The sequence below is a fragment of the Chelon labrosus genome (assembly GCF_963514085.1).
Source record: "Chelon labrosus genome assembly, chromosome: 2".
Lineage (NCBI taxonomy): Eukaryota > Metazoa > Chordata > Actinopteri > Mugiliformes > Mugilidae > Chelon > Chelon labrosus.
In genome coordinates, this window is record NC_140338.1 from 33,200,719 (window position 1) to 33,272,807 (window position 72,089).

The 72,089-nt window shown below is 40.0% G+C and overlaps 2 protein-coding genes across 2 annotated transcripts; both read right to left on the bottom strand.

Annotated features, from left to right (window-relative positions):
• Positions 1 to 15,083: 15,083 nt before the first annotated feature.
• On the bottom strand, positions 15,084 to 18,879 carry LOC311496480 (uncharacterized protein). The gene is made up of 4 exons (XM_084556356.1): positions 18,427 to 18,879; positions 17,403 to 17,889; positions 16,546 to 16,682; positions 15,084 to 15,635 (listed from the first exon to the last, which is right to left on the bottom strand). The coding sequence occupies exons 2-4, from the start codon at positions 17,879 to 17,881 to the stop codon at positions 15,460 to 15,462; spliced, it is 792 nt and encodes a 263-aa protein (XP_084412482.1). The 5' UTR covers positions 17,882 to 17,889; positions 18,427 to 18,879; the 3' UTR covers positions 15,084 to 15,459.
• Positions 18,880 to 32,318: 13,439 nt separating this feature from the next.
• rab11fip4b (RAB11 family interacting protein 4 (class II) b) lies at positions 32,319 to 53,457 on the bottom strand. Its single transcript, XM_084573591.1, has 13 exons — positions 53,058 to 53,457; positions 44,690 to 44,934; positions 44,354 to 44,539; positions 43,049 to 43,183; positions 41,375 to 41,410; positions 40,288 to 40,387; positions 38,879 to 38,982; positions 38,586 to 38,726; positions 38,120 to 38,201; positions 37,454 to 37,591; positions 37,164 to 37,322; positions 34,918 to 35,061; positions 32,319 to 34,533 (listed from the first exon to the last, which is right to left on the bottom strand). The coding sequence occupies exons 1-13, from the start codon at positions 53,133 to 53,135 to the stop codon at positions 34,417 to 34,419; spliced, it is 1,665 nt and encodes a 554-aa protein (XP_084429717.1). The 5' UTR covers positions 53,136 to 53,457; the 3' UTR covers positions 32,319 to 34,416.
• Between the last annotated feature and the right edge of the window lie 18,632 nt (positions 53,458 to 72,089).

The window sequence follows — 72,089 nt, forward strand, 5'->3', positions numbered from 1 at the left end:
GAGGGCCGTAGGCTCAAGCTATTAAGATCAGTTAGTGGTGAGATATGTGATCTGAAGGACGACACTTCAGAGCAGAAAACAAAGCAGATGCTGTTTCAGAGAAGAAACTGCACAGGGCCAACATAGAAACCCTGGGGGGCCCCGCTACAATGCTAGTTTTAGAGCTGCTGTTGTATTTGGCCAAATATATTAAAGCCAACAGTTTAATGTGATCCACTGTAAAGCACTGCCAAGAAAATCAGATGTGCTATCAACAAACGTAACTGTATATGTGTTCAAATATACGTGTGTTCTAATATTATATTTTGGGGGTTTTGTCCAAATAAATTTACAGATTTGAACATACCAAGACCTAAAGGTGACAGGGAGTTGATATTTCTGACAGAAACTGCCGGAGGCTCTCTCATACACAATGAATAAAGAAAAAAAAAAAAAAAAAAGAATACTAAAGAAGAATTAAATTAAAAGTTAAACAGAGACAAAGGCTAAAACATAGAAGTTACTCTTTTTAGAGACAAATACTAAATGTGAGCTGAATTTTTTCAGAGGAGCATGAGAAAGAAGACATGGAGATAGATCCTTTGGACAAATATGGATTAGGAGACTGAAATAGTGGAGGTCTGTGGTATATTCTAGCAAAGGTGGGTTAAGATCTTGACTAATAAAACACATACGTTAAGGAAATCAGAATAAAAATGATGCACACTCCTGGGTGTACTATATTTACTCGTTCACACCACCGACAGCATGCCATTTCAGAGCAGTATCGCCAGGGAAAGACAAATGTGGAAGGCCGGCCGGACAGAAATACCAAAGCTACCATTTTAATGTTGTGGAGCTGAAGATAAGCCACAGTGACACATAAAATCTGAATGAAGGAGCTCAGTGGTCCGACAAGAAAAAACAAGACTGATAAGTCATCCGGGAAACGGTTAGTGAGTCATCTGGCAAAATCATTGTAAACTTCAGGAAAATGTAATCTGCTGAAAAAGTTAGAAACATTCCATGTAAATTTATGCGTTAAGTACATACTATAACTCTTTTTTAATCCACTTTACTTATACCAGCATTTGTTAAATTAGCCTTGCAACAATTTAAATAACTGTTATTATTTTTATTTAGTGTTCTAATATTGTTATTTGTTGTACAGAAATGGAATAAAAATGTAAGCCCCTAAATGTAAATTTTTGAAACCTATTCAAAATGATTTTGCATAGGGACTATTTTTTTCATGAGTTGAGTTGAAACGATGATAACAATGATCACGTTAACTTTCTTTCCCTTTGTCACAGCACAAGAAATTTTATTTTGTGATATAAATTACAGAATTATAGAATTATATAAAAGTGCAAAACTGTCTCAATAACAGGGAATCACATGAAAGGAAATCAGTAATACCATGTGAACTGTATTGGCTATTACTTATTAAAAGAATACCTGAATATTTAAATGTTTTAATCTCTTTTAATTGTGAAGATGTTTTAAATAATAAATTAATCTATGAGGAGAATAAATAAGCAACAGAGCTGACCTCACTCACCTTTTTTATTTATATATTAACTATGACTCTGTTTCAAACTGATTTCCTTTTTACTATTTTATAGAAACTTAAATAAATATACAGAAAATGTGTTTTCCAGAAATAAAAATATTATTTTAAAATTATGCAGGTTGGATTTTAAATAATTTAATTTTGTTTGTCATTTAGCAATTAGTTTACTTAAGCTAGGTGAAATGTATAAGTCCCAGTATTTATTAGAAATAAAATAAGGTTATATGAAGTTAACTATTTAAATGACTTTCTCCTGTCTTTCCATTTAATAACTTTAGACAGAAAATAAAATTGGATGCCAACAGTAATGAACTATAAGATAAACTATAAATTATAAAATTAGGCGTAAAAATAATTTAAGTATTTTTGTTGAAGGAACACAATACTAGAGATAACAGTTGTTTTAATGAATCACATCAATTTTACCACTATGAGAAAAATATTTTAGTTACTCATAATTCATATAAAATTAGTTTTTTTTATGTGTTTTTTAAGCCAAATTTATTTTTACAGAAGAGGAAGAGATAAAAACAGGCATCACTGTGTCAAAAAGGCAATATATTGAAATGTGACAGCATAAATCTGCATTATCGTAATTTAAATCATATTTCAAAGTGTTGCGATTTCTCTAACTGCGCTTGGCAGACAGTGACTGCCTTCAGTCGGTTCCAGCACAACAGCCCAGCACATAAACATGTAGGAATAAGTTAAGAAACATGAATCCATGTGGTCCATTTCCAACAGATCTTTCTCTTTTATTCACTTATTGAGCCCGGTACATCTGAAAAAGCTTAAATCCTTAATCCAGTCAGATTCTTATAAAGGAATCTTCTGTCAATTCCGCTCCATTTTCATCAAACCTCGCTTTGCGTTTTGGCAACAGGAGTAGAGCCAAGCACATTTCTCTGAGTCATCATAGAGTGGGGAGAGAGGGAGGAGAAGAAGAAACAGAAGAAGAAGGGGGAGGAGGAGGAGGAGGAGGAGGAGGAAGAGAAGCAGGAGGTGGCAAGTCCGGAGTTTCCCTCTTGCTCTTGCAGGCGAAGGCCTACACCGAGCAGCAACAAGCTGAGAAAACCATGCTCTATTGTTTCAGGCCCGCTGGCAAAGTGAGCCTTCCTGAAACTCAGCAAACAACTATCACACACACACACACGGGAGCAGTGCCAAAACACTGCACGCTGAGAGACCTGCCAGAATGGTAGAAAGCTGTTATGTGGGAAGTTTAGAAGGATTTTAGCAGAAATTGTTGTTTTCCTTGCCTGGCAGTCTGACAGCTATATTCTCAACACAACCTTAAAATGACAAGGGAGAGTGTAATGTAATCTTTTAAAATGAAATGATGCTTTTTTTCTAATGTGAGATTATAAATGTGAAGCTTTGGTGTAGTGGTAATAGACCAGAGACAGGATCTGTGACAACCTACAATTATAAATCCTCCATAATATATAGTTTTATGTTAACAAATGGCACTTAAGAACTCTGTGGTTATGACACGTTTTAAACTACTTGTTGAAATATTAGTATTTAAGTGCTGTTTCTTAATGCTGGCTACTTTTCAGCTACTATAGTTTGGGCTTGACATGGACAAAGGCAGGACCTCGCAGAAGAATGTTGGAACAGGAACTAGACAATGCTATCACATGGTTGATGTCATTTCTAAGAAGCACTTAAACATCTCTCTCTTTCTAGGAATCATTACAGCTAAACTTAGAATAGTTTTCAATGTGAGAGTTTATATCGATTGTAGCAGCATATTATTTAGAGGACCATCTTGAAAAGCAACAAAACCACTGGATAGCTTGGCATCTCTACACCAGCTGAGTTGTAAGATGGAGATTCCATTATGGTGATGTTTGTCTGAAGCTAAAAGGTGGAAGAAATTACAAATAAATTAGCAGGACAAAAAGGATTCATGTGAAATGCAGCGGCTCAGGTTTGAAGTCCGGCCCTTCATTTCTCGTCTTGGGCCCTGTTCAAACAATCTGCAGGTTCTCATGTCCCCCTGGACCTTTCAGGCAGCTCCACTGTTTGCTTTCCACTCCAACGTGGGGACAGATTTGGACAAGGGCGACAGCGGAGTCTATTTTCTCCACCTGGAAGCTTGGAACGGAGGGGAGGGAAACTCAAGACTGGTTTTACCCGCTTCCTGGAAACGGTAAAGCAAGCGGGAGGCCCCACTGTCAGGGAAAGGGGTAAAGAGAGGCTGTGTGACAGTGGGAGCGTGCGGCAAGACAGGCCAAAGCATTTGACAAACACATAAGGAATATGTGTGAATGCATGAGTGGGCGTGCTTATTTGCCCGCCTGCCTGCGTTGTGTTTGTGTGTGTGAGAATGAGAAAATGACAGAATGGTAAAGAGCACGTGCTCTGGTCAGGGGGATTTGCTGATGCCCACGAAGATCTGTTTACAGTGAGTGCCCTTGATGACCCCCTCCCCCCGGAGGATACAGGACCCAATGCCAGCCAGCATGCGCGCACACACACACACACACGGACACACACAATCCCAGTCATATATCTCTGCAGTAATAGATACAAAGTGTCGAAGGGCACCTGTTAGAAACAGCAGGAAGGTTTGATTCCAGACAAAGCATCTAAACCTATCGTGGTACTAAAAACCCTGCCTGGAGGTAAGTGGATCTGTGAAGGAGGGCAAAAAGCATGAAATGTTCTTCAAATCCAGCAGACGACGGAGGCCTGCGCACACCACTGTGTAGCTGAACTGCAAGGGGAAGTTGGGTATGAGGAGATAAAACAGGCAACACACTGGTGCAGAAGTGGAGGCCAATGAAGTGAGTGAATGTGGGAGTTTAAAGTCTCATTCTACGGCCTGAAGGAAGAGAGACGGGGAAAGTGTGAGATTTGAGAGAAGAGACATAAACAAGCAAAAGCTTCAAGCACAGGGAGAAGAAATAAGAAACAAATGAGGCAAGAGCCAGAGCTTACAAACTGAATTTAAAAACCAAAAAGTACCTGTAGCAATGGCTGCTTTGTCTAAAGGAAACATTCAGAGATAGATTTACTTTCTTTATTGCTACAAGAAGTTTGATACCGAAGTCAATATATAGTAGTTCACTTATAACTAGTCTTTATTGTCACTGCAAGGTTTCCAGGCAACTGGTGCTATTTCACTGCATTAAACCAGAACATAGGAACTACTGTATCTATTTGAGCTAACTGGTTCTAGTCTGGATCTTTATACTGAGCAGGTAATGCTATTTAGAAGGTAATGTTGACCTCATAACTTGCTGCATATTTTCCTTTAAATCCTCAACTTACTCCTCTGCTTCCTCTCTGACCTCCACATGTCGGCCCTGCTGTGCTTTTCACATTTGCGCGAGACGGCCAGCTGGGTTTTAAGCCTGTCTGTTGCATTTCACTGGTAGACCCCCGCGACACACATGGACGTGCATGCCCGCTGACTCACTAACCTGCTCGTCTGTCACAGCGATTAAGTGAGATCAATGCTGCGCGGCAAGCATGGCTGTGCTAATGTACAATAATACGGCCTGAACAAAAGCTGGAGCTGGCTGAGATGAATGGGGTAGCCGAGACAAAGAGAAAGTCACAGATTAACTTAACGTAAGCTCCAAATTGTAGGGCGTTGCTACGATGCTCTATAATGAACACGGTCAAGGTCCAGGGTGTTTATACGTGATGTGTGAACACACCAAAGCACACTAAATATCTACACTATATGTGTGTATGTACTTAATAAAGGAAGAGAGGATTTAACAGTGCCTTGATAAGTGCATATGGAGGTATACTGTACTGACAGAGATGAAGGAAGAAAGGACAAGAGGGGAGCATGAAAGTGGGACAGACAGCAGTAATATAAGATCTTTACTCCCTCCTCTTGTCTCTTCTCTTGCTCCATCCTCCTCTCGCTCTCCTCTGTCCTTTGCCACCGAGGGGAAGCGAAGGAGGTCACCTACGCCTACAAGCACTCAATCAGCCCGCCGGTGACCTTGCTTGTCCTGGATACAGTGTCCACTCCCTCTGTTTGTCTGTCTGCTACACTGCCATCCTGCTGCCATCTCTCTGCAGCTGGTGCCAGGTTACAGCGCCACAAGCACAGAGGTGCTGTTCCACAAGATGCCCACTTTTCAGCTCACTGCTGTGCCAGAATTCAGTGGCAGATGGCTCTGTTTTACATCACTGCATCGTTTTAAGAGGGATCTTTGACAGGGGTCGCGGCTAAACATGTACCCGCCATAATGAGTATGTGGAGAATCTTATTATTTTCTTTATTTGTTGGAGACATACTGCCAGACAGTGATGTATTCCTTATGAAGGGATAGTTTCAATTTAGACCTAGGTAAAATAATTAAGATGGACATCAATTTTAGTGTCATACAGTCACATTTACATTTCACAGATACATTTACTCAGTTGATCACATTGGTCCATAAAATAAGACTGAGGAAACAAGAATCTAAATTGTTATTAATCTTTACTAATGCTAATTAAAAGTATCTGGTGGCTCTAATCCTCTATATGTCATTCTGAAACAGGGACTTAATAAATGTGTTGTGTTCCTATACCAAGTGACAACCTCTTGGAGCCAAAACAGGAGGCAAGCAACAAACTGGAGAAAACTGCAGTTCTGCAAATGGCCACTTGAGGCAAAAAGGAGTTAATCCTGTCAAACTCCATTTTAAAATACAGCGGTCTGGTAGAAAAACACGATTTCAATCTCTATATATAGGGCGCTAATTTAATAGCTAACTGGACGGGGGTATGTTTATAAGTCTGTTTAAATTATATCAAGGGTTAAAGTTGTGCATAATTAAGGGTAAGGTGGCTTTGAATGAGAGGTGGGTGCAGTCACAGGTCGTAAGTCGTGCGCCTGGGCACTCACCCTCATCTCCAGTCTCGCTTCTACCTATTTGCCCATTTTGTAATAAGTCGGGAGGTGAATCAGGCACAGACAAAATGGCGACGTCTGAAGCCACCACACTGAGCTTCAGATCTACTCTTCAGCAGTGCGTCAAGTTAGGTTTGTCCTTCTATATATAGAGTGCAGTCCGTGTTGCCAACAGTCATGGTTAATCACAGGCGAATGACAGCTGTAAACGCCACTGATAAATGTTGCAGCTTCTCATTTCCGAATCAAAGCATCATTGTCACACGGCCATCTAAGATTTGATTTCACACCAAGAGAAAAGCAGTGCATTGCACTACATCAAGAATAGGGATGTCTCACTGTCAGAACCAACATTAAAAAAGACAGACTTGTATTATCAGACAATGATACCATAATTAAGCTGCAAACAGCTGACCACCACCTACTGCTAAGGTGCAAATTAACACACAGGGGCGCAGATATCTCCCTCAGCTGTGACAGACAGGTCACATTCCTTTGTTATGTGCTGTTGGACAGACCTTCCCCTTTGGAAAGTTAGTCATGGCCATGGATACAGCTGCAAAGATGGCTCCAATGACCACAGCTACAAAAAGGCATGGAAAGACAACACATGGGAACAGAAGAGGGAGGAAGAAGAAAAAAATCTCTGAATGGATGGCGGTAGAGTTGAAGAATCTTGGACATGATCATGTATTAGCCTGTTCGTTTTTTTTTCGTTGTTGTTATATACGTGTGTGTGTGTGAGAGAGAGAGAGAGAGAGAGAGAGAGACAGCGAGAGAAAGAAGGGGACAAACAGACAGAGACAGTAAAGTGAATTCATCTTTAAAAGGGCAGATTCCTGTGTGATGTATGGTGTGCAGAATCTGCGTGTGTGTATGTTCGTGAATTGTAGAAATGGGCGTGGGAGGTGTAAGCTTGCTAGCTACAACTGATCTCGCTGCTCCACAGAGCAATGTGGAGAATGACGATTCTGGATTCTGCCCTGCTGATCAAAGAAGCCGATACAAAATCCCCTTTGCAGCTCTTCTCACAGTCTCACACACGCGCAAACGGAATTACAAGCTCAGCAAATAGCATGTAGTCTAACTGAATAAAAGGCAGAGGGAGTTCAGTTTGAATACGTGCGTTGGACATTTTAAAGAAGAGTATCACCTGTTTTTGTACAGGCTTCTGCCGAATCAACTCCAACTTCAGATTATTAATCAGCTAAACCCCAGTGGCATAAATGTGCTTAGCAAAATAAAATCTGTCATTATTATAATATTCATTTAATGATCACTTCAAATGTAGCCACAAAAATGACAAAACCAAATATTTTAGATTGAGCAATTAGCCTATGTACAGAAAAGTGTCGAAAACATTTTCTGTGAGCCAAATCTTTAAGAAGCAATTTCTTGTCTCTTTAACAGGCAAAAACACGGATGTGATGATATAACAGTAGGTGAAAAGAAGCAGAACAGCATTTTTATTTATTTATTTTTTGATTAAATACTTAGAGAATGACCAACAATTTCAATGCTACACAGGATTCATAATTAATTTTGCAACTTTAAGACACAACTTTATTTCATTTTTGAGGTTCTAAATTTTCTTTTTAAATGGTGTGCGTAAAGAATGTATGGCCACAGCATTGTGGAGAACAATAGGTTGCTTGATAGAGTCAGAGTGATGTATTGTACAAATGAGTTGTATTTCTGTCTACAGCTCTTGATGCTAGACGCTCTCATCTGTAATTCAGATGCAGGTCTCATCACAATGACAGTGTGCAGAGACCCAGGAGCCTGACACTAGATGACTGCCTGTGTAGGTGTGCATGGGAAGCAGTGAGAAAAGATGCGAGACAGACCGAGTGAGTGCCTACGTGTTTTTGTGCACGTGAAGTCCCTACAGAGTCACCGCTCTGCCCCTCAGACTAACAGTACATCTGTGTGTTAATTCAGTAAAAGAACAGGCGCTGAGTGTAAGCCTCTTATTAAGCGGTATGCCTCGTCTCCCTGTCGCACTTCTTCTTTCCTGCTATGCTTTCCCACCTATCCATCTGCTTCACCCTGCCTCCGTCGTCTCCCTCTGTTCCTCTTTAACGCATGCCTATCTCAATGTGTTCATTCCTTCCCTGCCTCTCTCCACTCCCTCTCTAACTGTACATGCTCCCTCCCTATTCATCTCCTCCTCCTTTTTCTCCATTTATCTCTCCTTTCATCTGCCACAGCCGCCTCCCCCCCACCCCACCCTCCTTCTCACCCTCTACTGTCTCTGTTCTTGTATGCGAGTGGTGGGTCTGTGGGGTTCTTGTTATCCAGCACCTATCTAGACATCCCTGGGTTGCTAAGCCAGACAACCAGACAGACATCAGGGCAGATGGACAGAAAAAAAGGAAGATCAGAAATGAGGCAAGAGTGACAGCTGGGGTGCTACTGCAACAAGACTGACAGACAGGGGAAAAGGCAAAAAAAAGAAAAAAATGCAACTGGACACCAAACGTCCAGGGAGACAGCACTGATACAGAGACTGGTCTGACAAAAAGACAGAGAGGCAGTCAGAAAGAGACAGACAGGTCGGGGACGGACAAGCAGGTCGCCACAGGCCGGTGCATAGCGGCCGGCCCAGCGACGAGCCTAGCATCCCAACAGGCCAAGGGGGTCAGTGGCTGCATGGCTGATAAACACTGCCACTGTCTGGGCCTGCCACAGTACTGCAGGAATTAATTGATGCCTACGGGCTCTCCAAAAACCCTTTAATGTCAGTTCCTTATAGAAAATAAGTAAACATTAAGATCAAATGTACAATTTAAATAATCTCTCATAAATAATAAGCTCTGACGCTGCCTTATATGCAGCCTTATAGAGCTTATTGTAAAGGTCATAAACAATGTAATTTGTGTCAATTGTTTTTAACCAAAAATGGGTTTTAGATGACTAATCAATCTAAAACAATTGACTGAAATGATCAATAGATTGAATATATTTATATACTACGACAAGTGTTCCAATAACAGGCACTGCAGTAAATTCAAAATAAAAAAAACACCTAGAAGGTCATAACAAGAAAATTAACATTTACACCCAGTAAAACTAATCTCACAATAATTAAATCTGAACTTCTGTGTTTGTAAAAGGGGATTAATCAGATTCATCTATACAAATACTTCAAAATTACACTCTTGTGCAAAAAACATAATCATGTCATAAATAGGAAAAGGATATAAATAAGAAGTTTTCATCAAAATGAAAACCTCAAAGATGTCTGGTTTTGTTCACTTCGGCTGCTCCTGTGGTGAAGAATGGTAACTGAAGGTAGCCTTTTTTGTGTGTTCGGCCGCAGCAACATTTACTTGCAAAACTTACAATGGAAAAAAACTAACTGTACAGCCTTTCATGTACAGGTCAGTTGAAAAATAGTGTATTTACTTTGTCTTCGCCTAGTCGCTCACACTGATGAAATACTTAATTAACTGTGCGCTGCTTGGGGTTTTGTGCAGACATGTCGCTACAGACACCCAGTTCGTAATAGTGTAAATGCAAAAATGTTCCCTCAATTTAATTAGTGGATCGTTGGCTTGTTTGCCAACCCTGTTACAAATATAGTGACTTGACATGTATTTAAACAAAAACTTTTGAAACTGTCACATTAAAAATTCAACAACGGTACAGTTTTGTGTCTCATATCATGGTGTTTGAGACTGTTCGAAACCTTGGACTCAAGCAGGGAAGTCATATGTTGCTATGCAGGAGGAATTTCTGTTAAAACATTTGTATTTCCTCGGTTGCACCACAATAAATGTCACCATGAAACAACAGGAATGTCCTACCGCAGCATTGCAGTGAGACACAGGGAGTGAAATGACCAGACTCAGACTTGTAACACGTGTGCTGTGCTCCAGTTTCACCATATGGTGAATATTTCACTCCAGGCAAAGCCTCCTGATTCCAATCACTCTGACTCAGCAATACCCATTTGTCCTTTCTCTGTTCACCAGATGTGGCTTTCAGAACAGTCCACCTTAAAACACTAATTACAGCAAATACATTCTAAAATATAAATGTCCATGAAGAGGCTCAGTGTTCAGTCCAAGAGATGATTTAGCATGTAACAGGCTAACCTAGTTGGAAGGATGACCTGGAGCATTGCAGCACCTTTTTATTTCATCACAAAGTTAAGAAACAGTGGGCAAGATATTTCCACAGTCTATGTGGATTTTTTTTCCAATGATCTGTCACCCAGATCTCTACACTTTGGCTGTTTTCCTACTGGGTCAAGTCACAATGACAGGAAACCATGAACCTTCTTCCCTGGAAGTGATACAAGTGTTGCAGAAATGCTACAAAAAACCAAGTGTTCACATGCTCACTCCCTAAAAAATAAAAAATAAAAAAACGCCCATCCTATCCACCATTTCCAGAAAGTTGGGGGAATTTAAAATTGCCAACAAGTCATTAAATCTGATGCTGCCAGAATTCAGTGAAAAAAAAATACCAAATTAAATAACACTGGCACAAATCAAGAGTATGTGAGGCAGGTTTTCCAAGGGGCCTTGTAGTTTCCATGTTTTACCACTTTTAACTAGTGGACTGGAGATAATTGTTCAAATTTACTGGAAACACTACATCCCAAAAGATCCAAATTATTTATGTTTTTGTACTGGTTAGCTCTGGCTGTAGTTAGCTCACCACAGGCATCTTCCAGAACTTGCCAACATGCCGTTACAAGATCAGTGAATAGAAGGCAAAGACCGGACACGCTGAGGAGAGATGAAAAAGCCATGACTCTAGGTGAGTCACAGGGGAGAAATAACCGGTTGTACAATTCATCATGCACCGTGGGAGGTCATTTAAAAGAGGGAAAAGGGTGACAGCGTCCTATTGATACAGCATTCTGCATCAATAAGGCTATCTGGATTAGGAGGACTGACGCATTACCTGAGAAACAATTCTCATATTCTTACGAAAATCTACAGTATCTGCTTACAGTTTGGTTCATTTTTTGGAAGGGGCTATCTCTGGAGTAAAACATTTATATAAGATTAGGTCGAGAGAGTTCAGGGAGATACAAACCACAGAAAGAATACTGAATAACAATTGACTGGAAAAGTTTGTAATGCTGGCATTGCCCAAAAAGCCACTACAGCCAAACAAACATGACGCCAATTGTTACTGACACAAGCGCACAGTTGAGATTCTCAGTTTTAACTGTGCAATGGCAGGAGTCGCTACTGATAGACTTCATACAGTCTGTGTGGGATACTGATGGTTTTTCTTGGCTTAGTGTATCCACAACGTGAATCTAAAATTGCATTTGTTAAAGTATTCTAAGGGAAAGAGCTACAGACGTTGGCCGTGTCATGGTGAGAGAGTCACATCAAGGACTTTGATTGGGGATCCCACTCATTATTATGTATTCTAATAAAAGAACTACCATAGCCTGCAGTTTCTTCTCGTCTGAAAGATATTACATAAAGGTCATGTGACATGCTCTGCTCACTATGGAAAGTGAGTAAGATGGAAATAAGTTTGAGCCAACCCTCAAAGTGACTATAAACTTCAAGGATTTTTAAATAAACTCACAATTTGACCTTCGTCTAGTTTCTGAAACCAGTCTGTTATTTTGTGACTCTTACAACATCTTCGGACAAGCAAACCTGTCCCCACTGACTAAAGATCAACAATGTATTACTGTGTCTCTTGATGCCATGGCATTGGCACTTATCCTCAATGGACATTTTTTCCAGCTAAAATTGTACATCCTTGAAAAGAGGCCACAAAACATGAATCAAATTTTTGTTGGAAAGTTGGTCTGGAGTTGCTCTGTTGTGGACTAATTATGCCTTGGCAAACATGGCTCTGATTGGCGACCATTATGTGGTGATGGACAGAAGACTGATACATAGTCATACACGTCATCGGAGCACAGCAGCACTGAATTTGTTTACAACAACAGAATGGCTTTGATTTCGTGTAGCAGCGGTATTTTTTTCTCTGTATAGGTTGAAACCTGCCCCAAAATGAAATCCAAATGATACGTCAGGCTGGGTATGTACAGCAGTAGGACAGTGTTGGCAGGATTCACTAAAATAAAAACTATACTGGCTACATTTAATAGAAAAGTGTTTGTGAAGGCTCTCAGTCATTTAGGTCACAGTATATCCAAACACCAAAGGTAAACGTCCAGTTGCCTTTGCTTCAGTGTTGTTGCTATTGTAATGTTAATTTAATTATTTTTTTTAAGAATTTCTAGTAATGCGTTTTTTAAGCTCATTATTGGTTTTACTTTAAACATTTAAATGGTAGAAGTCTATGATGAGACTTATGAATCCATGGGGGTTATTAATTTAGAACTCCTGATACAGAACCCCAGTGATTTTTGTTTGTCCACCACCACAGTGTGTTTGCTTTGTTTAGCTGCAGGACTTTGAGCTGACCACAGCCCTCCTTCCTGTCTCCCCCAGGGTCTCTTCATGTGCCAGGCTAACAAACCATTATGGTGCCAGATCAATAAAGTTGATGAATGCTAAATGACTGGTCACACTGGAACCAGATGAAATAACTGGTGGTGATTCACATCCGAAAAACGTGTCTCTAAAGGCCTGGGGGTTGATTTCCTACACTAACCTCAGCATGGGAAAATTCTACAACAATCAGAGTCTATCTATTAATACAACAATATAACAAGGGCGAATTACAGCATCACTAACACAAACGTGCAAATGTCAATCTGAATTGCTTCAATTAAACTACAGGCAACAAGCTGAACGTGGGCATGCTGCAGTGAGGGCGTAGGAGGGCAAGCAGGGCCCGTTAGTACAGACCTCCAGTGTATGTGATGCGTAGATGTCCAAATACAGGATGTGGTGAAATGATCCTCTGGGACATATAGGGGCAATAATCACTCAGCATGGTTACAACATATATGCGAGGTTTCCTAACATTAAGCTCTGAAACCTCCCCCACACAATGGTAATGCAAAACTTCTCCAGCTCCTTCAGCATTCAAAGCAATCCTTTGAATGCTGAAGCAGACGCACGATAATCAAGATTTGCATTATGAATGTGAAGAAGCCTCTCAGAGCTAAAAGCAAGCGCCTATGAAAATTAATAACAGATGGGGTGGGAGCACAGAGTGATAGTATTTCTTACTTTTAACAAAATAATTGTCAGTAAAGTATCTACATGTATAACAATTCTGCTTTGGAGTGTTTGGTTTTACTGCAGGGCGCGCACACAATGCACAGAATAATCATCAGAAGAGTAATGTAACAATGACAGTCAGTATGGGTTTTATTCTTCACACGGACAGAGACAAACACAGATTAAAATTAACATTCAGAGAATGGCCCGTCTCTGAACCACCATTGCAATGACAAATGGCAGAGACTATTCCAGCATGAAAGGCAGGGTGCGCTAGCAACAGGTATCACATGCGTGCATGTATTGAAATGTATCTACTTTCTATTCACTCAGTATTTTAAGTGAATCTAACCTGTGTGTCTACAAACTGCAAGAGGAAACCAAAGCCCTTTGAGAAAACCCACAGACATACAGGGGACATGCAAACTCCACCTTCCTGCTGAGACATGAACATATTGTACTAACCAGTGAGACGTTGTTCCAACCTGACAGAATCATCCCTAGGGTACTTCAGAAAAGTTCTTGTAATCTTATTTTGATACAGACAGCCTGAGCTCATATGAAGTGCTTAGAGACTGTTCAACCTCCATCTGCAAATGCCAAAATCATCATCACCATCATCTTCTAACATCACCTCTCCACCATCCATATTTGCCCATAACATCCACAATCTTTCAAAAAATGAAAAAAAGAGCACTTAAAATTCAACTCTGATCAGAATGCACAGCTATAGATTTGAACAGATCACGACCTCAATATATTCCTGACAAGAAGCCTACAATTATTATTTTGTATCATTAGGTGACATTAATCATCCCAAATCCGTACTTTAGTTGCATTCTGAATAAACAGCAGGGAGAAATGTGTGTTGAGCAGTGTGCAAGTAAGAGCTTGAGTCTCCCAAGTCCTTGGGAACGAACCCACTGAACTCCCCAAGGTGTGTGGAAATCACCCAGAAAACTAAACCTTACACCAACTCTACCATCTAGTGGGCAAAGTCAGTCATTGCTTCTAAAAATGGTTTTAAAATACAGCAAGGGATAGGAAATCCAGTAGTTTATCTGGTTAAATAGTAGAAATACATCAAAACCAGATGTGGACCCACTTGCTCTCCTGCAGGGACTAACTGTAGCAGAGTGAGTAAAGTCCTTCTGCCTGGAGGAGAGGAGATGGAAACACACAACCTTTGAGCAGCAGTTAGAAGAAACTGTAATTTATTATTGCTGAAAATGAAAATGATGGTATCAACACGCAGTTATCAACGTTGTTGTAACACAATCGAACCATAATTTCTTGGTTAAGTTGAAACTCTCAAATTAAAATAGATACCTCATGTACTAATTGTGAGGAACTAATAAATAAAATTGATCAGATCAAGAGAGCGACTTCTGACAGCAGTGTTCCATTTTCAGACATTTTTAAAACACAAAAACATTTGTTAAAAGTTTTTAACTCTTTCAAAATGAAAAAAATTATAAAAATATGAAATGGAAAAGAAGCGTGACTATTTTTTATTAACAGTACTCACCGCAGCTGTGTTAACAATAGTTAACCTAAACATTCCTTAAGAAAAAATCTGCTTTATAAAAGATATATAAAATATTAATATAAAATATGAAATAAAATCTACAATAAAAAAATAACTTTCAACCTAGACTGAAGACCCCTGTAGACCCCTTCTACAAAATAATTTGATTTTGAAACTTTGCACAGATGAATCTAAGTTAATTTATCTGACTAATGCTTAAGATGAAGGGAAAAAGAAGAAGCCAGACGTTTACTAAACTAATATTCTAAGCACAGACACTTAGAAGAATCCTCATATAGACCGGAAAATCACTAATGAGTAAGGACTAATAATTAATCTGGTGTTCACAAACTGATACGAACTTTCTCTAACGAATGAGCGTATCCTTAGATTACTCGTCAGCATCTGCAAACTGGTCTGGCTCAGTGGGAATGTTGTAACAGAACCAACGGATGGGTCTTGGGTGGTGGAGAGATGGGCTGTAACTGGTTGTCACTGGCAGGTCCACTTCATCTCTCTGCCCAAGTGTCAAATCCCGCAAATCAGACAGAAGCACATCTTCTGGACCTGTAGGATTATCAGTGAAACAGTTTTCACAGCCCAACCTGAAACCTAAAAATAGCACTGACAGCATCTAAGAGTGGCACCAGTGTAATATGTGGGGGGATAACACATGGCGAGGCGTCCATTATCCACAGTGAATGGATGGACAGTAAGCCATAACCTGGTTATGGGCACCTTGAAGGCAATTATCCCACTTATATGATGGTCATTTGCCAAAGGGTTTATATATAAAAAAAAAAAAAGAGCTATTCATTTCCATTTTCATGTATTTTGCAACCAAAAACGTGATCTCCCTGGTAACTCATGAGGGTTTGACTAATACCTGGACCAATTATGACCATCCTACAAGCTCTAATGTATTTGAAATGTTCGCTACTCCAGCAAAAAGTACAAACCTTAGATAGAGTAGTTCTGAACACACATATCAAAAGCTGGTCACTTGGATCGGATTGCCCAGATCGGATCTTAATGCAAGGTCTGAACAGGCCCTGTGTGTGCCTACTTTAGATAAAGGCTAAGCCAGCACATTCATTTAGAACGGTGAACACTTTCACTGGAACTACTAGGTAGGTGTCCTGTAATATAAATTAAGGGACAACCTGCAGCCAAACAGAATCACGTTTATTTTCAAGGAGAATACTATAAAATGAATTATTGCACACAGTGCAGCCAATCAGAATAAATTATTCACCAAGAAAATAAAAGATCACATACAAACAACAATATCTATTAATAAACTGATTCTCACATTTGACTGCAGTGGTTACAATATTCCAGTAATTGGATCCTTATTGTGACTTACAGCATTCAGACATTACTATAAGTGCTGTGTCGAGTTCAGTAGTTTGTCAGTACAGTAGCAAAACAGTGTTGTGGAGAGAGCAGGGGTAGTTTGGGAATGATTTTTAATTACCGTAATGTCTGAGCCCAGAACACATCTTTTCCCAGTCAGTAGCTGTGACCTCTTGGATCTCATTTTCCCAGTCTTCCTTCTCATGTGGTGGCATCAGTGGGAGTGCAGAGCTTTCCAGGTAGGCGACTTCAGTTTCTCTGTAAAAGCCGATATTAGTAGGTCTCAAGATGGCTAAGGCAAAAACTGTTTATCAATTCTTTAGTCAGGGAGCAGTGGAAGCTATGGAAGCTAACAGGAGAAGTTAAATATTTTGACATTGTAATGGTGGGAATTAGATTAAAAGATTAATTAAGCAATCTCAATTTTAATGAAATATAATCCTATAGCCAGCAGCTGTTTTGTTTCGTATAAAACTGGAAAACGGCCTAGGGCAACACAGGAAAGACTAATAAAACCTTATTTTTTGTTTCTTTAATCCATAAAATGTATTTTACCTCTTTCCAGTCTGTATGCTACATCTTATCTAGAAAGGTAGGAAGGTAATGAAAGTCTCAAAATGCTGAAACTGTTTCTCCACCACTGCACTGATTTGAAGGACGCAACCATACTATTATCTATGCTAAACAGTTACCATTAAACAAAAGGGATTCAGTATTCTACCTGCTCAGTTGAAACTCCACTCAAGATGGCAGCCTATCAAAAACACACAATCTGGAAAGGTTCTTCTTCTACAGTTTCTGCACCAGAAATATGTCTGTGGCATTGTTCAGTCTCCAGTCTGATGGAACAGATACATTTGTTTTTTAACCAATGAAACTGCCTACACTAGCCTTATAAAAGCTCACCCTGGAGTGACTGAATGTAATGTGTGAGTATGAATGAATGTGTATTTTGGAGGTTTAGGATAGTTGCCGTACCTCTTCCTGTGTATGAATCCCTTCCTTCTTCTTTGTTTTTTCCTTGCTGTTGATAAACTGGGCTCCGGTTCCATTTGGCCAAACTTTTGGGGCACAGCAACAGCGTCCAAATTGGTGACTGAGGTACCACGTGGATCACCTGCACCACTGACCCTATTAGCTGCTGCAGCAACAGCGACAGTTGAAATGGTGCTTCCTTGTTTCCTGAGTATCCTTGTGGGTGCTGCTTTTATACTCTTGCCTTTGAACCCATGGTTAGTGTATCCATTAACCATGCACAGTCGTTTGGTATGACACAGTGTGCTGGCTGATGTGCTCTCACTGGTTCCACTGGCAGCAACTGAGAATCCATTGTGAACAAATGCTCCATTAACCAAACCCGTGTCTGGACCCTGACCAACAGCCAGATGAGTGGCTTTATAGGTGTTGTGCCGTGTTCCCCTTCTTCCACCCTCGAAGTTCATATCATTCTGAGGCATCGCGTTACCTGTAAGTTGGAGAGCTTCAGATGAGTGGACAGAGGAAGAAAAGATCAGATTTCTCTGATCACAAACATAATAATGACAGACAGAAAACAGAAAAATTTAGATCATTGCCCATATTTACTATTGCCATACAATCTGGTACATCCATGGTTTTCACGGGATAAATCCTGACGACTCCTGTGAACCTCTGACCTAGGCCCCTCTATACCTTATACAACATTGTTAGATTTAAGTACATGTACATAGGTCAATATAAACTTACAGACAAAACAAAAGGAAATAAGAGGCAGACAGCAGTCTGTCACTTAACGTTGAGGAAAGTTGATTCTGAATTTGAAATTGAATGTCATCCTGAACAATTCTTGCAAGTTTTAAAACTCACTTCCAACTATTTTAAAGTGGTACATTAAAATTAAATGTCAAGTAGCAGCTTTGTGCAGATAAATCGACCTAAAATGGCATGTAATTAAAAGATAACCTTTAAGCCTGGCATTGCTTCTGTATTTATCGTCATTTAAACAATTTCCACAGGTATTTACCTCTACTCAACCTTCTTCTGTTGGCTCTTCTTTTATTTTGGTTTCAATGATCGTTGGTTGTGTTAAATCCTTGTTTATCCTTCATTTAAAAGTAGCTTGCTGAGCACGTCTTCCATACTCGAAGTCCCAACTTCTGTCTGTTAGCTAACAAGCTAACCTCGTCCTTTGGCTAACGTTAGCGTTGTGATTGACAACTCGTCATGTCGGCTGGTGACAGTTAATGTGCTACCCAACAATTAAATGGACAAAACGCAGCGCAGTACACATGAAAAATGCTACGTAAATCAAGTCAATATTAGCCCGACAACTTAATTCATGTTCATTTTAATTGATCCCTTACCTGTACTGATGCCACACCAGCCCCATACAGCCTCAACCATCAGAAAAGGAACGTCAAAAAAACGTCAACCTCTCTGCTGTACGACAGCACGTAACTTATATTTTGGTACATTATAATAACTAGTTATATTTCGCTATACGTATATCCTCCTGACTAACAGAAAAAAAATATTGTCCAATCACATTTTTTTAAATTCCACATCCTTTGTAAGGTACGGTAATTAGAATACTGAAAACTTTTTTTTTTTTTTTTTAAAGAAAAAAGTTTTTATTTTTTAAGATATAACTGATGGACGACATTTTCCTCAATGAGAAAGAGAAAGGTACCGCACCCCTTCACGTCCCCTTATCATTGAAAAGCCCTAAATGTCCTCTAGATAGCAAAAGGAGTCAATTCAGTTGTATAGTGAGTGGGAGATATCCAAGTTTACAAATGTCGTCCAGGACAAATTTGAACTACTGGCAGTCAGGAAGATATACAGCTTCTCTTCGTATGTTGCGTCTTCGTCTGTTTAAGTCAGTGAGTCCAAATAAAACTGAACGTTCATTTCATGTTGAGTCGTCCTGTGAGAAGTAGCAAGTTTCTATTTGTATTATAAACGTGATTAACATGCAATGGCTGTTTTCAGGTGTAAAAGGTTTAAAAACGTAGTTTGGCTATATTAAAGTAAAATTTAGATGATCAAATACTCCTCTAAACATATTCTACTTCATAGAACATTGGTGGGCACCATCTTTGTTTTGACTTGGAAACCACATGGTGGAAACACTCATGAGATATTCATATCTTTTAAAAGTTTGTAGGGTCTACAATTTTTGGAACAATGACTGTCGGCACACAGTGTTGGGTTTAGCAAGATCTATTGGCGCCTGCATACAGGGTTACGTTTGAGAAGAGTGCAACTATTTATACTGTATAATACCTTCTGAATTCTGAATCAGTACCTCGTAAGTGGAAATTTTCTGAAATCTCTGAGTTTGATGGTTGACGTTTTCAGAGACAGTGTTGCATATTTGGCCATTTAGTGGTACCGATTTGTGATCTTTTGTTCTGTATACACTACCGGTCAAAAGTTTTAGAACACCCTCATTTTTCCAGTTATTTATTGCAATTCAAGTCGTGCAAGTCCAATGAATAGCTTGAAATGGTACAAAGGTAAATACTGAACAGCCAGAGGTTAAAAGAAAACGGTTTGGTTACCCAAAACTGAAAAATAATGTACATTTCATAATCACACAAAAAGGCCTCTTTCAGGGAACACAAAGTGGGTGAACAATTTAAAGCTGTTCTGCAGCAATGAAGGTTGAATCAGCCTTGAAAGCTGGTGCTACTAATTCCTACAGGTGTTCCAACTTTTCTTGGTTACAACCCCCTCTGTCTGCATAAAAGCAGTGTTGGAACACACTGTGGTACCAGACCCTCATGAGCATCAGGTGAACAGTATTGTACTGCAGAAAGTAGTGTGTTGCTACAAAAATGGCAAGAAAAAGGCAATTAACAATGGAAGAGAGACAGACCGTCATAACACTTAAAAATATAGGTCTTTCCTACAGGAAAATTGCAAAGAAAGTCAAGGTGTCAGTGAGTACAGTTTTCCTCACCATCAAAAGGCATTCAGAAACTGGGGGAAACTCTGACAGAAAGAGGTCTGGCAGACCCAGAGCCACAACTGAATCAGAGGACAAGTTTCTGAGAGTTAACAGCTTGCGTGATAGGAGGCTCACAGGACAACAGCTTCAAGCACAGCTTAATAGTGGTCGTAGTAAGCAAGTCTCAGTTTCAACTGTGAAGAGAAGACTTCGAGCTGCAGGTTTGACAGGACAAGTTGCAGCAAGAAAGCCATTGCTAAGATGTCAGAATAAGACAAAGAGGCTCGTCTGGGCCATGAAACGCCGCCATTGGATTATTGAAGACTGGAAGAAGGTATTATGGACTGATGAATCAAAATTTCAAATCTTCAGTTCATCACGCAGGATCTTTGTACGCCGTCAAGTAGGCGAGAGGATGGTTCCACAGTGTGTGACATCAACTGTCAAACATGGAGGAGGAAGTGTGATGGTCTGGGGCTGTCTGTGACTTGTACAGAGTGAGAGGCACCCTGAACCAAAATGGCTACCACAGCATTCTGCAGCGCCATGCAATACCCTCTGGTATGTGCCTAGTTGGTCAGAGGTTCATCCTACAGCAAGATAATGACCCAAAACACAAGTCCAAGCTATGGCAGAACTACCTCAGGAAAAAAGAACAAGATGGTAAGCTTGAAAACATTGAGTGGCCAGCACAGTCTCCAGACTTAAACCCCATCGAGCTGGTTTGGGATGAACTGGACAGAAGAGTGAAAGCCAAGCAACCTACAAGTGCCACACATTTATGGGAACTTCTGCAACAGACTTGGGAAGAACTTTCTGAAGAATATTTGATTTCTATTGTAGAAAGAATGCCACGAGTGTGTTCAGCTGTTATATCTACCAAAGGTGGCTACTTTGATGAGTCAGAAGTTTAGAATACATTTTGGTCTATATAAATTGTTTCCATGATCTCTTTTTCAACTCAGATTGCTTATTTGTTCTATGCTTTCATTTCAGAGTGCAATACTAAACTGACTAATTTTCAGTAAAAAAAAATGGAAAAAGTGTGGTGTTCTAAAACTTTTGACCGGTAGTGTATATGTGAGGAAAACTGCTGCCTACAATTAGCACGTGAATTTGTAGTTACGACATGAGAAATTAAAGGCTACTGGTAAACTAGCACCTTTGAAAAAAAATTCACTTGGTCGTTAATACTACAGTCCTGTAGTATATGGCACATAAATTAAGTGGCTGAGTTAAGGCTGACATCAGGAACCACTTCTGAAAATGGTTTGGCCCACATAGGGCCAGATTAGGGCTAGCTCTGGTTGCAGTTTGGCTGAGATGTGGGCCTTATGTGGCACACATGTTGGATGCCGGATGTGGGCCACATAAGGGCCGCAATTCTTTCAGGCATGTGGGCCAAGTGCAAGTGGGAGGTGTGGGCCACCCCTTGCCACACCAGTTTTGCTATGGGTATACTTGAGTATGTCGTTTACATGAGTTCACTCGTGAACACGGTAAACACAACACCATTTAAGGGAAACAAATATTCGTTCATTCATATCTATTTATTCCATTCATAGATTAAATAGCTACATTCCATATGGATACGCATTTCCTACATTAAGTTACCCGCTCATTTTCTCATGACGTAATAATAAAATATTGCGGACTTCAAATCGTGTAGTTCACACAGATAATAATTTATCCACCATATGCCTGGGGGCCAGGGCCGGTTCTAGGTAGGCATATGTGAGGGGGCAGTCAGAAATGTGAAGGGGGCATCATGAGTACACATCACGCACCAGCACTTTTTTTCCCTGTGCTTATAGTAACAGTGTTTTCTTTATTGAATTGGGTTTTTAGCTATGTGTCCAACCATAACCTGGAGAAGTGGATTGCACTTTGTCAGGCCTCTACCTTCAGACCTGTCCAACTTGGATGTCCCACCTGAAGACTAAGCTCCTGTTGGTATAGCTCTTAGGGTCACTGAGGCACGCAAACCCCCTGACCACAATAAGGTGGCAATCCCTCAGGGGGGAACTGAAAAATAAAAATAAAATAAATAAAATAAAATAAATAAATAAAATATCCTTCATCCAGATTTTATCAACCAACAACATAACATTTATCTTAACTGGATGGCCTAATTCTCAAATAAATTTAACCTAAAGTAGGACTTCACACATTATAGTCAATATTTACAAAACTGAAAGGCAGTCTTATGAATAATAATAAAAAAATCTTCTCAAACTAATTTATAAAACACAACAGATATACAACAGAACATTTTATGTTTTCTTCTTTTTTGGCTTTTTTCATTTTTTTTTTTTTGTTGGCAACTTAACAGCTCAAAAAAATCTCTTTTTTCTCCACTCCTCTCTCATTTCTCTCCACTCCACTCTACAACAACAGTCTCCTGTTTCCCTTTGCAAAAACTCTCACAAATTCATCCATGTCCAAGTTATTTGTTATGGACTTCTCATGGGCCAAGATCACCAGATTCCTCTTTCTCTTGTGTAACATGGTGCGACGATAGGGGGTTAGAACACGTGACAATGTGGAGAAGGAACTCTCACATGCTGCTGAAGACACACCAATTACCAGGGCTGTTACATACAATTTATGCAACTCAGGAAAGGCTTCCTTGTACTCCTGCAGGTGTTTACACACAGTGGACAGGTCTGTTTCATTTGGACATTTCTTGAGCAGTAACTGTTTTGCCACAAGGATTTCATTTTTCAGACTTGCATTGTCTGCCACTGTGCCAGCCAGCACAGCCAGAGGGTGCAACTGGGTTGAATCTAGAAATACACTAGATTTAGGTGCAAGACTAAATATGGCTTTCATCAGGTCAACATTTCTTTGTGAAAATCTAGTTTCCATTTCTGAAATGGCCCTGTCAAGGATGTTAAGCAGAGATCTTTTCAGAGACTGATGGGGATTAAGGATAGGATCATCAGAGTCTCTATGGCCCACAGTTGACAGCACAACACTTTGACCAAGGTGTTTGCTCATTGTTCTCCTTCTCTTTGGAGGATGTGAATCATCTCCAGCAGCTGCCTGAGATAACTCTGCCCAATACTCATCTTCACGTATGTTTTTTAGGGACTCCAGTGCTGCACCAACAACCTCAGAAGCACTGCACACATCCACAGACTGAGACTGTAGAATTGAATTTGCTGGTTTCAAGACACCAAGCACCCGCACTAGAAACTTTCCCGTCTCAAAGAAGTGATGCCTCTTAATTTGACATTGCAGGCCTGATGCCTCAGTGCACAAGTCAACTGCAGCATCATCATCCTCTGTCATTTCAGATAATATACTGAGAATATGGTCTTGATTTTCAACAATGCACCTTGTCACCTCATAATGGCTTGTCCATCAGATTTCAAGCAGCCTTTTAAGATAAGGTGCATCATATTTCTCGGACACATGGTGGTGCTGAAAAAACTTGTAGAGTGAACTAGAGAGGTCAAAAAATCTTTTTGCACATGGTTCACTCTGCATGGCATGCACAACTACTAGGTGCAATTGGTGGTTGTAGCAGTGGATATATGGGACATATCTAGCAAGCTTCTTTTGGAGCAGAGCTTGTACACCACCTCTTACCCCACTCATCACAGAAGCCCCATCATAACACTGGCTCAGTATGTTGTCAGCACTGTAGCCAGCATCAGAGAGGTGTGTCAATATTTCAGAGGTGATGCACTCTGCATCAAGTTGATGCAAGTCAAGCAACCCAATAAGATGCTCCTCTGGCATGGAATTGCTGACGAAGCGAATCATCACAGACAAATTTTCCACATTGCACCTGTCTCTGGTCCCATCACTCTTGAGGCAGAACCCTGCAGAATCTGCATTTTCATACTTTTTCCTGATCTCTCCAAGCACCATGTCTGCCAGTGTTTCAATAATTTCATTTTGGATATCCTTAGATGTGTATTTTGCATTCTTCGGGATACCCTTAGCAATGCTTGCTAGCTTCTCATCCTTCTCTAAGGTAGGTGCAGGAGAAGCAGTGCTTGCTGATGCTAAAGGTGCAGTTATGCTAGCTGCTGTCTCTGATGTACTAGCAGCAGCATCATTGCTACTACTATCAGTACATGCAGGAGCAGTACTGCACTTATTAAAAGCTCTGAAAAATGGATGCATTACACAGCATAAACTTTCCCTTTGTGAGCTGCTGGAAGCTGGAGCTGAAAATAAGTAAGCTGGCTTTTTTAAAAAAAGAAAACTCTGATTATTTGAAACAAAAAATAATGCAGAACTACAGCCTGGGGCGGGGCTTTACGTAGGGGTCTGTCAGACACAGGTCATTTGTCTTCAGTTTGTCACATGCAGTGGACGTGGGTACTAATCTGCATAGACATACAGTATATACATGAGCGGGTTGGCCCGTTGTTGCGATACATCAACGTCGCCGGAGGAGGCGGCTCTGTCCCATGAACCAATACGAGTCAATGGAGTGAACTTTATTAAGTTTATCAAAGTACTGTAAGTTAATGCCTCTCATTTACACATTTACACACGAATGCATATATTCAGGAAACCGATAGGAACCAAAAACAACGTCTAACATTAACTACTCGGAATGTTACAGACGTTCGTCTATGTATATCTATGCTCATAGTCGGGGAGCCAAAGTCTCAAAAGCTCAATAAAATGGGTTGAACCTGACATGCTCTGCCGGAAACATTACGAAAAAAAATTGTGGCCATTTTAGTGTATGGACCCTTCATTTTTTATCAGAAAAATGTGAAAAATTATTTTTTTCCTCAGATCCTCAGTGGGTTGGGTAAGCTGTCAATAAATGCATTCCAGGTGCACAGAACACATGTGGTGACAACATCCAATGAATAAATAACTCTTAAAACACATTTCTACATGATTTTGGCTCAATTTAATGCAAACAAACTTCATTGGCAATCAACTATTCCCCCAAGTTATGACATCAGTCAATATGGCATTCTTTTCACCAAACAGTATACTCATTCCACAGAAAAAATTATAAAAATCCAACCAAAATCAATGGATCTGTGATGATTTCACTATTAGTTGGCAATCAACAGGCTCAGAACCTCAATAGAATTTTAGGCTACTCTCAAAATTCCAAAAGACATACTGGATATTTAACATGGTTGTTAATGTCCACATTATTAAATATCATGGCTTAGGCATCTTTTCAATTTCAGCATCACCCTGTTCTCCCAATGGAAATGTGTCACAAAATAAATGTAATACAGCAAAATTACTTTTATTATTTTATTACCTCAGATAACAACTATTACAACTTTAACGGGACAAAATAATTTAACATAACTTAATTAACTAGGTGCAGGTCCCTGTGAGGTGGGATGATCAGGAGGATGGCACACTGCAGATACTGCTCTGGGGATAGACCTTCACTCTCACCACCTGAGGAGACAGCAAACAAGACCGGCAGGGTGGGTTATACAGCAGTGCGATAAAAGATGCCCCCCCTCCCTAAAACACATACACACACAGCTTGCCTACCTACGTGTCCCTGTCTTCAAGTGCAAGTTCAATCCTTGAACATCTGTTGGGGTCCCCGGTGCAGAGACATGCAATGCCACACTTCACATTGGCTCTTGCACAGGAGCATCCTCGGGCACACATGCTTTTGTTGCAGCGGCAGTATGGGGGAAGTATGGGCAGCTCAGAACAAGTCACTTCCTGCAGGATGTACACTTATTCTTGGTGGAATCTTTCGTGATCCTGGTCGCACTGTCCTCTTGTCAGCGGATTGCCAGATTGAGCTTCCAGAACTTTCCTGTGAGAAACATGAGGAGGCAGATACCAGGATGTTTGCTCACATTCTATACTCTGTACAAATTCTGCACCACAAACGGGCTGTAGTGGTTGCGACTGACACAGATGTGATCATGATGTGCATGTACTACATCACACACATGGATGGGCTGCAGGAGCTGTGGGTGAAGACGATGGATATCTTCCTACCAGTTCATGCCATCACAGAAGCTCTGGCGGGGAAGTATGATGTTGCAGCTTCAGATCTTACATCCCTTCTCCTCAGCACCTACATACTTACCGGATGTGACACAGTGAGCTATCTGTACAGAAGAGGAAAAAGGCGGGCCTACACAACTGCTATTAAACACTTGACAGACCTTCTGCCGCTGTGCAGGTACGGTGACCCTGAGGAAAGCCTGGATGTTCAGGAAGAGGTTATAGCAGCAGCACGGCGATACATGGTGTCACTTTATGACAGGAGTGACTTTGGTGGTACTCTAGATGCACTGCGAGCCCATCTCTTTGTGAGCATCAAAGGAGACATGCGTTGCCTTCCACCAACTGAAGATGCCTTCTTATTACACCTTCGCCGAGCCCTGCATCAGTTGGCTGTGTGTAAGCGGGCACGGTTCAGCCAACCTACCCAACTGCCACTGATTTTGGGAGACAACTTATCAATGGCAAATTGGTGGCAACCATGATGCTGAAAGAGGCAAAACCATCTGAACTCAAACACAGCAAATACTGCCGCTGCAACAAAAGCATGTGTGCCCGAGGATGCTCCTGTGCAAGAGCCAATGTGAAGTGTGGCATTGCATGTCTCTGCACCGGGGACCCCAACAGATGTTCAAGGATTGAACTTGCACTTGAAGACAGGGACACGTAGGTAGGCAAGCTGTGTGTGTATGTGTTTTAGGGAGGGGGGGCATCTTTTATCGCACTGCTGTATAACCCACCCTGCCAGTCTTGTTTGCTGTCTCCTCAGGTGGTGAGAGTGAAGATCTATCCCCAGAGCAGTATCTGCAGTGTGCCATCCTCCTGATCATCCCACCTCACAGGGACCTGCACCTAGTTAATTAAGTTATGTTAAATTATTTTGTTCCGTTAAAGTTGTAATAGTTGTTATCTGAGGTAATAAAATAATAAAAGTAATTTTGCTGTATTATATTTATTTTGTGACACATTTCCATTGGGAGAACAGGGTGATGCTGAAATTGAAAAGATGCCTAAGCCATGATATTTAATAATGTGGACATTAACAACCATGTTAAATATCCAGTATGTCTTTTGGAATTTTGAGAGTAGCCTAAAATTCTATTGAGGTTCTGAGCCTGTTGATTGCCAACTAATAGTGAAATCATCACAGATCCATTGATTTTGGTTGGATTTTTATAATTTTTTCTGTGGAATGAGTATACTGTTTGGTGAAAAGAATGCCATATTGACTGATGTCATAACTTGGGGGAACAGTTGATTGCCAATGAAGTAAAGATGAAAATATTGGAAAAAAGTGAGAAAACGCCTATTTTTTTTTTGCATTAAATTGAGCCAAAATCATGTAGAAATGTGTTTTTTTAGAGTTATTTATTCATTGGATGTTGTCACCACATGTGTTCTGTGCACCTGGAATGCATTTATTGACAGCTTACCCAACCCACTGAGGATTTGAGGAAAAAAATAATTTTTCACATTTTTCTGATGAAAAATGAAGGGTCCATACACTAAAATGGCCACAATTTTTTTTTTCGCAATGTTTCCGGCAGAGCAGACCCTCCAATTATTGGTCCTTAGGGTCAAAGTTAACAGAAAAAACACAAATAAAAAGTATAACAGACCATGTCAGGTTCAACCCATTTTTGAGACTTTGGCTCCCCGACTCATGATCTCTGTGCTTGTAAAGGTTGAATTATGCTTCCGCGTAGTGATCACGCAATGGTCACGCAATGGCCACGCAGTTGCTTGGACGCAGTGTGAGACCGTGATGGTTCTGCGTGGGGTTTACGTGTCGAAATGCATGCCACACCGGTAGAGGACGCTATGGTTTTTTGTGACCGACCGACCGACACTCTTGTGACTATCTCGCCTCGTTATTTACCTTCCGGCTTTTGCCGTAGTCACAGTGAACGATGGACACCGAGACAGAGAGACTGGCGTTGGAGCTCCAAATTATTCAAGCAGAGGAAGAAATACTTCTATTGCAAATTAGGGCATGACAAAGGAGACAATTATGTTTATGAGTGGAAACCGGAAAAGCGGTCTCCAGCGGATGTAGTTAGCGGACCAATCACAGCCAATGCCGCTGCGTTGCTGCTGCGTTGCTGTTGCGTCGCCTCGACGCGCGTCGAGGATTTTTGGGAGGTGCGCGTCTGGCCCTTGCGTAGGACGCACGGGGGTCCGCAAGGACGCAATAGGTCCGTAATAGGTCCGTACGCACGGACGCGCTGTGTCAACGCGGAAGCATAATTTCGGCTTAACGCTGCAGCTTCTTGTTTTACCCAGTGCCATCGAGAGAGAGAGTTGCGACACTCTTTGATGTCGCCGCTATGGCTGTCACGTGGTTCATGTAAACCCAATTAGTTCCAAAACATACGCTGGCTGTCATGTTCTTCTATGGGACAGACAGCAGCGATTGCATTATTGAACGGTAAATATAAAATAAAACACGCACCCAAGTACTTTTTCAGGTGTTATTACATTATTGCATTTTTGTTAATGTCAGTTTTGCATTTGGAGAGGCAGGGTGACAACGAAAAACTTATACTTAGATAAGTTTTAGGCCACATGGAGGGAAAAGCTTAGTGTTCATGTTCGCATGGGTAGTAGCACTGGCTTTAGAGGCTCTAACTTAATTTTTCCATATCATTCATCTGATGGTAGACGTCTCATGATATTCATTTGAGCACAACTGGGCTGTATTAGGCTATTGATTCCCGTGATTTTGCTTATAAATTCCGATTCAGCTATTAGCCTACCTTCGTGATAACGCAAAGAGGTCTGCCATGGCGGTCCGTTCAGAATTCGCCTAGGAGCTAGCTCACTTCTTCTGATGAGTGGCCACCCCCAGGACCACAACGCCAAACTCGCCAGTCCTAAAATTCCCGTCATTCCTAATTAAATAACCCTCGCTCAAATCACGAGTCACGACGACAATGCCTTGACATACGGGATAGCAATCTATCAGCATCTCATCAAGCATCAGCAAGTAGCGCTGGGCAAATTGTACACTAGCCAAGTGAACATGGAACAGTACAACAAATTAAGTACAGCCAACACGTCACATAATTAAAAGTTAGTATATCCCAAAATTCAATTAAATAAAAGTTGCTATAAAGGTGGTAGCGATTTATTACCGAACTACCTTCACAGCAGGGGAAGTCGCGCTGGCTAATTAGCTAGCAGGCAATGCTAGAAAATTGGTTGAAACAACCAAGATAAAATATAAATAATTACGCTGTGCATATACAAATGAAGACCAGTATAAGCATCGCAAAGGGCCTCTGATACAATATAGACAGTTGACAATTCAAAAGAGGTCGATATTTCAGCAGCTTAGCTCTGGAACAACTCAACTCGCAGCAATGTAAATGAATGAGGTCCAACGCCCAAATGACAGTGTTTGGAACTAATCCGACTTTCAAATCCGGAAGTAGGCGGTTAAAAGCGCCGCCATTTTTTACAACGGAGGTCTATGGGAGTGTCGCAACTCTCTCTCTCGATGGCACTGTTTTACCGCTCCGTGGCCGTGCTGAAACCACTGAAACCTGGCACTACACGTCAGGCTACGTCTCGGCTTATTTTCATACTGCAACAGTGATTGGATGTTTAGTGAGGGCTGGGGGCGGGGTGCTGCGCAGCCTGTGGCGGAGGGACGAAGAGATAAGAGGAAAGATACTGTGTGTCCCTTTTTCGGCGGATTTTTCCGCTAATGCAGATAATTTTGTCAACTTGTTATATATTAATTTTGTGAGTATATTAAAATGTGCTTTCTCAAAATTTTGATTTGAGAGAACAAGACATTCATTTGAGGGGGCACTGCCCCCTCTTGCCCCTGCGTAGAGCCGGCGCCGCTGGGGGCGCTGATGTAGAAACGATTATGTGTCCAACTTTCGGTGACACGCCGGAAGTAGTGAGCCATTGGTTGCTAGCGGTTTTCGTTTCCTGTAGCGGTTTATTTGTAAGTTTACTGGTCTTTACTGTTCTTTGCTAAACGATTATCAACTCCCGCAGCATTTAAAAATGTTCTTGCGCAGCTCGGGAACATGTTCCGCTGTTCGCGGTTGTACTAATAACCAGGCGAAGTTGAATCTGTGGCTACAAGAGCACTGTTTTGAACATGCACCCCGGACGAAGAGGGGATGTTGTTGTGAGAGTCCACCGCCTACCGAGGGATGAGGAACTCAGAAGGATGTGGCTGAAACAACTCAACTTGAAAAAAAACACCGAAAACATTGTACGTGTGCTCGTTTCATTTTGTTGACAAAAAGCCCACGGAGGAACACGCACCCTACTTTGTGGTTGGGATATGAGAGACCACCGGAGAAGAGACGCCGGGTGCTAAAGAGGACTGACAGTATAGTGTCACGAGAATAACAGTATATAATATATAATATTTTGTTCAATAATATAATATAATAATTCCACTTTCTCTGTGCATCATGATCTCCCTATCTTTCACAGCATTCTCAGCCTGAATGGAAAATAAAGATTTATTCGTTCATTCATATCTATTTATTCCATTCATAGATTAAATACTTTACATGCTTGCACACATTACATTATTGTATACGTAACACCATAAATGAAAAGGAGCAGGAAGAAGAAAACTTTTGATACCTGCCCCTTTTTATAGTTTTAATTACATTTAATTGACTAATCGACATTTAATTGACTATAAAAGCAATCGTTTGTTGCAGCCCTACATTAAAAGCAATGAAAATTATCATTAAAACTACTAATCAACATATACCTTCCAAAGGAAGATCTGCCTTGAACTGCAACACATGAACATCCTACTGTTTGTATTTCACCCGATGATGACACTAATACCCAGGCTCGGTGATGAGGGACTTTAAGACTTTGGCTGGGCTCCATGTCTGCTTTAAGGTAAATAAGACTGTGTCCCACGGTCTCTTTTAACAATACGTGTTCAACCTTATCACTGTGCAGGTACTGATACGCCTCAGAGCTGATTAGATTATTCATTGCCTCCCCGTCCGAAGGGGCATAGTTAAGAAAGAAGCTAAATATGCCACTGCTCATGGGAGCTAGGAATAAGGTGGCTACGGTCTATGCTTCATGTCTATATAATAATAAATTCAGACAGAATTGCCTTAGAGGTATCAACACCGACACTGAGATGCTTAGATAATGTATTTAAAGAAGAAACACCAGGACTGACAAGACCTGCACTCTGGTTGCACCTATGTGAAGGACAATCTTGGTAAAAAGAGTAAACACTGATTGGTCTTTGCACAGATCCCAGATCTGGACTGAAGGAGAAAATACTAATAATTTACTGATTCCTGGACACCAGACAATTCTAATTATACAATTAAACTCTGACTTGGCCTTATCAAACCCTTTTTATTTAAACACTGACAGGCTGAACCTGAAACATTAGAGGTTATTATTTCTGTGTAAAAGCATGCCACCAAAGTTAATTAGGTAGGATTTCAAAGACGCAGGGCCGCTCACTGACAGGATTTTATCCAAAGTGTTGTGGAACTGATTTAAAAAAACTCTTGTGTTTGAGGTTCAGCTGTGTAGAGAAAACTTCAGTTCTTGTCCTGTCTGCATAGAAAAATTTAATAAACAACTAGTGCATGATTTAGATGCTGCTGTTAAACTTCTTTATGCCTGTGTAAGCTAACTGAGGTTGGTAGTTTCCCACTGCACAAGTGTTTTTAAATGAACTGTTACACACAAAATATATAAACTTTAGAGCTTTATTGTAGTGCAGTGCTCGTTGTCACCCACTCTCTCTTCCTTCCACGTGTCCTCATCTTTTTCCTTGGTTCAAAGGTGTGATATTCCCAACTTTGTGACAACATTTTGGGAAAAGGCCAAGGTCTGAAATCCAAAGTAATCTTTTTCTTTTCTTTTTAAATAATGTAAAATTTCACAGTATTTGTTTAAGAAATGGCAGATATTTAAAAATGAGAAGAATTACATGTAAATCAAAATGACAGAAATTTCTCTACGCAGTGTCACTTCCAAAGCCATTTTTATTGTCATTTAAGAAAACTACATCCCAATGGATAGCCCTAATAACTAAAAAATCAAGAGCTACAAGACACATGTCTGACAGTCTGCACTGTCACTGTCAATGTACCGTTTATTCTTTTAAAGTCTAGGATTGGACAAGCAGCTATAGAGTGAAAAGATTTGTGATACAAATCAGCAGGTATTTGTAATAAGTTAATATTGCTTATAATGCTCACCGTTTAAGTTAGGAAGACAATTTACAACCATATAAAATGCCAGTTTAAAGCAAATTGAAAATCAGTGGACAAAAAAATGAAAAAAGAAACAAAACACTGCCCTCTGCATTTAAAACAAAACAAAACAAAAAAACCTGGCTTGCGTACCATATAAAGCGTTGTGCTATACAGTTAACAGGACACCTAAACAACCCCAAACCTTGATAAAACTGTATAAAATATTTGTCTTATTATCAATCTGAAAAAGAGTGTTGACTGGCACATGAATACAAATAATCACTATATAATTACAACATTTACAGGTCATGAAAGTATGTCAGACATAGACATAAAACGTACCTTCAAAAAAACTGTAAGTCTTTAGCAACATCGTCTTGAAAAATGTTCTCAAAAGGCACAGACAGAAGAAAATGTGAACCATGCAAATGGAAACAGAATGTATTTTTTGTGCAAGGAAGCAAAACTCAAGTTTAGAACAATTACAATTATACAGCAGATTGTATTTTTCCTCCTCTTGACACAATGCCCTTCTCATTACAGTACTGAAGACTGTACACGTGGATTACAATGTGTCTAACCCAGTTACAGAAGTTTAAATTCAAAATGCTCTTTTGGCCACAATATCGAGTCATACATTCATGATATTTACAGTATTGAAGAGATTCAGAAAGCCATTGAGGCTCTAACTACAATTTGCAGCTTGTAGGCGTCAATGAGGTTGCTAATCCAGTTTTTTGTACAAAAGGTGAGTCTCCTGTGCATGCTCACATCCAGTATCTGAGACCATTTCACTGAGCATAGAAAGACAATTCAGTAGGCCGCGTTACAATGGCTACCAGTCACTCCAACATATACCCGCCTCGCATCCTGTACATTCATCTCATTAGATTTCTGTGCAATATCATTTTCGTCTGTTGCTAGCAACAGAACATCCTTTCAAGCTCTGCTAGCAAATAGCAGCCATTGAACTTACAGTTTAAAGACACTCTTCGTTATAGCTTCTGTGCCGTAAATTAAATCTGAATCAACTAAGGGTCACTTCTTATATTCACCACTGGGCTGATTAACACTGCAACTACTGTTGCAAGGTTTACTGGAAGACATCTTCTCAAATATGAACAAAAAAATATTTCACCTTCATTGTACCTTCATCGACTTTAACAAATAGCCTCATTTCTATGGACGTGGTCCATCATGTAACACTCTTGCTAGGCATTCCTCTTTCCTTTCTCAGACCCTTTCTGTCTTTTTTCCCCCAATTTTCTTTCAACACGTGCCTGTCCAAATACATCATCTCATGCATTCGGAGAACATCTACATGATAAAGGGGAAAAGACTGGCAGGTTACAGGTCAGGCAGTGGACTGATCTGCCTCCATGTCTGTCTCACACTGATTTACAGTCTAGATACTGTGAATAACACAGCTAATATTACATCAGAACACAGTAGTATAGCTTAGTTAAATTGTTCCAGTTTTTATGCCCTAGTACATTTACGTCCAGTGTACTGTGTCGAGTGACTGTGTCAATGTACAAAGCACGTTGGGAAGAAATTCCTGGTTGGTTACATGAGATGAAAGTTGTGACTACAGTTCACAGAATAGAGAATGAAAACAGGATAGTTTGCGTTGACCAGTCACACTAAAATAGCCAGTGAGAAAAACTCCCAGAATCCCCTTGTGCTCTGTCTGTTGTTCTCACCACAAACAGCAGGGGGCGATGCATGTCTGTTATATAAGATGAGCTCTGGTTCCATGTTTTCCTGTACAGGTTCCCAACTCGTTGCAGGTTCTGATCAAACAACTGGAATGATCCTCATTACCCCAGCGAGATAAGGAAAGATTCTCATTCCAGTTGAGTCGCTGCTAGTTCTTGATCTCCAGAATAGAGGGATTGTGGTCCAAGATTGACAGAATGATTTTGTCCATATACTGTCGCAGGCGTAAGTTGATTTCCTCCTGCTCCTTCAGTGCTTCCATTAGCTGGGGAGACATATGTCAAACACATCTTCATTTCAGTTTATCATTGAGATACACTACAATGTTTTGTAAAGTGTTATGAAATATTTTCTTAGTTTTATCCTTTGTTAGTTGTAGAATATGTAATACTACTAGTGGCTGCATACAGATTCCTTTGAATGGGTACACCTGCAAGAATCACATACATACTTGGAACTACCTAATGACTATATATCATTCTGGCCATCCATTGATCTATTTTAAGCTGGCATGGTTTATTTAATGGTGCTTGTCAAAATGACACATCAAGATCACTGTCATGCTATGATATGTCCTAGAAATACATTAATGCTCTATAGTTCATGCTCTTTGTAATGAGAGAATAACAAATGTAACTAAAACTTTTACCTGGTCTCTGGAAGCATTATCTATCTCAGCAGCTAGAGACTGGGCCTTGGTCTGGGTAGCAAACAGGGTCTTGGCTTCGTACAGGCTGAGGCTGAGGATCTGACCATTCAGCTCATCATTCTGCTCCCTCAGCTTCTGGTTCTCCTAAAATACACAATCAGGGGAGGAGGTAGAGGACAGACGGGCAAAAGAGGTGAGTATGTGGACTACACAAGTCGATCAAGACTGGCAAATCTTTTCTTTATTTTTTTAATGTGTCCACTACTTAAGCCTCACTCAACCCGTACAGCAAAACACTGCGTTTGGTACATCATCCAGCAGCGAACACAGCAAGACAGATCTATTTCAGTAGCATCTACTAGACATAACATGGGTTATGCGTGTTACAGGATGAACTGCTCGCCTGTGTTGTCTGGTGTGTTATGAAAGCTCCATGATTAGGTCGACTTTAAATGCTGACAAGAGGTCAGTTAGTTTTTCCCTTGTTCAATCCTTATCCATTAGTGAGGGAATAGCAGCGCTGACCTCAATTCAGCTTGCGCTACTCCATTGTGATTAGTGGTTAATCAGAAGGTCAAAGGTCACGGAAGCAATTTTACCATCAGACCGGGACAGAGGCGAGCCCCAGACAACCCCAGGTGCTGGAATTCAGGGGGAAGAATGTCCTGGGACAAAAATCGCTGGACACACACATACAAACATTTACAGAGGTGCACAGGCAAGCGTGATAGAGTGAGCTTATCCATCTCTCCAAATAGAGCTGTTACCTACACAAGGTTTTGTTATCTGTCCAACCAACCCACAATTAAACTGAAAACTTCAAAATCTAAACCTGCTGTGAGGCAATGATATAAAAAATAGATAAAAAGATATAAAAAGTAGGCTCAGCGTATTAAAGTTGGTATAAAACTGCTGTTGTCATTCCTGCTCGTACTTGCCTGCATTTAGTGTGACAAGTCCGGCCCAAAGCTAGTGTAAGACATGACTTTATCATCTTAAGTTCTTGATAAGATGTGTACTCCATATGAATCAAAAGTTGTACCATTACAAAGTGTCCATCAGGGCCTGGTGGTTTGGGCGTTTTTTGCTTTATATACTGCTGTTCTTTTGGCTTACTGCTGTTCTTTTGGCTTAGGAACCAGGAAACATAATTTGTGATACATGCCACTAACTAAGTCATGACAATGAGTCAATGCGTTCTTTTACCCGTCTCATCAGAGAGGACATCTGAGAATTACTTTCTTTTACTTCCTTATCTCTCATGTTTACTTTGTATCAGGTCTGTCCACTTAACAAGAGCAGAGTAGCGATAACATCTGAATCTGTAAGTCTAGCAGTATTGACACTTAAGTACTGAGAAAGTATAAAAAACAAAAAACAAAACATCTCCTCTGAGGTAAGCTGCACAGGACCATTTCATTGTTAAAATATCAGTGCATTATACAGGCGTATTAAAGGCTATGAGGTATTGTGACTGTCTGTCATCCTTAACAACACAATATTTAAGGACCTACAGTAAATCCACTCTGTGGAAATGCCAAAGGTCTACTTTGATTTCTGAAATTAGAACACCTTATATTCCTCTGGCAACACTGAAACTAGTTCATTGTATTGATGTATGAACTGATTAAATTATAAAAAGTCTACATGTAATGTGTTGCTTTTTTAATTTTAATTTTTTATTTTTTGGGGGGAAAACATGGCTAAAACTTTTTTCATTTAATGTAAACATTTCAGAGAGTCAGAGACATGCACTAAAGTAGCATGATCAGTAGTAAAAAATACACATAAAACTCAATAATCTGCAACGACAATCTAAATTAAATCAAGCACAGGAAAACAAGGAAAGTAGTTTGTTCCATGTTTTAATAACTACTGGTCAGCCAAGAAACCTTTACCACTGCTTCAGTCAAATGAAACTTAACGACTACTCTGTTAAGAAATTAAATATGCATACATTTAATGCTGCATTGAATAGAATATAGTTATCTGTCTCACTTCTGTGTATCCACACTTACACTTAAATATGCATTACCTTTTATTAAAAGAACAGAAGTCTCATATCGAGTTAGCTTGTGATAAGAGCTGATGAAGTAACAACTATATTTAGATAGCTCTGAAAAAATCCTTCTATTCCTTATAAAAAAATTATGTGAAAACTGCAGTATGTTAAAGTGTACAGTAGCTACAGTTCTGACTGAGCTGACCGCACACAACAAAGAGATGTGAGTGTTTCAGACCAGTACCTGTTTGAGCCTTTTGACCTCATGCTCTAGCTCCAACTCTCTGCTCCTGCTGCTGAAGTCTGCGAACCCAGAGGAAGAGCTGCGGCTCCGGCCAGGCCTCTCTGCTTCCAGTTTGAAGACCTGCAAGTTCTCCAGCTCTCTACGAAGGTCCTCTATAAGCTACATGCCAGAGAATGGACAAAAGAAGAATGTTATATAATGCCAAGACAGTATTTTGTAGCTGTATGATCTATGAGTCACTACACTGACGTGAGAGAGACAAGTTGCAGAGAAAAAATAATCCCTCCCACCTCCTGCATGGCGTCCTTCTCTTTCTGGAACTGGTGCCTGTTCTGTCGCAGTTTGTCCATCATTTTCCTGTAGAGGTCCATCTCATCCTTCAGACGAAGGCTGGTGTCCTCCAGCTTGTCTGTCATCCTTTGCTTTTCCTAAAGATGGATATTTATATATACACACACACACAGTTACGGTACAGTATGAAGTTTGATTTATTCATTTCAGTTTTTGTCCATTTAATCAAGAAAATTCCAAATACGAGTATTTACATATACAGATACGACTCAATAAATTAGAATATAAAGTTAATTTACTTCAGTAATTCAATTCAAAAAGTCAAACTCATATAGATTCATTACACACAGTGATATATTTTAAGTGTTTATTTCTTTTAATTGTGATGATTATGGCTTAAGCTAATGAAAAAACAAAACTCAGTATCTCGGAAAATTTGAATATTGTTGACTCATGCATTGAGAGGATTGTGAAGCAAAGCCTATTCGACTATTTGGGAGAGATTCACAAGGAGTGGACTGCGGCTGGGGTCAGTGCATGTTGAAAAGTGTAGACAGATAATTATGGAACTCTGCATTCAGTAAATGGGTAGTTGAGTTCCTCAAACTAGTAAAGAGTAACAAGGCAAAGGAAAGCAAACATAGAGAAAAGTAAATATGGCTTACCTCATCTAGCTTCTCTGTCTGTGACTTGAGGCGGCACATGTTAAGAGACATCTCATTGTTCTCCTCCTCCAGCTGCTTAGTTCTAAAGACAAAAACTCCAGCATGTCAGCGTAAGTTTTTAAGTGAATCTTATGAATAGCTAAAGCACTGTTTCGGGCAACAACCAGAGTATATGCTGCAGCTCCAGAAGCACCTGACCAACCCCAGGAGAAATCTCTTGAGCTCTGATTAGCATAGAGTTTCACATTCTGCATTTTCTCTAAAGAAGCAGGAATCAATGTCAATTCTCATGGGATATGGACGCTGATATATAGTTGTCTAATTAAGAAACTATAAACTCAACAGTGTCTCATTATCAGACTACAGCATTATAAACAGATGCATTTGGATACAAAAAGACAACATAAGAAGCATGAAAACAGAGGAAATGAAGGTGATATCACTATCCTTGTTAAGTGTTTCTCACCGGCTGGTCAGCAGCTCTATCTGTGTACTCGTGTCTCTCTCCAGCTTGCTGTAGGCCTCCCTGTGTCGTCTTAACCTCTCCTGCAGATTTTGTTCTGCACGGGTCTCTTGATCTTTCAACTGCTCCTCCAACTCATGAACCCTGAGATTATGAACACATCACGTTACTTTTTAAGACTAAACCACTGCCACACTTTATCGGTAAGTTATCTGCAAAATATGGTACTTTTGAGGTTATTTATTTGTATTACAATAAATCTTCTACATCCCTTAAAACCAGCTTTCAAACTCTACCTGTGAACCAGATGCGTGTTCTCCTGCTTCAGCCTGGACTTAAGATCAGCGCTGACCAGAATCTCACTCTCAAGTTCTGCAACCTTCTTCTCAAGAGAACTCACCTGATAGAAAACATAATTACATGTTACAATTGGACTTACGCTTATAAGGACATAGTTGTAAGCAGATTCACAAGGATTTATACAATGGCACTAAATAACAGCTGGTTCCCTATTTCCTGAAAGTAATTAAGCAGTTTGGATATTCCTTGAATTTGCATCTCTCACGAGGAATGACAAGGCTAATCATATATATTTGCATTCTCAACTTAAGCTGTGCATCCCCATCTCTTCAATTCAATTCAATGTTATTTATATAGCTAGAGATAGGAGTCTCCGAGTAGAGACAGAGAGATGAGAGAGGAAAGGAGAAGAGAGCAGCAGGAAGAACAAGATGATACATACTGTACATCTCACTCACTCTCCGGGACTTAAGAGATACAGTACATGCATACACTCAGAACATGTGGATATCCAAACTGAGATATCCCAGAACGGACAGAGGGGGAGAAAACAACAAGAGGAGAACTATTGTAATATTGTATGCGGCAGCTCCTCAACGAACTAGTCACTGGATTTTTCACTTGTTTTACACAAACAAGATTGGTGTCAAATTATTCTCAAAAAGCTGCTTATTAATAATTACACTGCCTGAGCCTCCTATTTGATATGGAGCACGAGACATCATTTTCACACATGGATTGGCCACCACAAAGTCGAGAGCTTAACCCCATCGAGAATCTTTGGGATGTGCTGGAGAAGGCTTTGCTCAGTGGTCAGACTCTCCCATCATCAATACAAGATCTTCGTGAAAAATGAATGCAACACTGGATAGAAATAAATCTGGTGACATTGCAGAAGCTTATAGAAACAATGCCACAGTGAAAGTGTGCTGTAATCAAAGCTAAAGACGGTCCAACGAAATATTGTTGCAAGTGTTTGACCTTTTTTTGGCCAGGCAGCAACAAATATGCACATAAACATTACAACTTTTACTAAAACCAAACATTTGTGTGTCTTGGAAGGTATTGGACTTGGAAGGCAGTGGAAGTGGTGGGTGGGAGGGTAGGAGGAATGGGAACCGGAGAGGTCAAAGGTCATGCGCTGAAAGGAAGACTGACAATGATGCAGAGATAAGGCAAAAAAAAATGAGTCTGTGCAGCAGCATGTGTGACAGGAGTGGGGACTTGGATTTGGGTCTGACTTGTGTATGGGGTGCTTGGACCAGCTTATAATTGCTTACAATTCTAGTTTCAGCTTGTTCTTTGGAGATTCTTCTTACGCCCTACTTGATTCAAATAATTAAATGAAGGTCAAAATATGGACAAACAAATTCACATGCACAGAATGAAACAAATATATTTGTACCTTCTCATTGATGTCGACGTCACAGGAGTCAATGCTGTCTCGGAAAAGGTCCTCTGTACTGCCATTACTGCTACTCAAGTTGCTGTTGTGGAGCAGCTGCCTGGTCAAACACACAGAGACACAAACTTTAGGAATCCCTGTGAGGACTTGTTCAGTGTGGGCTAGTATACATGTTTTTGTGTGAGAGAGAAAGTGTCCTGCAGTGATGCTGCACTGAGGTACAATAGATGATATACTGTAGGACTGGAAAGACAGTGCCAAGCATAGAAGCTAGTGCACACAGAATTAAAATTAGCCCACACATATTTTGCTATAGCAACCTCACATATACGCCCACACAGGTCTGCACAGAGAGATTCATGCCACACTGTGACTTTAGTTGGCTGCTTGTCTACTGATGGAATAACTTGAGAAAAACAAGCTTCTGCTCTGTTATGAAGATTAACTAAATGAAGAGTAAAGGAGAGGAGAGGAGAGGAAAGGAGAGGAAAGGAAAGGAAAGTTGTATACTGAAAGAAGACAAGAGCAGATAAAGAACAATAAACTGGAAAAAGAAATCAAACCAGACAGAGACAGCAGTAGAAAGAACATAAAGAGAGAGAGAGACAAACATTACAATATATTGAATAGATAGATCAGGTCTGACAGGCCATTTTCACTCTGTCACTATAACTCACTTCCTTTGGCTGGAAATAGGACAAAAGCTTAGACAGACAACATCGCACCCAGTGCAGACCAACAGTCCATGTAGTTGGATACATGGTTGCTGATGAAAAAGCTGATGTCTACACTCAAATAGGAACAAAAAGAGCTTTTATGTTGTGCTCGGTTGCAAGTAAGGTCATCCAAATACCCTGTATTTTCTCGAAATAACTAGTTATTAATTAACTGCACGTTAGAACACAGTGGTTGTATAGCAGAGTGATAAGGAAACAGCTAATCTTGCTGTGCGAGGGCCTACGTCAACAAATAGAACAAACACGTGGAGCGAGAGCTTTATAATGCATAAACACAAAGAGTACAGATGACTGACCTTTTTTGCAGACACACACACACGCACGCACACACATGCAGGTGAATGGCCTACCTTCCAAAAGCAGTGCTGGAGATTTTTCTGTTGGGGCTACAGAAGAAAAAAAAGAAATGTTTTAAACAGATCATTTTTCAGTGAATTGTCACTGATATATCTAGACTAACTGCTCAACAATACAAAGGGAAATAACTGCGAACCTAATTCACTGTGGAAGTCTAAATGACATGTCACTGTTAATACAGTTTCAGTTTTGTTCAGTCATTGTGGAGTTCTGTTAGCTCAGCAACTGTCTCAGGGGGAACAAAAAGACTAAAGACTCTTTCAGTATGACATGCCTGTGGTGGATATCACTACGGATTAACAAAAATTAGCGAAGTATAGGTTACAGCGCATTTGGATTTCTTTTATTAAAAATCTTTTCTGGGTTCTCACTGTTTTAAAGTGTAAATACCACCAAGACTCCTTCTGCTTGAACAATTATTACAGGTTAAAGCTCAAAAACATAAAAAGTTAAAAATACGGTGCTTTTCAGTGACATAACAGCATCAAATAACTATCAAGGGTGTCTAATAGGCCTCAAGCATATAGATGAAGCAATATTTTACATGAGCATTTAATCCTGAGTGACAAAACAGGTAAAGTTTCAGATAACCCCCAAAGAGGTCTAAGAGCCCAAAGCGTATGGTGGACAAACTGAAGATAGTTTCAAACTTATGTCTCTCCTTTGGCCAGGACTCTTTAAAGTTTCTATAAAAGTTAGATATTTTAACTTCTATAGCTCTGTAACTTTGCATTTTCTGTGCTGTGCTAAAAACCTGGATGAACTGAATTAACTGGGTGTAAAGAAGCATAATATGCACAGGTAATTAATTAAATACTTTGTGCTGCTTAGTAGCACAAGTCCCTTCTAATAGTCTTCGCTTTGGATCTCTAAGAAGCTTTTTCACACAGTCCACATCTTATAAGTTCATTTATCCACACTAAGTACTCTAAATTCATTCATTTACACTTCTTGCTCCTTCATCTCTCTAACCCCTCCCTTCATTATTCATAGAGGGAAGCAGGTCTAATGAGAAAGGCCATGGTGAATTTTAGAGCCACTTCTTAACAGGGAGAAATCCTGCAGTCAGCAGAGAGTTCCAGTAACAAAGACAGGAACTTACACTATATTCGAAAACATTATTATGCTAAATTCAATGTTGACAAATGAAATTGTATTATGCAAGTGTGTGTGAGTCTTTTAGTATTTTCAGGTAGACTGTATAGCACAGTCACCACGGATCATGTTTCCAGTAATAGTACAATGGTTGATGAGGTAACCACAATAGAGACAGCCTTATATAACAATCAATTAGTGTTTGAGTGTGCGCATGTGAGGGATGATACGTTCGTTCATGCGTGAAACAGGAGGAGGAACACTTTAAACACCTCTGTAATCATATTACAATAATATTACAGCGGAGCCCTCAAAGCATTCCTGAGTCAGCATAACGTGCACAATGTGAGAAGACCAGTTCACTTCAAATCCTGTACCTGTATATGTCAGTGTTTCTTTTGACCTAAAAACACAGAGGTGCATGCCTCCTGTCATCTTTGGTTTAGTTATTGTTTTAACTAAAATAATGGGTGGTGTCCAAAAATGACCTACAAGTATAATTAACTCAAGTTCGGTTCAAAGCTTCTGTTTATGGAACTGGGCAGCATGTGGCTGATATGTACACGTCCTACCTGTTAGGCTTAAGATTCTTGAGGCGAGCCTCCAGGTCATTGAGCAAGTTGACCTTTTTGCTGCACTGAGAACAGTAGACATCCATCAGTTCACCAGTGTAATGGTGACGCACCTTACGAGGAGTCTGACCCGCACTGTAAACACACACAGAAACACAATCAGACACTTGAGAGCAGTTAAGAGCACACTTAAACCAATCTCTCAAATCTTTCCACTCAGCTAAAGGATCAGAATTGTGTTTCAAAACGAACAAGAGTCCCTTTAACCCACTTTGTACTGTAGTTATTTAAAGTTCTCCCCCAATGCCGAGCTGTGTCAGACTTCTTGTAAATCTGGGCCTCATTTTGAATTTAAATCTCCCTGCCAACTCCTTTTGGTCAGGTCTGTCTGCTTGGTATGCGTGAAAGGAGCATGGAGCTGTATTGCCAGTCTATCAGCTGGAAGACTTAATCCTATTAAAAACAGGCCTTTGATGAATATTAATGCGACCTTAAGGGCAAGAACTCCTAAGCTAAACTTCTACAGTCAAGCCTCGAGAATAATATGAGTCAGGTAGTGATTCTGAGTGGAGACTAAAAGCTGAAGCTACAGAAATCTGGTCAGCGTTGCGTATTTTGCTCTGAGGAACAGCAGAGACCTACACATGTGCTTTTTGTAGCACAATCGGATTCGCAATCCATGGTCCACAGTTTAATACTAGGCCTAAAAACATTTGCTATTGGGCAGGAAGGTAGGAAATCACAGTATACACCTCTTCCACAACAACACTGTCAACATAGAAACGTCAAAAAATAATGAAAATTGGGAATGCAAATCATCTTATAGGAAGTAAACTACCCAGATCTGAATGCATCTTGTGATTCATTTAGATAGCCAGCTATCAAAGAAAACCCTACTAAGCAGGTGGAAACCAGGATTGTTTTAATGTGTAAGTGATCTTATGCATGGTAAATTATCATAGGGCCAGTGTTTTCATCCCATTAGTCATAGTATCCCACTCATGCAAACAGAATACAAACATAAAGAAGAATTCCAAAAAAAGTTGTACTACCTCTGGCAAGTTCAAAGTTGTCTTTTTCCTATTCACATTAATATCAGTAAGGGCTTGAAATGGCCATACATCCACATTATCCTCCAATGTGCCAGGAGGATAATGGTTTGTTCAGCACTAAAATGTTATTGACCTTCAGCACTCTGCATAGATATAATTGGTTTTTGGATATACCATGACCTGGATGACTGAGAACCTTCACAGACATAAAGAAGAATTGTTCCCGATGTTTTATTCCTTAGCTTTCTCTTACCTAGAGGGCACAGATGAGCCAAGGTCAGAGTAGCCGTTGGTACGAGTCTCCTCGTCCGGACAGGGGCTGCTGGGAGTGTAGTCTGGCTCCTCCCCTTCTCCGTAGTCCTCAAACTGCTCCTCGTTCAGAGAAGCTGAGGAACGTGTTGATAGGTCCGAAGTCACGGAAATACTAGTCTGACCACACCTGAGGAAAAGAGGAAGTAGGTGGTTTTAAAGTCTGTAGCTGTAAATCTTTTGGAGAACAGAGGCAGTTCATCCCTATATAAGGCATAGGAACAAAGGCGATCCTAATGAGATTTAGAGACAGTTAGACAACAGTCAAGTTCAAGCTTACTTCTCCCCAGAGAAAAAGAGATCTCCCAGCACGTGCTCCTTGTCCCCTGGTCTGGTGGACCCGTCTGATGTGTCTGACCCCTGGGTGCTTTCCACAGCACTGTCTCTGTCTGATTCCCTCTCCCTACCCTCGTCTGCCTCCTCAGGCTCCTCCACTTCTCCGGGGAAAAGTTGGCACTCAGGGACAGGGTCAGGATATGCCCGCGTGCACATGATGACTGGACAAACCTGCTCCTCCTCACCACCCTGGAGAAAGATCAGACGAAAGGTAAGTACAGACAAAGAGGTGGAGAGACACAGATCTGTGTAAACAGAAACACTTAAGAGCTCAGGCTGTTATACCGATGACACGTTGAAGACCTTGTGACAATTCACAAATGTCCATATATGCAAATTTAAAAAGATAGTATATATAGATAGTTCAGAGATCATTTTGTTTTCTTAGGATCTCTTATAATTCAGTGTTTGTTATCTGTGCATCCACAGTTAGAGACACTGCTAAAGGATAACACTTTAACCCTTCTTCATATTTGAAGGTTTATTGTTTCCATAATGTGGACAACTATCCAGAAAGTTTCTATTTTTCAGACAATGGAGGTATTCTGGAATACATCAAAATCATTTTGAGTATTGCAGCCTTTTCACAGATGAAAAAAAGGGTTCAAATCTGGGGGTAACAGCTCAGGGAGATTAGTAAATTCTAGGGCAAATTTTTCATTTAGTAAATTTCGTAACTGTGGGTATGGTCCTAAGTTCACATAGGGGGGTCCGGAGGGCTAGAGGGGTCAAAGGGCGACGGGTCAGAGGTTAGAGGTCAGAGGTCCCTATCCAACTTGTTTTACTCTTCAAAAAGAACCTAACGCAACAGAGAACAGTGTCTTATCTCAGTGTGGCTCAACACAGTATGAACACAACATGATGAAGAAGAGAGGAAAACCGAAAAGGTACAAGTAGGTAAAGTGTGGCCGAAAAGAACACAGATAATAGTGGGGAAGAATTTATATATGAGAAATAAATCCAAAGCCTGGAATGATAAGGTTAGCATGAGGGTGAGATTAGACAAGAATGTGAGCACAAAAGCAAGGACAAAGGTTTTAGGCAACATCACAGACTTGTGACAGTTCACAAGTCTACAAAATGAGTTTGCATGTTCTCCCTGTGTCTGTGTGGGTTCTCTCTGGGTACTCCAACTTCCTCCCACTGTCCAAGACATGCTCATTAGGTTCACTGGCGATTCTAAATTGACCGTAGATGACAAGTGACAGCTGGGATAGGCTACAGCCTCCCTACGACCCTTCACAGGACAAGCGGTTACAGAAGATGAATGAATGAATAAATAATTACTACAAATTACATCAAATTCTGTTCATGGAATTTTTATTTTATGTTTTAATAATGCAACAACACTAGACTCAGTTACATTAACTGGGCATTAATACTAATACATTTTTCTCAACTATAATAGTTTGTTTTTCATTATTCTATTTTCTCTATGCTATACTAATACAATAAACGAAGTAATGGCTATATTAATTACACACAGATACTAATGTCGAAGTATTTAAAAAGGTTAATTTCCTTCTGTCAAAGTAAATATGCATCAGTGGGCTTTGACTCTGTCAAGAAACAATAAAGCACACGTGCCATTATTTAATTTAGCTTTTATAACAATATTTATTTTAGGCAATGGCACTGAATGACATAAACTACAGTATATGTAGTCACTCTGAGGGGAAAAAAAGTGATGATTAGAGGAGGAGCTGTCAAAGTGAATGCAAGTGTTTACGGTAAGTGTCTCTGTGTATCCGCATGCTCGAGAACAGCCTGGGGGCTAGCACTGCCAAAACATGAGACTACAGAGTGTTTTAAATTGCTTGAATCCCTGAAGCACAAACACAGCTGGCCTGCCAAACAGCATCCAAATCGCCCTTGGCTTTGAACTTAAGATGCCAAGATTTGCAATACTTTTAAGTACTTTTGCAGTGGTGCAGACCTGGAGAGTCTTCACACCCCACCTGGGTAACAGGGGATTTTTATCCCCATCAAAAGTTTGGTAGGGCCAGATCAGTTTTTTAATGAATTATCAAATACCCACAAACTACACAACTTATACACAAATTAAAAATCCAACATTTCCAACGTCCTAAATAATAGTTCACGATAATATATTCATAGATTCTATCAAATATCAAGAGCAAAAAAAACAAACAGCATAATCTTGCTTATTACCCAAATGGTCATGGACTGCATTTTCAAAATGTGAAAAAACACATGCAGCCGTACATCACATATTACTCTGCTCAGCATGTAGCGTTGTACCACGTTCTTCATATTTTAGTTTAAAGCGGATAGGAAACAGATTTTCTGATTTCCCTGTGAGTTACTGCAGCATCTGACCTAGTTAAAATATATCCTACCATTCCTTTCCTGCTCTTCTTCCCATTCTCCCAAGTGAGACCAAGAAAAAGATAAAGGGTTAAGGATGAAGGACAAATCTGTCTCATCTAAAATGCCTTTTCAAATGCCTGTGTTTGTGGTCAGTTTAAGTCAAAGGTAAGACATACACAGAATGTGACTGAATGTGTATGCAAATTTAAGACGGTTGTATATGTGTTACTGCATTTGTGTTCATGTTCTCTGTCCGTGTCATGTGTGGCTGAGTAGGCATGTGCATTGTGCTCAGTTCTCGGAAAAATAGAGGTCAGACGTCTTGAGTGCATAAACAAGACTGTCAGCCCAGATTTTCCAGGTAGAGAAACAGTTGTGCAGCATGCATAGTTATGCATAAGACAAAGCAAGAAAGGGAGATGAATGCAAAGCTAGGCTTTCAGAGAAGGAGGATGAGGGAAACATGTATTATTTACACCAACCACAGCTGCAATAGAAATGCAATTTGTTAGGGAGAAAAGAGATAAAAGAGCTAGAAAGAAAATAAAGGGCAGAAGACACAGAGAGACATGTTTACATGTAAAACAGAGAGAAATAAAAAAGAATAAGCCAGATGCAAATGAAACTATTTAAAGAAACATGCACTGCCTTATATGTGTCTGTGCAACACATTTACCTATACTTTGGAAATCTTTTGAAGCAACCATAAAAGTATCTGATAATCACTGGCACGCAGATGAACTTGGCATTGATACTCGTTTTTCAGGTGTGAACTGATGAAAGTTTACGCAATATGAAGGATGTCTCCTGATCAAACCACACTGACACAATCCTGAAACTCAAGGCTGAGTCATGTATGCTTCATGCTACAGTTGTTGCGCAACACAGTACAGCAAACCGAGACATGAAAATGAACTGACTGTACACCAGTTAGAGCCACAGTATTAGTTGCCAGGGAGGTAAACAGCATACAGTATTTTCCAATTACAAAATGAGTGCTTGTGTAAGAGAAAGAGAGAAAGAGAGAGAGAGAGAACTGGAACAAGACACATACAAGGATGCACTGCATAATTATGGTTAATGGGAGGAAAACCTGGAAACACAACCTGGAAGCACTCTAGTGGAAGAGGAATCAGAAAACACTATTTGAGTCTAACTTTTTTGCGAATGGCAGACCACAGCTGGCACAAGTAGGGTGGTACTGCAGAGTTGTGGGGAGACACAATCCTAGAGAACCTCCATCATGGAGGGCTAGCATGCTGCTTTTGGTTTTCTAGCTAGCAGCAAGCTTTCGTTGTATAAATCCAGGACTAGGTGACCTGAGACAAAACCAACAGTTTTTAGCATTCAAACACAAACTCACACTAACCCTAACCCTAACTATCTGTCAACTTGCTTATTTAATAACTTGATAACTTGTTCATCCTTTTTGCCTCTTTCTCTTCGTTGTCCTCGATCTGTGTTTTTACACATAAAAGAAATTCGATTCCTGTTCTCAGTGGCTATCAGTGTACCTATACACACATGTAAAATACAAGCTTGCACATACATACACACAACGCATTCAGAGTTACAAGAACTAATTACCAAGGGCAGTCTTATTTGGCATTAGTCTTCAATCTCTCGTCAGCAAAGACCCCAACTCTTTATCAGGCTGAACAACAACAACATTGTTGTTGCCATCATTAAAAAGATAGACTCTCCATCCACTTCTGGCTCAAACCAATTACGTCTATGCAGAGTGCTGAAGGTCAATAACATTGTAGTGCTGAACAAACCATTATCCTCCTGGCACATTGGAGGATAATGTGGATGTATGGCCATTTCAAGCCCTTACTGATATTAATGTGAATAGGAAAAAGACAACTTTGAACTTGCCAGAGGTAGTACGACTTAAATTGTTTTCTTACTTGAAAATGATATGATGATCTGATCCTTGTATAATTTAGTTTCAGTTAGTTATCATAACCATTTTTAAGAATTGAGCAGATAATGCCATGCCAAGATTAAATGAATTATACAGTTTATAGGGCTTAAAAAGGTGTTGTTCCTGATGTGTATTTGGTGTATAACAACCATTTTTTTGTTGTCCAATCAAGCAAAACGAATGTTAAGGTGACTTAAAGAGGGAGGGCCACATCACAGTGAAGCAGACGCATGAACTGACGTTGACACCATCGATCCACACTGATGAAGCTTTGATTGAGTCAGCAGTCAGACTGAAGGATGAGCAGAAGAGTGAGAGAAAAATTGAAAAGGAGAAAACAGGATTTAGGGAAGAGAGCAGGAGAGACAGAAGAGTCTCCCTGCTTGTGTTTGTCAGACTGTGCAACTGAGATAAGAGCTGTTCTGCTCTCTGCAGAAGCCTTCTGTGCGTCTCTCTCTTTCTTTGTTCAGTTGAACCTCATGCTATATTATTGTAAGATTCAACCTTCTCAACTGCTGCCACCACAACAATTTGCACTAAAAACAGGAATCGTTTAACTTCAGTTTTGACTCACCTACCACTGTGTGCTGTTACCTTAAGCCTCAAGTCCCATCAGAGGCTAATAAAAACGACAGGGGGGCATAAGAGGCTTCACAGAAACATAAATGGCTATTCTAATTCACATAAAGAACACAAAAGGAGAACTGATCCCAGCTTATCTCTGAGGCTTATCTGCATTTCTTTGTCTTGCATATGATATTAAGAAGAATATTTTAGATTTTGTTTAAAAATAGCACACTGAGGAAAATATTCAATGAAAATAATCGTGTGAAGAACATTAAATGAAGAACATTTTCACAGCAACATGCCTTTCAACATGAGCCACACTTTTCGCTGCCACATACTTTGACAAGGAAGTATTAATATTCAGTAACTGTGTTTATGTGCCTGGGCGTCTGTATTATTCAGCTCCTACGGTAGGCAATACTCCTACTACGCATGCACACCCGCACACATTATACAAACGGAAGTAATGACTCATATTTCTCACCATTTTGTGAAGTGAACAGGCACGCACTATCACCTCATTGTTTCTAGGCTCAGCTCTTTGCCTGCTCATGCAACTTCAAGTCAAAACTGTAAGTGAAAAATAAACACCAGGGCTTTTCATAGCAGCTTGGCTAATGAAACTAAAGTGCAAACACTGCAAAGCTTTCAATCAAAAAGACACACACATTTGTTTCAAGGGGGATAGGTAACTGCTTGGATTACCAGGAATGCTGCACTGGACAAAGGACAATGCAGGGAGGGACTAGAGAGGCACACTGGAGACTGTGTTGAGGTGTTCTCAACAAAGTCCAGCTTACATGCACAAAGGAAACCCAAAGAGGTGAAAGAGTGTGTGTCTGTGTTTACTGTGGCGTTCTTAAATGACTGAATGAGAATTCAATGAGATTCAGGTTTAAAATGAAAGTATGAAAGTTAAAACCAGATTCTGGTGACAGTTAATGTTAGTGGCTGAGATATGAGGGTCAAAGAACATCCAGACATGTATTTTCATCCAAATATTTTCATGTGCGTGCGGTTATGTAAATAGAGCAGTCCCGTTAAACAAGGAGAACTTGAAATACACACTTTGATTAAAGCGATGTAGTACGTTGTTTGTATACCTAAAGGGACCTGAACTCATGAGTGAGCTACGATACTTTTATCACAATAAGCGTTGTACTTTCTTATTTCTTCGAAAGTCTATTATCAAAAGAAACTAGACAGTAATATAGGAAACCAAATGCTTGTGTGTGCATGTGTCACAAAGATGCAAATGTAGGCTAAAAATATTACCGTCACATTGATCATGAGAACTTGTTAAACCAAGTTGCAGGTATGTTTGCCTTCATTAGACCATTTGTCCTTAAGGTGTAAACCACCTGTTCTGAGCTAATGTGTGTTTAACAGCTGGAATGTGTGGTTTCACATCAAAACAAAGATGTTGGCATTATCCGACAGATGCCAAATCAAAGCCATGAGTGTGTGCATTTAGCCTCGACAAAGACAAAAGTTTTCTGATTCTAGTCAAATAGTTTCATCCTTAAAATCCAATGACTGAGCATTTTTTATGGTTCCTGTTTCCCCTGAATTGCAATCATCACATTTCTTTTCAAAAAGAGTAGTCATTTTTTAGGAAGAACAGAAAACTCTGACTCATAATATAGTAGATATTAGACACTGTGTTGTGTCACCAAACGCATACTTAAAAAGAAGTAAGTTCTTCATCTTTGTGGTGCGTTGTCTTTCTCTTAACCAACCAATTGTCAGCCCACATGCTGCTGACCGTTGAATGGGGGCATTTCAGTGTGCTGATTGGCAGACCCTCAGCGGGAGTTCAATCCTCCCTCTCTTGTCAGCTGTTGTGCACGGTGTGACTCAAACTTTGTATTCTGTTCTCATTTGAAACATTTCCAATGGGGAAATAATGAGAACCAAAAGAGTCTCCTACCATGAAGTCAAGGCCAATATTTGTTTTTAAATTTGTACAGTACATTACCTCAGAGACTGAGTAAGTATGACTAGGTGCGTGTTAAGATCATTCTTTGTTTTGTCTGTAGATTTTTCTCTCGGCCTCAGTGTGTTAGAAAGGATGACAGAAGCTGTGGGAAAGGAGTGACTGCTTTAACTGAGGCAGATTAGCCTCCATTCATTCTGTACAGCTCAGTACCGCATGCTAATCTAGTTATTCTAGTCGCGGTACACTACCTGTGATCTGGCAAAGACACTTGAGTGATTGACAACTTTGTTCAAGGAAACAAAACCAAATGGCAATAAAAAGTAGTCAGGTGGAAGTGTATGACAATAAGCAACAATGTTTTACTAAATATTGGTTTGTTCCAGTAATGTTTAGGTCCTGGGACAAGCTATGGTGAATTTCTTGCTCAGCTGAAGGAGAGTAAATCTCATTATGCAATGTCCAGTCACCAGAACAAGAGTATTCAAAACGACCACAGAGCCTGACGTCATATGTTGCTAATGGCAATACAAATAAAACTCACCTTCTCTTTCTATTTTCGGGCTGATTATTAAAAACCTTAAAGGCTACAGCAATTATGAGTTGTACTATTAGCAGCACAGGTTGTCAATACAGCACAGTAACCGTTTTAATGCCTAATTCTTCAGGTGATGTAAAATAAATATAAAATAATATTTATTCTACAGTGTGCTTTACGAGTCTTGTTCCAGTATAACTGCAAATGTGTAACACTTTACCAACTAAGGATAGATAAAACAGGTGGAAATAACTGGCAAGGCATAAAACCCTGAATGAATTACCAGTAGCCAAACATTTCTGACCAGAAAATAATGAAAGATTTCCAAAATCCCTTTAAATCTAGGTTTACAGACATTAAGCCAACTGTCTACACATTTATGTGTGAAATACCATCACTCTAAGTCCTGTTATAAGATAGAGGAGTAGGATAAATGTGAGAACAGCAGGTTTATTGCTTTTCTTTCTTGATTAATTTGTACCTGGACATGCTATATTAGTCCTGTGCACATTTCTTTTTGATCCCCCTCTCTTCCTGTCTCAGTCATTCTCTCTCCTTCCAGCTACCCTGCTTTCCAATTAATCCCATTACCATCAGGGAGATGTTGAACCGCAAAAGAGCCAACAGGAACAGAACAAGGGAGAACATGATAGGAAAGGACACTGGAAAGCAGGCAGGGATGAAAAGAGAGAGAACAGAAGAGACAGGGCAGTGTAGGAGGGATGGCACAGACACCAACAGCTGAGCAAGACAGACAGGCAAGCTGTGAGGCTGGGTCAACTACGTGCAACACGCACACATTCAAATAAACGGGGGGACAATGGACTCACTGCAAGTGATCTCCCCCCCTTGCACGCATCAGTCTTCCCTCAACATATAAACTACTTCAGCTTTCCTTTCAATAAACCCTCAGGACTCTCCGTTGACCTCTTTCTGCGTTTTGTTCGCATTCTGTCAAGCAATTTTTCATCAGCCCCACATTTCAGCGGGCTCAGTGCAGTCTGGTCTCTTACCCCGTTAACTAGTGAGGGGAGTCCATGGTCAGCAGTCTCCCTCTTTCCACCAGCAAAACACCCATTCACTGAAGTCATCCACTCGCCCCGTTCACTGGGGCAAAGTCCGTTGTCTCAGCGCTCACACCACAACACAGACAGGTGTTCCCCTTAAAGGCAAGAGGAGGAGGAAGTGCCGGAATAATCCAAAGGGTGAGCTCTAGGTAGTGGTATAGTCCAAATAGAGGAAGAGGAGCAGGACGTATCATTCACTTTAAAACACTGCACTGGCTGCCTGGCTTTCCCCACACCAACAGACTGCACTCTCTCTCTCTCTCTCTCTCTCTCACACACACACACACGCTCTGCATCAAACACCCTCATACACTTTGCCTCCCTCGCTCACTGGTTCCCCGGCTGCCTCGCATTCACACAGTGAGAGCTCAGATCAGGCAACAGTTGTTGAATTCATGGCCCCTCCTCCCCTCTCCCTCCCCCTTGCAGGTGGTTGCTTAGCAACTGGCTTCTGTGGGCGGGGCTTGTGAGAGTTCTCACATTGCTGCACACTCTGCTCTTGGCGGCCGCCTACTCAGGCTATATTTGCATATGAAGCCCTGCCTGCCTCTGTCTGGCTCTGCTGTGGAAGAGGCCAGTGCTTGTGTGGGCCGAGAAAGGGGGGGAGGAAGGTGACCGTTGTGTCACGAAAACTGAAACAGTTTGTCCTTAGTGATGCAGCAGATTCCACAAGATGGGTCAAAAGGGAAACACGTACTTGGTGGTAACAATGGTAGAGATAAAAGTAAAGGTGAGGAAGCATTAGAGAGGAGAGAGCTGGTGGAAAAGTGCCTAGAGGCATTTTTTGTTCATTTCAGTCAGAAACTAGTATCTGTTACATATCCTTTAAGGAAGAGGAAAAAAACGCTCTTAGTCCACAACCTTACAGCTTCGATTTGAAACAATGACTCAGTTAGCTGACAGATGAACTACTTATTCAACTAATTATCAATTACTTTAATAAGTGTTTATTATATAATTTACCTCACAGGAACAATAAAGTCTGACTGACCATAATGATTAATACAATGACAGTGTTTACTTCATGCATATTACTAAGAAAAAAATGCTTCTCCAGTGTGAACAGCAGTTCCTTAGTCTCAAGGTTTAGACTGCTGCTCAGACAAAGCAACCATTGTGGATATACTACCATGACTTGTGCTTTAGAAAATCCAATCTAGGTGACTTACATGTTTGCTTTTCATTCTTAGAGCAAGCCTCAAATCTCTTTCCGAAATGCATGGTGGTCAATCTACACACGAAGCCCCCTTTCTTGGTTTCTGAAAAGTTTACCAGACATGTAAATAAGTGAAACTAAAATCTCCTGGCAGGGAAGAAAGTGAAAAAAATGGCGGTAGAAGCTTGCTGCAGATTGGTGATTCTTGCTGTAAAAGGTTCTCTTTAAACCCAAACCACAATCAGCGACAATCTTTTCCTAAACCAATCCAATATGGGTTTGTGGCTAAAACTATCATGTGGTTTTGATGCATGTTGCCACTGACAACAACAAATTATGATCCAAAAAGGGGATAATAAATTGACTTCCTATTCCCTTTTTGGATGATCCTCCCGCTCTCAGATTTGTAAACAGTTATTTTTTCATACTATGCCACTTCCTCTACATTTTAAATAATTTAATAAACGTCTGCACATGTGACGCTGTGAACTCTCCATAATGTTAATATCTCAGGGAAGTACAATCATTCTTTCATCTGTACTCCCAATTTGTATCTTTTAAACGGCCCCTGTTCGGGTTTATTACTGTTTACAGACTTTCTTTTAATGTGACTGTCATGTTTGTTACTCTCCTAATCCTGCTGGCCTAGTGAAGAGGACAATGTGTCTGTGTTCACTGTAATTTATATGGTGATAACTTCAAACAACCTTATACTCCAGAGGCCACAACAGGAATTGAGAATCATTTGAACTGTACTTAGCTGTACACTAATTGCAGGATGAGCTTGAGATAGATAGCATCAGGAGCATGTTTTAGCCTGTGAAACAATAATTTGACTTGACCTGGCTTTATAAGTGCTATATCCCCTTACCAAATCAACAACCATCATCATGATCTGATTTTTCTTAATGTTGTCATGAGAGAACTTCTGTGACTGCCATATTGCTATTGTCCTACTTACATCTAAAGTGCTTGTTCCCCATGCTGTGGAAACACAAACCACACAATGCCACCACAAACAATCTCCGTGATACTTAAAACAGAAAGATGATACATTCACTTTTTAACGCTACCACTTTAGACTGTCTTACTTCTAAAATATGTTTCAAAAATATTCTTCCAGATTTTCCTTGTTTTCTTCCAGTAAGTTTACACAGCAACCATTGGCAAAAGCTGGTAGCAACCGAGCCAAAACTTAATACTACTAAAATTACAAGGAAATGTCAGTGAACCTATTACCTTCTCACTATCTCTCACTCTAACTCCCGCCTGTTAAGATATTTGAAGTCTGTCAGTGTGAATTTCATGACTCATATTCTGACTGACTTTATCATGGCTACATGAATCCTAATGCTTGATGGAAGTAGTATTATGTTAATGGGGTGATGGGGAAAAATAGAGGCGGTGAGAAAGATGAAGAGGATGTAAGAGATATGATCCAGGCCAAGGAAGCCAAATAAAACCTAATTATGTGGAAAGGAATGCAGCCTTCCTAAAGCCTCCTTTCCGTCTTGCTTGCTTTCCTCCACTTCTAAAAGATGTTGGCAGTGGTTCAGCCAATGGCCTGTGGCTATTTGTTTATGTGCAATTTGTCAGAGGGTTGGCCTCTTTCCCCCCTTTCAAAGCAGCCATTTACAATTCTATTCATGTCTACCTGTCTCCTTCAGACGACAACACATTTATGGATCAAGGGTCTGGCTTTAACTGCTTGTTTTCACAAAGTTTTAACACAGTTATACTAAAGCCATTCAGAGAGGGAAAGATATAGGACAACATTATTACAATAGTTGCAGTCTGCAGTGGTGTGAAATAGGGTGAAGTGCGGTGCAGCTGAAGTGAAGTGCAGTTAGCACATACATATCTTCACACACACGCATGTCCCCTTGAGAATACACTCAAATATAGAAGAATTAAAAACACAACAAAAAAAGCTAACAAATGTGCATGTTCCGGAATTCAGCTCTGTGGGGATTCTCAGCCAGCTGCTGGGGTTCGCAATGCAGCAAGACGAATGATAGAGCGGTAGAGGGTGGGGGTAGAGATAGATAGAGGGAGAGCGGTAGAAACTCCACAAAGAACAAGACACGAGGAAAAAGAGAGCAGTAGAAGCTAACAACGAGGCAGGGATACTCTTGAGGGGGGCAGTGGGTTTGTAGGCTTCTTATTTGGGCCAGGTTCTTTGAATGCCAATTAATCTGCTGCTCTGAAATATGAAACAGTCAAATGCTTGTGTGTGTACTTTAAGCTTTTAGGTGACATTGTTGTTATTCTTTTCAGACCATTAGGCCAGCATGCTTTGTCCCACCAGCCTTTGGTATTCAATACTGTATGCTGCAGTTGGTCTTCCAGTGAAGTGATTTCCTTTAGAGCCCCTGTCACTGATTGCTTCCATTACCGTAGTCTGAATCATTACATGGACCGATGCGGCTACTTGACCATGCTATATTCACAGATTAGATTTTTTGCAATGTATGATTTCTGTCATAATAGATAACATTTTGAATTTTGAATACTCTTTACACAATAATTATCCTCTGTCATTATACAGGATTTGGGTTTGGAGGAGTATAATCTGACAGCATGCAAGCACTAACCATAACTTTGTGAAATTCACTGTAACGACAATGCTGACAGTGAAGGCAATCAGAGGAAAGGGTCAGGCAGAGTGTGAGTCACTGAGAGATTGAAACAGCAGAAATCTGCAGTATAATTTCTCTTGCTATCTTGACTTTGAGATAGATGTTCAGTGTGACCATAACAAACAAATGTATGCACCCTCTACAGACAGACACAGAAATAGGGACAGAGAAATGAGAATACAAACACACAAAAGTACAGATATGAATAAAAAAATAACACACAATAAAGTGGAAACATTTAGGTGATTATTTGGCGGCATTTTTAAAGACCGTTAAAGTCCTTTTACACAAAGCTGCAAAATATTAGCTTTGTAGAATAGTATCAATAGCAGTAATCTACTGTTTTCTACGTAATCCATGCATCACTGTGCACCACTGTGTGTGGACATGCGACACATACGGATGTAGCAAAAAGGAACATCGTTTAGGTGAATGCAATGCTATCTTAAGCTACTGCAGATCTGGTATGACCAGGTGTTGCCTCTGAAATATCAACAATTGCCTCACAACAGAGTTTGAGTGATATTCACAGAATTCTAGCGAAACAAATGTATCACCATATTCCAGTAACACTGAAAATGCAGTCAAATATGTAAAAAATGAGCTACTTCCCACAGCTTGACATGTCTATCTATTGGAGAATATAGGGCTGTAATATGAGAAACCAGGCTAGTGGGTTAGTGTTGCCTGCGGGGAAAACTCACACAGTTGTGGAGGTATTGATTTCTGTTAACATGGTGAGGAGTCATTTGTCTATGTAAGGGCACTAAGTATTCTGGTAGGTTTGTAAGTAATCAGTATGTTTTTGGTGAGTATAGGAGCCATACACATTAGTTTGAAGGTATTTTGCATAAGGTCTAACTGAAAGGTTTTACTATAAATAGGAACCTATCCTTACCAGTCCGGTGTTCCACCCGGATGTTAACAGTTTTTGACTGCTAAAGTGGCATTTGGATGTGAGAGTTGTGGACAATCAATTCACATTCACAAAATTTTGGATGTGGTGAGTAGATGGTTCTCACATTGACAGTCACATAGCGGACAGATGGCTGGGGCAGTCATGGATAGACAATACATGTAACGCAACTGAGTGTTCAAATGCAGCTAAAGACAATGGCTAATTACATATTTTGAAAGTTTTGCTTTCAGGACAATGTATAGTGGAATTTTAAAATTATATGCATGTACAGATAATTAATAGATAAACGGACATGTCTATCTCTCCATTATGCACAAACTATAACAGGTTATGAGTCAGTTAACATGTGTCACAACTAACATCCAGCAACAACCATTTGCTGACAAAATGGCTGCAAGATAAGACAGACTAATGAATGTTTAAATGTATAAATCATTAGATAGCACAATGCTATAGTGAGCTGAAGTCCGTTGGCTAATTCAGTATAACTTTCTGATACTTTCTTTGCATTTATGATGATGATGGTTTCACCATCATGTTTGTCAGGTGCTTTCTCTTTATTAAAACAAATGCAGTCCAAAGAGATTGCTGGTGAAAAAGAGACACTATTCTCTGTTTGTATGCTGAGCAGACCTGGCTAACAGGTGACTGACAACAGATCAAAGCCTCATGATCAATACACGACCTGACCACCCATCTATCAAATCACTACCAGACCAGTGGGACAGCTAGTGACAGAGAAATCAATGAGGGAGTGAGAAAGAGGAAGATAAAGACAGGTCTGATTACAAACTAAGACAGGCAAGGGAGAGAGAACAAGAGGAAGATGACCAGACTCAACTAGATAAAAAACAAAAAAGAGAATATGTGTCTGTTACACTTTATATTTGCACCAAATGTTTAATATAAACCCCCTGCTGCTTTGTCTGCGGAACAAGAAGTGTTACGGAGCTGAAGAAGGATGTTCAGGTTTTTACTTCCTCTATAAATGTGTCTGTCTGGAGGGTGTGAACTGAATGGAACAATACAACTAGACAATGGCTGCTAATTAGCCGGACAGACAGACGGACTGGGAAACACTGAACCATGAAAAGAGTCACTGACCAAGGTCATGGAATATAAATGCACTTTGCAAAGAACTGAACAAACACGAGAGATGCACATTCACACATTCAACAGTGGATTAAGAATTCAAGTTTAATTAGTGGGGCTATGGGACCAACTGCTTTCTCAAAGCCTTCACAAACACATTTTAGTATTTTGCCCTAGTTTAATGATACAAATATTGCTGGTCTAAGTATAACAGATACAAAGCGCTGAAGCTCAAATGTGTAACACTATGTGTGCTTCTTTTCCCTCAAAGATCACAACAGGCCGTCATTTATAATCTGTTCATCAGTGTTATGTTAATTGTTAAGCCAGTGTTTCATTTTGTAGTATTATTTCAGTTCCACAAAGGCATTGCACCAGTGTTGGGGTTTAAAGACACCTGGGTGCTGATCCAGGATGTCTGCAGTAGTTACAATTTACACCGAGATGATTCTATTCTTTCACTAAGAGTAGCCATTTATGCAGAAAGCGGATTTGAGCCAGCTGTGACTTCAGTGTGTGTGGGTGTGTGTGTCACCCTGTTATGACATTTTGGAGGACACAACTTTGCTCCTACACCTGTGAAACTGCCCCATAAATGTCTTGTGGTGTTAAACACTCAGTCTCCTTACAGCTGGTACAATTGCAGTTGCAATTGAAAATGTAATCATACTATGTATGAATATGTACTGGGTTGATCCTTGATAATAAGGAGCCTTTCTTTTTTTTCTTTTTTTACATTAAGTGACCTTTATGCAAAGCTTTGTGTTAGATGACTAACATTAATATTCATTCATCTTCTGTAACCGCTTGTTCCTGTTAAGGACCGCGGGGTCTGCTGAAGCCTATCCCAGCTGTCATTGGGCAAGAGGCGGGGTACACCCTGGACAGGTCGCCAGTCTATCGCAGGGCTAACACACAGAGACAGACACGCATTCACTAAAATGAATATTTTTAGCTAAAATTATTTTTTAAATGTTTTTTTCTTCATTATAGTCTTACTTACTGAGAAACGTATGTAGTTCTGAAATACACAATAGAAAACTCATCATTTTTCTCCTGTGGATATTTAAAGTTTTATTTCATTTTCAGGTTTTAATTGTTGCAGTAAAAGAATTTATCTTTTTTTTCCCCAATTATAATTTACACCATGTTATTAAATGTCATGCATATAAGTACATCAGTTGCAAACAATGCACTTTTGGGCCTCATTTGCAGTCAATTTGGTAGTCAGCCCCCAAGTATAATGCAATGCCATAACTCTCACAATGAGTGGGAGTGGAAGAGGGAGTGTATCTAGTTGTTGTGCATGAAAGAGAAAAAACAGAGAGGAAGAGGCAGTGATCCAGAACTGAGTTTTGGTGACAGCTTTTCTATTCAGTCCACACATCAGAGGACAATCAGCGGCCTAATTAAACAAACAGAATGAATAACCGAAAAGAAAGAAAGAGTGAAAAAGGGGAAAAGAAATTGATGGTGGTGAAAGAAAAAAAGGCCAAAAGAGAAAATGGGGATCAGATAAACAAAAAAGCAACAAGGAGAAGGGAATGAGAGGATCCAAAGCGCTAGTGGAGAAAATCAATGACTATTTCAGGCAAAGCTCATCAAACATTAGATGCAGTCGAAAGGAAGTAAAGTAAGGAAATAGAAAGAGTGACGGTAACAGGACTAGTGTAGATGGCTGCAGTGTTCTTGAGGAGCACAATAAATGTGCTGTTCAAAGCAATTTAGTTTATATACTACAAAATAGAAGAACACAACAGGGACTGTACATGTACACTAATTGTAGACAACAAGACAGAAAGAGGGACAGCAGAACTTTGACCAGACACCTGGCACTGGTCCAAGAGATAACAGTATAGAGTGAAAAAAAAACAAGGGAGGTTGGAGTTAAATAAATGTGACGCTGACTTCTTCATGCAGGAAGAGTCCAGTGTTTGTTTATCAATCAAATGTTCCTACAGTCAACTAAACATAGATCGGTTGTACATGTGGGTCAGCCCTGATCTACACAATCACCCTTGTAGTGTACAGCAGCGGGGTTAAACAGCTGCCTACAGCCAAAACAGAGAAATGAACACATGTTGTTGGAAAAAAAAAAGGGACTACAAGGAGAGCGAAACAGCCCAATAAGATGTGGTAATGTGGCAAAGAGAGGCCATGAAACATCACTGATGTGGAACCAGGTCAGAATTGTAAAGGTGTATAAACGGCAGGGCAATTTCCTTTGGGATATTGACAGACCAAACCAACAACAAAAAACTGACAGCAGCCAGGTCAAGTGCCTCATGTTGCTTATGTCTGGACCAAAAACTTGTGGCCTCTCTGTGTGAAAGCTGATAACTTTTCATACTAGCAGGTGTTAGTAATCTGCAGCTACTATTAGCTGGGAGACTAGGAAGCTAAAAGCTGCTACAAACCCTCGTACAGAGATGGCCTCTCCTGAATCATGATGGCCTCACGGTTTATTCATTCTGGATGACCATGTTGTTGGGAAAATATCTGTGTATTTCAATGTTAACATTTGATGAATATGTACAGTGAGGAGAGCCTTCTGCTACCAATTAAAAAAACTGAACTGACTGACAATTGGCTGTCCACCTCTTATCATAAAAACTATGGCCACAGATGACACTGGCAAACGGACAATTTATAATAATAATAATAAAAAAATAGTTAAACAATTCATGAAATCAAAAATAATTGGTGATTATTTTAACTAGGCTAAGCAATCAAAACATCAACTAATAATCTGAGTTACTATGTCCATAGCTCAGCATGGCAATCTGGAGAAAATCCACGAAAGTAAAAGAATAACAAACCTACTCTGCAGGAAACCAAAGTGAGACCAAACAACAGAACGTATCCACTTGGTCATACTGATTCAGCTATTTAACACTTCTGAAGGCATCACTGGCTGCCTGGCACAGAGCTGTCTGGGCACCAAACACAATCAGTGAACCTGTGAGGATTATTACGTGTCAGCATATCAGTGGAATTGCTTCTTATTAAATATCACTTCTCATTTCAGCTTTGTTGATGGCAAACCTTTGTATTTATAGGTATTGGAGCATTCAGATGAATGTGTATATGTATTGTTGAGTGTTAATTCAAGTGATTTTATGTTTTACGCATGTTCAAGTCAGCAGATCTATGTTTAGGTAAAAATAATGTACATGATCTGCATACACAAGCTTGTTCTGAGTTCCTTAATTCACTATTTCTTCCTCATTCAGTGCAGGAGGACACTTAAACAGCTGTGCAAATTCGCATGTCATCTCTTCTGTCTTGCAGGCTGTGATGAAAGAGTCGCCCCAAACAGACAGGGAAGCTGTTTGGAAATCAACATTAACGTCACTTGCTTTGCCAAGTGATGGCAAAGAAAAGTGGCCAATGAATGTGCTGACATGAACAGGGAGGTCTGAATGGCTGCATAAGCACATGTACTAACACACAGCAAGGCTTCAGTCCATATTTTGATCACATGAAGCTACATTTAAGAAAATGTTTGTACAATTGTCACTTAAGCTTAATACATAATTCAGTATTTAAATACGTAAAGAACGCCCTAAGACTGAGATGTCTGGGTTGCAGAGAGGAACAAACACTCTTCGCTTTAAGAAAACACCAAGAGTAAGGACTGTTGCTTCTAGGGTGGAAAGCAGGGGAAGGACTGGCTATAAAGTTCTACTAAGACATTTACCAAGTCAATTTGTTTGTCACAAATCTCACTACTTTTCTCACTACTGGCTGGTGTAAATTGCGACTAACACTTTGGTCACTTTGGGGTAAATAATATTAATTATTAATGCACAAATGACAGAGGAAGGGAAGATGACTTGCTACAAAGGTTACTTTTTTGTACTTATAATAGTTCCTCATGTGCTGATGAAGTATGAGTATTTATGAAGTATGTGAATATACTTGGCTTAGAGAAATTATTTTTTTCTAACTGTGTGTATGTGGGTGCCTAAGCTCATGATTCATGCTGTCCTTCCAGATGCTCCAGGCAGGAGGTGACCTCTGTCCACTAACAGACCGTCTGGTCTTGTGGCAACACAAACAAAAGGAATGGAAAGAGAAACTTGAAGCCGGCTCAGAGTCAGAACAAGGTTATATTATATTCAAGAAGGAAGTGTAGAAATAAAAACCGTGAAACCACATTGTTCAGCTTCCTCTCTCTAGCTTTGCTCACCACATTGTTTGCAGTCCTCTTCCAAACACTATCTCAGGCTTGTAACATAATGTAATATTCAGCAATACAAATGTTGCTATAAAAACACATTCGAGAACTTTGTAACTTGTTTAATATTTCATCTCTGTTCTGAACAACAATCTTGGGAGACACACACACAGACAACATAGTGGGACTGGCTGTCTAATCAAACCCCAATGAAGAGCATCATTTATCAGAAAGTGGAAACAAAAACGGATACACTGCAACACAACTGCAATGCAGAAAATATGAGGACACTAAAAACAAGGTTGGAAAGGAATACTGTATGTGGATGTATATTTAGACCACATATTCTTGCCAAAACATTAGGTACACTAGTGAAAACAAATGCATTCTAATATAACAGTCCTGCGTTAGTTTTCACTTTAACTGGCAAGTGACAGTATGTAAGCATTAAACTGAGGAATAGAACAGTGCAGATACGTGAGTGCCAGTTGTTCAAAAGATTTATAGTCATTGCTAGTCAGTGAGATCATGGCAAATGTGTATGTGCATGGGAGAGAGCGATGGAGAGAGAAAAAGATGGAGAGAAACGGAGAGAGTGATGGTCTCAGGGTGAGCAAGAGATGTTTCTGTTCATTAGCGGTCCTCCCTTACAGCTGGATGGTGTCAGGATTGGTGTCACTGTGTCCTTGACTGTCATTGGTGGGAATCTGCTAGGCCTTGTCTCTATTCCAGATTGTGTGTGTGTGTGTGTGTGTGGGTGTGTGTGTGTGTGTGTGTGTGTGTGTGTGTGTGTGCGTGCGTGCGTGTTTGTATGTATGCGAGAGTCTGGCAAAACTCTAATTAACAAACTGAGCTCCACAAACTTGTGCCAAAAGCTGTGTGGCAGAATACTTGTGCTGTTTAAAACTAACTTCTAATAATTCCTTTCCTTTCACTTAGAATATGATGTTTAAGGTAAGATAATCCTTTATTTATCTCATAGTAGGGATAAATAGAGAATAAGTATCACATCGTGCAGTAACATTGTTTACTTTACCTGAAAGTTGACAATATGAGTGACAAGAAGGAGGAATTCAAACAAGATAGAAGAAGAGATCCCTGAACAGATTGTGTGTTACAGCAACCTGTCAGACAGTTTTTACCAGAATCAGCTTCTTTATTGAACTGTCCATTGATCACTCCCTGCCTGCACTTTCATGCAAGTCCACAATATTGGTTTGATTGGCGGCTTTTCTCAAGGGTATTTTCAAAACATCGGCAACAGCATGGTCGATGTAACACACTCAGCAGATTTTCCACACAGCTGCCTTACAATTTCCATGTGCTCACACGTTTTTTTTTTTCCAAATTCTGGAAATGCAGACAAACTCACTGTGTTAACATGCACACTAGTATTGCACCAACAATTAGAATTATAGCCCAGTCACAATGAAAATGGCTCATATAACCACCTCAGTCAGAATATATCAGCCCAAGCTGCAGGCAGGAATTTTCAACTTGGTCACCTTCTTCTACTAAAAAAATCCAAAGTTGTCAATAAAGTTGGTTCTCTGATTATATACCTGGCAAATTTGACTGTCCCCTGTGTACAGAATCACTTTGCGCATGTCAAAAAGTTACATGCACAAAGCTCTGATTAACGTTTCGTGGTATGACAATCACATTTTATCAGATCATTTTTTTTAGTGTCCATGTAAACACTTAAATTGAAATCTCTAATCGAATCTAATTGTAATTATATCAGTTAAAAAAATATTGCCTATATGAACATCGTCATTGTTTAACTGTCCAGTTCAGTGCAGATATAACGTCTTGGTTTAACACAAAGAAAAATGTAACAATATGCTAGTAGGAAGAGGCTCAAACTCTGTTTTCAGTCATCAGCGTGCTTGTGTGCAGGTGGAAATTAGAAAATAGAATAAAATAAAATGGAAACCTTTAGCATGTCAAATGAACTGCTGTAAGTGTATTTTGCAATGTGACTAAATCAACCAACAATGAAAACAACTTCAGAAAAGCTAGTGCAAGTACCATTTCTGCCTCTGTACTGTAACAAGAACTTAAACAATAGTAAAAGCTTGATGTGAACTGGATCTACAGATGCCATGTTTACAGTTTGTGTGAGGTAGTGCAGAGCCACACACTTGTTTCTGGTTCATCTCGACCATATCCTGTTTCCATCTGGTTAGAGAAAGTCCAGTGACTGATTTGGAAGTGAGGTCTGATGAGTGTCACGGTACTAATGGTTTCTGTCACTCAGAAGCACAGTCCAGATGGCTCAGCTATTAGTAAATTAGATAAAGGTATAATCTGTTTTCTGACTACGGCCTTCCTTCTAAGCCCTTCCCCTTTGTCCACCTCTTATCTTTACTTTGTTTTCTTTGTGCTCTTTCATCTCTTTTTCTCTCCATCTGCTTTCCATCTGCTGCTGTTATCTCTTTCCAAACTCTCATTCCCTCACACCCATCAGTTCACACTCGACCCAACACATCCTATCCTTCTTTCATTTTATTCACAATATTTATGCTCTTCTAACAGCCTTTTCTTTCTCTCCTTCATTTCTTTTTTTGTGGCTGTCAGCACCACCATATCATTTTCTCTTTCATAACACTCGCTCAGACAGACCATGACAAGTTCACATGCACACATGCTCCCTTTCCACAGCTGCTTTTGGAAGAACTAAAAGTCAATATACTCAACCAGTATAACAAATTAATATCCATTTCACGGTAATACAAAGTGGTCCACTAATGTTTATACTCCGTGCATACAGCTGAATACTTGATGATGTTTATGTCTCATCTGCTATGAAAAAATAAAAACTTTATAGGCCTACTGTGGCTTAAAATGCAAAGAATGAAAAACAGGTTATCACAGAAATTGGGAGGCACAATGTTGTTTTAATATTGTTTAAATAGACAAAATGTGCATAATTTTAGTTGAATTCATTTGAAATGAATATAACCTCTAGATTTTCACTATGGTAACACGAAATCAAAAATAGAATCCACTAAATTTCCTTATCATGATTTACAATGCATTGTTTACAATTCTACATTGGATGTACTGTCTCTGTCTGGCAAATTATGGCTGTTGTCTCAAATGAAATTTTGAAATTACATTAAACATGGCAGCTTGGGAAGGCCTGGGTCATTAGCATGTATCAGAGAAAAAGCACACACTGCCAGATCTGCCCTCTGATCACAAGAAGAATGGTAAATCTAAAAGACAGCTTGTCATAATGTGCCATCACATCGCATCTCTCCAGATGCCTCACAATGTGGCATCACGTAATCTAAGTTTTCCACGGCTGTCAGTGGAACCATCAGTCAGATGTGTGGCTTTTAATATGGTCAGAAAGTTTTCCATGCCATTTTCAGAACGTGCCAAAACTGGAACGCACACAGAAATACACAAAATTAAATCTTCTATTCTCTGCAAATCATAGGCAGTTACTGCACCATATGTGCAATAAAGATATGACATAAATGGATTTCATCACGGTGCAGTTCTTAGATTCTTATGAATGATTTCAGGGTTTTAATGGATCAGTTGATGCTGTCAGAAAAATCGTGCCATACACCCTAGAAAGAAAACTATTTTTAATTACGATCTTGAGTTTTAATTCATCTTTAGGAGAAATAATTCTAAAACTATCCACCACCTTCCGTCCACTCGCAACTTCAAAACAGCATTCCAGCAGCTCACATGGAAGCCTGGAAACCATGCAAGCCAAAAACTACAAACCTCCTAATTATAACGTATCTTATACACTACCTCTCTACCTTCAGCCATGTTTGTATTCATGGCTGTTCTGCTAAGGTCGGTTAAGGTTTGAGCCAGGAACCTCTTGGTTAAGGTAAAGGACTCAGTTAAAATGGAACTACGAGTGCAACAAACAGGATGCAAAATGCAATCTCTTGCAAACTCACACACTTCGTACACTGAACCACCAATTGTGACTTCCTCTCTGAAGATTTTGAGGTGCTATAACAACACTGTACTTTTGCTTTTTCCTTCTTATAAGCAGGAGGCACAAGTTCCAAAGATAAAAGCAGATCACTTTAGGCATTTCAAAAACAACAACCAATGTGTTGTTTGTCAAGAATTGACAATTGCGACTAACAAAGTTTTCTGAGCAATCTTGAAAGAACACTCCTGAACTATATGCTATATACATCAGTGCATTACTGACTGGGTAGACAATGCAGATAAACGCATAGTGCATGTACAAAAACATGAATACACTGTAAACAAGCTAATGTTGACATTTAAACAAAGTTCTGCCAATTCAAAGACAGACCGAGCCACTTCACCAACAAAGCGCCGCTCTGAGGAAGCCTTGTGATGTGAGGAAGTATTCATGGTGCATGGTACACGGTGACAGAGATGCTGCTTCCGCAATTGTTTGCAACACAGCTCTCATCCTGCATAAACAATGGTTAACAACAAGTGTGCCCTTTGTTTTTGCACTGTTTCTTTCAGGTTCCCATAACATTTCTGTGACTAGTGTTTCAAGTGACTTTTGCCTCAACTGCCACCTCTCTGCCTCACTTGCCTGCTCGTCTTGGTTCTTTAATCAGACCATGAAATGACTGCAGATACTGGCAGAGCAATCTCCTCCTCACTGTTTATCTGAACTGCTAATTCACTGGAGGGAGGAAGGAAGAAGGAAAAAGATGACGGGAAAAATCAAAGGAAGAGAACAATATGTAGGAACATTATAAGCAAGAGAAAAGGGGGATGATAATTATGGTGGGGAAAAAAGAAATGATAACAAAAAAATTAAGAAGAAGATGAGAGAAGAAGAAAGTATGAGCAAAACAGAGGAGTGCAGCAAAGCTTTGGGGAGTAATGGATAATAAATAAAAGTAGGAGACGTGCTCCAAACAGTGAAACTAAAGAAAGGAAGTGACATAATCACAACATATTTTTGAGCTAATGTTTGACCTGCAAACGTCTCTTCTGCAGCCCCAACACTCACACCCACAAACAAAATTCTCTCTGATGATAACCCTGGGAGGATGCGTCTTCAGTGGGAGCAGAGAGATCAAACACACCAAGCAGGAGATGAAGCACACAGACAGGGAAGGAGCAGACAAGCTTTGGCAGGAAAGCGGATTAGAGGCAGAGAGCTCAGATGATTCCTGTGACCTGCTAGGAACCCCGAAGACAAAAATTCACATCTTCCCGTGTGAGGACAAATGAGGTGTAAATTATTGATTATTTTTCTGGAAATCTGGGCCACCATGACATTTTGTGATTTTTTCAGCATCAGGTTTTATGAGGTTGCCTGCTGGTTAAGAGAACTGATGTGAGTAGCTGCTCTCAACATGGGTTTATACTGTACTTAGGGATTATAACAGTGTGAGACAATATAGCGTGACAGCGACTAACAATTAATTTCATTATTTTATTACTGGCCAGTTATTTTCTCAGTTTGGTATGGAAAACATCAGAAAACAGACTAATTTCTTATAGCCCACCAAGACATTCCCCTTGGACGTTACACTAAAAAGTTAAAGATCCAAAAAGCTGGAAAACACAAGACTGAATATAGACCTGATATAGATCTGAGATGGTCAGAGATGAGACCTGAATACTTCTGTCTCTCAATATCTGCTGAATGTGTAACATTTTTTTTTTGTTTTTGTTCACCATAAAAACTTCATGAGCTTGTGACAATACAACTGACTGATTTACAGCTTGCTGCAAAACTCTAAAGTGGGTAAAATTAATAAATACACCCTTTTAAACAGGCCTAGATCAGTTGTTCTATCCTATGTGGCACACTGAAGTGAGGGCAAAATGTCCACAGTGACGAATATAATTTTTTATAGGCATCGCCTCCCGTCCTTTCCCCCACTGATCATCTCTTTTACTCACAAGTGGAACAACTTCCCCAAGTCAAAACACACACAAAAGAACATCTGAATGCAGGGGAAAGACTCAGCATGGCCAAGGCAGGTGCTGAAATGGGTTTTGGCGTGTAGCAAAGACAGATCAAACTGGTGCACTAAGAACCTGTGCGGACACTACAGCCTACACACTGTATCTATGTGTGTGCATTTGTGCATGTGTTTAAGTGTGTGAAGCCAAGCAACGGGAGAGAGCAAGCTAATAAATCCTCCTCTACGACGTCTTTTGAAATAATGGGACACTTCTCACCTTTCCCTCCTCCTCTTTTTGCTCTCTCTCACACCCACACACCCACACACACCCATACACACACACACACACACACACAGTACTCTGAACCGCTACCCCGAGGAGCTCTGGCATTCCTCTGTGCTATGGTAACACAATTTCAGTCCTGAACATTTTTTCCCACAACCGAACACGCCTGACTCTAAAATAACTGGGCTTCTTCGGATCATAAATATAATTCATGTTCATCCAACGAAAGAGAAACAGATGCCTCATGAAAATACCTCCAGTAAACAAAAGATATGTTAATCAAGTGCTAGCTATTAGTGAAAGGGTTATTAGTTTCACATTATCTCTGACCACCACAAGAGGAACATTAATTCCAAGCAAAACGTTAGATAAGGTGTGTAGTTACTAGTGAATGTTTCTAGATGTAGCCTCAGACATATTCAATGAAAAGTAAACAAGAAGCGACAATATTACAGCAGTAAGAGCAGAGACTCAGTTCTCTGGTAAATGAGCCTCTATGTTGCTCTGCAGGAGCTGCATTGAGCCACAGATCAATTATGTATAAAGGCCAGCCAAGTTGTTGTCATGTCAGCAGCAGTAAGCAGTCCTACCATCACTTTAAAGGCAATTAACTTGAAACTAGTTACAACTATGCAAATACTGTACAGTAACGACTGGAATGAGCTGCGGCAAAGCGTGAAGATACTCATGTTTCTAAGATTCCTTTTTAATTGTTTGTGTGTGTTAGATATTTTCGGTCTGTGATTATGTCATCATCTTGTGTACTTGTAATTTGTTCTTAGATATCCTTTGACTTATAAATCTTGATCTCAAAGAGAGTGATTACATGAAGCTTTAAGTTATTTTAGTCTCAATGGAAAATTACATCAGCATTATATAAAGCAACAAAGCTACAGCATCTTCACAGTAATCTCCAGTCCTATCAGTTACTATCTAAAATAAGTAAAAGTTATATGAAATATCAATACATATAAGGTGTTGACGTCAAATTCAACAACTGACAAAGTGAAGTACTGTGCTAGATTAACACTGAAAGCATATAAAAGGCAATATTGCCATTCTACACCTGACAGGTATACAGTGCGCGTTTGTATTAAAAAATATAATAAAAGATAGAGCACATCAAATAAGTATCGTCAGTCACACATACGTTTTGCATATTTTTCCTTCCTAATAATTAATATTTCTAGGGTCAAACCTGTAACTGCATATTACACATACCTGTCACTGCGTGGACAAAAGGATACGCAAAGCAATCTTAGATCAAATCAAAATACGCCTTACTGGAGTCTAGGATTATATGACTGTCGTAAGCTATATGTGCACAAATGAGACAGCATTTCCAGAAAAGAGAAGTGCTTTTGTACTGCCCATCAAAGACACAGTATGCAGCAACCGTATTGCATTTCACCATAGTGAATATTTTAAGAGCACTTCTCCATTGGTGTAATGAAATGTAGACTGTACCAGCAGCAGTAAGGCTACTCTAAACTTCCCCAAACCTGCTAGAGCGTCAGTTTTATGACGTTTCTGACGAACAACAGAAACCACTAAAATAAATAAAGAGAACAGTAAACAACGCAAGGCATCTAGGACTTGCTGCGCAAAGCAATGTTATTTATCAGAACTAGCATGTTAAACTAACATCCATTTAAATTGGTTTCTATGCAAAGTAGTCAAGGTATTAATACCTGTAACATCCAAGGAGCCGGTTTTATACAACATATCAAATTACCCAAGACGTAGCACCAGGAATTTCTTAAATACGAATCAAAATGAACACATTTCCTTTATAGTTTCTTCTCAATCAACAAACCGATTATATCCGTATCCAGATTTCGGTGACTGGGCAAATTATAACTTGTATTAGTTTCCATCTATACTAAAAGATAAATTAGTGAGAAAAAAAGAGAAGATGGCAATTACTGAATTCATCACAATATCATACAGATAGTGTCAATGATACACAGTATGTTGTGTATTTCTGCTGCAGAAAAGTTATGCATGGCTCCTAAACATCTGGAAGTGGACACTACCATCAAGTGGACAGAGTAATGTAATGCAAGCTACACTTTCTCAGACATTTTGCCCTGTTACAGTAGGGAAAGCAGGGGTTTATTTATAACGCCTTAAGTCAATTAAATCTTCCAGTAAGCCATGGTAGTAATCCAGCATGTACAAACGCAGTGCCTCCCCTAAGTGGAATGCAGCCATCATTACTATACCTACTGCTTTGACAAATCCAAAATGTCTGCTGTGAAAAATGTCTCCAAAGGGAAACTGAGGCTGAGAATCTGACACACAATGGCGACTGATAAAGACTGTAGCAGTTGAAACTACTGTCAAAATGTTGAATTTCTTTTCTCTACTGGAGTATAAATCATAGAAAAGCTATTGAGTCTCTCTTGTAACTGCTAACAAATGTTGGCCTCTGGTGTGATTGTCAAAGAGCGTTCATTTAGAGTTAGCCAGTAACACTGGAGACACTTAATAAAGAATACAGGAATAAACAAACACACACACTTACCTGATGGCAGTTCTTTGCTGTCTCATACGGCCTTCTCATGTACTGAGCTCCACTTTTTGTTTTAAGGATCCCAACATAACCTGTACAAACAAAAATGTGCATGACTCATCTCAGTCTGTATGAGGTTCTTTAGGGAAATCGTTTCTTATTAAGATGCTAAGCCCACATTTATATGCTGCTGAATACACTATACACCTGTGCATTGTGTGCTGTATTGTAAAGTGCCTTAAAGTGGATTTCAGTCATCGCTTTACTTTCAAAATGGTATTTATGGCAAAAGTTGCATCT

Bases quoted from the DNA above. Each gene is read 5' to 3' on its own strand.
- LOC311496480 (XM_084556356.1), bottom strand. From the start codon at position 17,881: ATGCCTCAGAATGATATGAACTTCGAGGGTGGAAGAAGGGGAACACGG. The intron at 16,683-17,402 runs GTACGGCAACTA...CGGCTTTTACAG, and splicing joins GGATTCATACACAGGAAGAG to AGAAACTGAAGTCGCCTACC. The intron at 15,636-16,545 runs GTAATTAAAAAT...ATAATCCTACAG, and splicing joins TTCTGGGCTCAGACATTACG to GTCCAGAAGATGTGCTTCTG.
- rab11fip4b (XM_084573591.1), bottom strand. From the start codon at position 53,135: ATGACTTCAGTGAATGGGTGTTTTGCTGGTGGAAAGAGGGAGACTGCT. The intron at 41,411-43,048 runs GTAGGACGTGTA...TTTCTTCTGTAG, and splicing joins AAGAATCTTAAGCCTAACAG to CCCCAACAGAAAAATCTCCA. The intron at 37,323-37,453 runs GTGGGAGGGATT...TCTGGCATGTAG, and splicing joins AGAAGGACGCCATGCAGGAG to CTTATAGAGGACCTTCGTAG.